Raw genomic sequence first — 66,693 nt, forward strand, 5'->3', positions numbered from 1 at the left:
TATTTATACATTTAGCCACATACCAATTTCTTGTGCAAATAGGAGTTATTTTTTAGTCTGATTTTCAAGGGAAACAAGCTTTGTGTGCTTATTCCACTTGTCTGTCAAGCTCCTCCAATATTTAATTCCAGTGAGGAATTCAAATCTGAAAAAGGTAGAGGTTTTGGTGCTAAAGAAATACCTGCTCAGAGAAGAACGACTCAGGTTAGTGCCATCACTGAAGGAAAAGAGCTTCAGCTATAACAGAACTGTGGGGCTGGCACCAGCCAGCACACTCATAGCTCTCTTTTAATTTCATATTTAGGGGAAAAAAGAAGCCTTGAAATTACGAACACCTGCACCCAACTCAGTGGCACTAATCGCAACATAAAGTTCAGCTTAGTAATGCAGCAACAGTAAATTTTCTGTCGGAAAAAAAAAAATAATGAAAAACCCCAAGGACTACTAAAAGCCTGTGAGAGTGTTTTGAAGGTCTGTGGTGAATTATCTCTGTATTAATCATAACTACAGTGTGTCTTGAAACAGCTCAAACCTGGATCCTCTTCAACACTTTTTATCTTAGGTGTCAACAGAATGGTTGCCAGTTTCTCTATATTCTTTATTTTTATGTCACATTTAAGACAGTTTAGTAGGTATTAAACATATAAGTTTAATGATTTATCCATCATTTGGGTGAGATATAAATGTGCTGTCACTTTCCTTTATACTACCATAATACTCTCAAGAAGAAAAGAAAATGTATTATTCTTTTATCACCATAACTGCACTAAGGAAAAAAAATTCTAAATTCCAAGGCTTTTGTTAAACTGTTTTCAGCACGCAGTTTAATACCCAGTCAATTTAGCAACGCAAAAAATGTTGATATCTTACCTAGATATTGCTTCTTAATGACTTTTACAAAACTACTGTCATTGGGGGACTGGGGTGGGGTGCTTAACCTTTCCAACTCCTTTCCCATTGCCCTTGTACCTAGTATTTAAAATTCTGCCTTTTTCCCCTTTTTATAATACTGTAGTTTGTGCTATTTTTGCCTTCTTATGACCCTCCCCTCTCTAAAACTATGCACGTCAAATTTTATTCTGATACTATAATGCATTTTCAGTGGAAAACAACAGTGTGTTCTGAATAGTAATCCATTGCACCCCTCATTTTAAGGGGAAGGAGGCAAGACACATGACAAAAATCATAGAGTGAAATAGCTGGAAGTCCACCCACTGGGAAAGGCTGGATGGCAGAACCACTGGGTAATGCTGCTGTAAAGAAATGCAAAGTAAGTATTATTTTACTTTTTATGATTCTTATGGGAAAGTTTCTTTTTTATTTGAAAGCACTGATGTAGGATAATTTATAGTTAGAGATTTACATTGTTCAGAAATCATACTGAGCAGCCTTAGACTTGAATAAAACTTAGTTCAGACATTAGAAGACTCTGTAAGCACGTGTGGAAATGCAGGAAAAGACAATGAACAGTGGCAACAGTTCATCTTAAAATTCAATATTTTTGATATTTGCTTTCAAAACCCTCTTACTCTCCCCCCCCCCCCAAAAAAAACACACACCATCCTTTCCCTCCATTACTTCAGAGAAATCTCTGATTAAAGAGCTCATTATGTGCTCCTCAGTCATCTACTTCTCAGACCTCACCTAAAAAGACACATCACTTATAAAAGCCAAGTCCTTCCTATCCTTTACTATTGTTCATTTTGGGTGCCATGCCCCATGCAAGAACAAATTAGATGTATTCCACTAACCTCTTCCAAATGTATTTTACTAGCGGATAATCACATCCATGTCGTGTTACCTTCCTTTTCTAAACTATTCCTCCACATTTCCGCTCTGAAAATGCCAGCTCCATTTCCATAAACATACGCGATTGCTTTTTGCAACCCCCTTTATGCTTTTCTTCATTACCTTTGCCAATTGCCTAGTTTCCCTAGTCTCCTTTTTCTACATCCTTATTTAAATTTCTGTATTTTTATAGAAAACCCAATATAAAAATCACCTCACCACTGCCACGCTGTCTTCATTAACTACAAACTAACATTACCTACATGGAAAATTCCTTTTGCTTTTTCCTTATTTGCCTCTCTTAGAAGATTTCACACTGTAGACATATATGGAATAGAGAGAATTCTTTCTTCCTTATTATTTTATTTATTGAGGATATAATACCACTTGGGAAACCAATTCAGGTTTCCAACCAGAATACGTCTAGTATTTTTGCTGTATGATTTAACTGAGCTTCTGAAGAATGTTTGGTATACTGTGGACATTACTGTGCAAAAAACAAGTACAAAGAATGGTTTAATGAAAACTGACCTTTAAAAAAAAGAAGTTACAAGCTAAATTCCAGCATGTTGGTTCCTTGCTGTCAGATTTTCATAGAAAACATTGTAAACAATTTCCAGGTGACTTTGTAGGAATTTTATATTAAATATATATATATATATATATATAATCAAATTAAGACATTTGAGAGATGCTCGTCTAAAAATCATACCAAATCAAAACCAGAATTTTGGAGAAATTTTAGCAGCAGTGCTAAATGCTAAAAAAGATTATTAAAGATATAAAAGATTTAAAAAGATTATTAAAAAATGCTAAAAGCTTTAGCCAGTTAGAAATGTCCAAAACCTACTTCCTTTCCTTTGCAATATCTGTACACTGGTCTTAACTAGCATGTCAATTCCTATAACCCTATATGTAGAGAAAACAGCAAAACAGCCTTGGTTTCGCTGTAGCTCAAGGAGTGGAAGTTCCCAGTCCCCACCCGGCAGCTCAGCACATGACACCTACGTAGTGGAAGGCTGAGACTCAGAATTTCCTCTTGTGCACTACCTTCCGCAGTACTTTCAGTTTTTCTGGGGTATAATTGTAGCGGAAAACACAGGGCTCACCACAGTCCACAGCACGCTTCGCCTGAACGTAGACGTGTAAGAGGAGGTGTGAAGCAGCTCTTCGCTTCCACAGCAGCACAAAGCAGGGACGCACTCCAGCGTGCAGGGTGCCCCAGCTGTGAGAAGACATGATCCTTGAGACCTCGGTAAGTTCTGCACAGTGCTGTGCCCTGTTCCCATGCGCTACTTGTGGTTTAGGAGGCATATATGCCTCTGGGCAAACTACAGCGAGAGCATCTCTCTGCTAGGTATTGCTACTGCAGTGATGGCACAGTTCAGCCATCAAGAGACATCTAGCCATGCATGGTTCAGTCAAAGTAATTTAATACTACATTACAGAGAAAGCACATCTAAAAGTATGATGCAGTTTATAAATTCACTGTTTATTCCATGTTTTATGTCATACTTGGATCGTATATAATGAATTGGTACCATTCACAAAGAAGATTACGTGGTGGTGGCTTTATATAATGCTGTTGTGGAGAAATGGAAACAGGCTGATATTTCATGTTATTTTGGTACACATTTTTTTTTTTCCTCTTGGATGGAATACTAGAAGAGACACACATCGATTTGAATGAATATTCACCACGTAAGTTGGTTTCAGTATTGTGCAGTCAGGTTTAAAGTGATTGCAGTACACCAAGAAGCCCTAAACACAGTTAACTCTCCAGGGATGTTTGAATTTGGGGTCAGCCCATCCCAGACTCAGGTGGTGCTCCCCTCGACATCAATAATCATGTTGCAGATATTTGAGTCAAAGGTCAGTATTTTGTCTCAAAGATTTTGTTCTCGGTCCCCTTTCCTCCAAGTTAATTAAACAAGCAAAGAGTAAGAACACTGAAATGTCCAGAGCAACAGGGCATTTGAATTGCAACATACACCTTCTGTTAGCTTACTCAACAGAATAAAAAAATGTTTTCTGTAAGCTTGATAAAACAGCAGGATCTGGTATATTACAAATAAAAACAATTACAATGTGAGAATTCTTGTTTTCAGAAACATGGGATTTGCCATCTCCAGGAAATGTGGTTCAGGTGTGTTTTCAGTACAGCTTCTGCTAGATCAAAAAAGCTGTCCTGGTACTTTACAGAGAAATTAATGTTTTTGCTGCAGCAAATAAGATCCAATCCCACACTGAATTTCTCAGTCTGGTGAATTTAAGCTTTAAGTAGATTGTTAGGGACCTGATGCACATAAGCCATGCAATCCCTTGAGAAACAATTTTCAAATTAACTAATAAGATATTGCACTGCTTACAGCTTATTAGAAAGAAACAGTGAGCAGCAACAGCACATAGCCACTATGCCTGGGATTTAAAAGTTGGATTTAGCTGTCAGGTTCATAATTCTTACTGCATTGGTTATGTAAAGGAGTAGGTGAGAGGAGGGTTTAGTTTCATATTAAGGAAAGTAAAAAGGCCCTACAGAATGTAATTGCAGGATTAACAAAAAGTATAAGGCATCTTTGCCCCGCTATTTACATATCAAGGCAATTTATGGAAATCCTCATAAATAAAACTTTAAGAATTGAAAATGAAATTCAGAAAAAAATTGCTCTTAAATTACAAGCAATATAATTTTTTATATTAAAATATTATGAGTAGAGAAGAAACTGGTAATTTTTCACAAGATAATGTAAAGGTTATCTCCCCAAGGAGAAGGAGTAAGATACAAGAGCTTCTTGACCAACGTTGATAGTTAGGATAGTAACATCTCTGCAAGTTTCCAGTATTGAAATGATAGTGAGGATTTCTATGCACGAAAACATTTTGATAGTAATTGCCACTCATCCTGATGTGGAAAGTAAAGGCTAAAGCGGCAGAGCAAGCAAATGCCTTGAGAGTAACCTGGTAGAGGTAGCATCTCGGTATGTGGAGAACACTTCAGAAGAGAGAAACTATAAAGACAACAGATAAGTCAAAACATGAATGGTCTCAATGATCTCAGCTGGGGAGAGAAACTAGAGTGATTAGAACTAAGCACAGAGACTGTTGAGTTTGGTAATGATATCTGCAATCCTGAGCGCAGAAGATGAAGTTATCATAAAAATAATCTTTAGCAAAGCTGCCATCTCAAAACTAGTATAGCACAAAAATTTGAGATTGCACACCAGAATGGAACAGTGAAGACTACCAAGATAGCAGCTAAATTTAGGACCAAGTACTAAAGGAGCAAAGTACAGGACAGAAGAAGTAAAAGTCATTTATTTTAGTCTCATAGGAATGTCATGTACTGGTGAAACAGGTGATCTAGTTATATGTGATTGCAAAAAGTGGCAATTCAAAATAAAATACAGAACCATTACAGAGGACTGAAGTGAAAGTGCTTTGCTTGGAATAACATCTAAAGCCAGTGACTACTGCTTTCCAGCTTCTGAAACCGGTTTCAGAATCTTCCCACTCTAACAGAAAAAGGTACCATCTCTTTTAATATAGATGACATTAGAGGAGCCGAAAAATGTAACAAAGTGCATAAACGGTTCACTTGAAAATGAAGGTTATTAAAGTAACTCTGTTTGATGTATAAGTAAGGACCTCTAGTTTCAACCTTTAACTGCAATTGCCATGGAGTTAGATTACTCTTCGTCACACAGCTAACCTTGCACAAGCCCTTGCACAACTTCTCTTCTATCCTAAGTAGACAGCTCAAACTCACTGTCACATCCCATTAGGAGCACAGCTGATAAAATGTTCTGGGATTCCAAGGTGACATATCCTCTTAGGTTACGTTTGTCACAATATTGATTAGATTAGGTCTGAAGCCCTTCTTTGGCCTGCTACCGACCCATCACATCTCCTGGGAAATTCTGCAGAGTAGGAAACAAAATTGAAAATGACTGGCACAATAGAGGTGTTCAAGATGGTTATAGCTCATGGGACTCACATAGATGTGACAAGTGCTGATTTTTGCTAACTATGCATCCTAATCCATTAATCCCAAACTTGACAACTAAATATTATATTATCTTCTTCACAGTAGTTAGCCTTTAGGAGCTTCGTAACACGAAAATAACACATCAAATACTTTTATTTGTTTCACTGGAGTAAGTAACAGCATGGTCAAAGTACCACCTAGCCCATCTTACCCACCAAAAATTTAGAGTAAATAAAAAAGCGGGTAGGTTTGCTCCTTGTGGAGCCTCTATCAATTGTCTTCTGCGGTATGTTTGGGTTTAGATATTACACTCATGCAGAATAGCTGATGATGTTACAATTCAGAGAACTGTGTAACTGAGCTGTATGGCATTCAGCTAATTGTAGCATTCAATAGCTAAAGACCCCTATACCTGTTCTTACACTTTCAACAGGCTTTACTTATTGGCATTAAACACTTCTGCCGTAATACATGCCCTTCACTGGTGCAGCTTTTCTGTGTCACAGAACTGACAGTTCTGAAGGCACAAAGGATTACTCTGAGTTTCTAAGTATGCGTTTTTTTAGACAGAATGGAGGCTAGAAATTCCCCACCCACCCATTTTAAGTATAAGGTCATTTTTTTTTTTTTCTTTCACACATGGGCTACTCTACAAATACCATCAGCAGGCACATTTGATCTACAAGGAGCCTGAGCAATAAGTTCAGTAATGTCACTCATTTTCCGTACGCCTTTACCTCCCACATACAACTCCCACTCCTCTGACAGTACCAAAACTATAGTTTGATTCTTCCTTTCTGCCAAGCATTCCCTCCTCCTCCTTATCTTCACACAGCTTTGGAAAATACAACAGCTACGCAATTAGCATCCTATAAGTAAAATAAACATTCCTATTTGCCATAGGGAAATTGTACTACATCTGTCACACTCAGTAACACCACCTGAGACAAGATGACACACTCTGTGATAGCCTAGGAACCACAAGCTCTCATAAAACATGAGCTTCCACATTAGTTTTTTTGCATGTTTTCAAGGATACAGCAACATGAAGCAGAACAAGAATTGTGTATTTCATTCCAGTTTGGCATAATAGAGCACTAGATCCTGTATTTACTTTATTTCACTGGGAGTAGAAAAAAATGTATCAAGAAAAAAAAAAGAAAGAAAAAAGAAACCTAGGATTTTCTTCTATATAAATGTTATTACTGTTATAAACGATAACAATTAAAACAATTGTATTTGGGGTTCAATCAATTTAGGTTGAGAAACAATAAGCACAAACAGCGCTGGGTGGGCGGAGAACTCAATTAGTTCCACCACACGCACACCTGAGTCCTAAAAGCAGCATCTTTTATCCCTGGATCTTGACCAATCTCTTCTAGCCGGACGTTCGTCCTGCTCTTTCCCCACTGGGTCGTTAGGGTACGCCTTCTCCTCCTATTGGCTCTCCTTTGGCGTGCTTTTTCAAATCTCAAGGTCTTTGTCTCCTTTGGCGGGCCTTCTCCGGCATGGTTTCGGGCCTTCCCTGGTGTGGTTTCGCTTTCCTTATCTCCTTTGGAGGGCTTTTCCAAGCCTCGATTGCCTCAGGGGAAGGGGAAGCCATCACATTGTCTTAAAGGAGAACCACACATGCCCACTCACCACAACTGTGATACAGGTCCCAGATTTACACAGGGTACAACAATTACACCTATCACAGTACATTCTATTTTTGACATGAATCATGACTGCGTTTATCACATTACCTATATGTAACTATGAAAATACATATTCCAAGTTGCTACACTTTGATCCTTTTCACAACTGCTGAACTTTTCTTCAAAATTAAGTCCAAGAGCTCCTTTCACCTTGTTCTTAAATAAGTCACGCTTCTTTTCACACAGAAAAAAAGGAGTAGAATTTCTTTTAATATAATCCTAGAGTTTTGGTTTTGGTTTTTAAGAAACTTATTGTATATTACTGCAAGATTCAACAGGGTAATTAACATTCCATTGAAAAAGACTTTAAAAATGAAAGGGGAGCAAGGGAAGAACAATAACTGATTATGGAGTCAGTTTTATTAAACTTGCCTTAAATACACTCTAGGATACTTACGTTGAAAGAGATTCACCTATCTATAGCGATAAAGATTACTCCAAGCTTCAAGAAGCTCAAACAATGTACCTTCATGCTTTACAGAATCTCTTCTGTAGGTTATTACCCTGCAGACTTCAATTAAGATTGAATAACAGCCTTTACACCCAAAACCTATGGTTTGCACCTTGAGAACGTGAAAGAGCTGATGATCTTAGGATTGCTCAAGAATAGGAGATTGGGGTTTTTTATACTCTAAGGGCTGAAAAATCTGCAGGGGGAGGTTTCAGCCAGAATTAGAAGATCTTTTCCTTGGAATGGTAGACATCGTCTCCCAGAGAAAAATATCTAAAAGGTCCTTTCCTGGATTTCAAACAATATTCTCTAGTGGGTTACATCCATGCCCTTGCTCATAGCAACATTAAAATAAAAGTGGTACAAGAGCTGCACCCCTCAACACATTATAAAATAAGAAAATCCTGAGCACAGGCCAAAAGGGAAAAAAATTATTGTTCCTCAATATAATGTTCAACTGAAAAATTAAATAAGCAATTTAGTTGCACACAAATATTTTGGTTTTAAACACAGCCATTTATTTTCAACCAGAATAGATCGCACAAATCTAGAAGGACATTTGCCTTGGAACTCTGTGTTCATATTAACATGAACCTTTCCTTCTTCCTCTAAGAAAGTAATATGCAGTACCCACTTGTGGAGAAAATAACTTTTGACAAGTTTTAAATAGCTTTAATGCTTTAAGGTCAAAGATTACTGCACACCTTACTCGGTCTTGCCCCACTACTTTGTTTCTATCTCTTCATCCTCTTCTCTGCATTCCCCCTTCCAGGTACTAACTTTCCCAGCTCATCCACATCTCCCACTGTCCCCCCAGCACATACCTGCTCTCTGCCTTGTTCCCTTCTCCGTACTAATCTGGTGATGTGGCCCAGCTGTCCTTTGTAGCATTCTTAATTACATTCCTCTCCTATCAATTGCTGGCCTCTTCATTACCACTGCTGGGTTTCATTACCAGGAGTAGGATTTATTCCCATTCCCTGCTTCCCTTCACCCCCCCATCATCTTCTGGTCTAAACAAAGAGACATGTTAGACCCACACACACAAGCCTTCAAGAATCTCCAGCTCTGTCACCTGGTGGTTTGTAACTCAGAAAGAAGAAACATTGGCTGAAGGTTAAGAGTTCTTGTACTAGATAGATCACAGATTGCAACAGAAACAGACTTGACATAGCTGATTTTGTTTGATGGTTTCTAATGTCTCTTTCCACTACAACAGCAGAAAGCTAAGGCATCCTAACGCTGGCTCTCAGCTGCATGAGTTTGGTACTTTGCAAACTTCAGAAGGAGGTCACAAAAAGAAGGTGGCAATGCAAAAAGCAATCTCATTCTTTTGGATTACGCATTGCTTGCTTGTGCTGGGGTGCTTTCCTCTCCCCAGTGACTCTTTCAGCCAGAGCCTAAGGTATAAATGTGTCCCCTGCCTGCACTCCCTTCTCACCCGCAGAGAAAGAGCTTGCCAGACAAATTTGAAGAGTACTGTAGAGCAGGTAAAAAGAGGTGTACAGGAACCCACTTCTTTGAAATTTCTGACATTTTGGAGGATGAAAGAAGTTTGAAATCTCCAGGGCTCCAGCCTCACAGGCACTAAAAAAACCAACCAACCAAACAAACAAACAAAAAAAAACCACAAAAACAAACAAACAAACAAAAAACCCATGAAAAAAACACCACTACAAAAAAAAAAATCCTGGAAAGAAACAGAAGAAAAACTGCCTATCTCTGTATTTAGGAGTTAAATATATTTAAGTCCCTTGAGGAAGGAAATAGGTTAGGAAACTGACAGTGAAAAATAACAGATTGAAAATAAGTCTGATTTTCTGGTAGAAGTTGTAATTCTTTTTTTTTAAAATGAGAAACAGTTCTTACAAAGAAATAACCTGCAGAAGCAACACCGATACAATTTAGCCACCAAAGGGCAAAAAGTTAGGAAAATACAGGCTAGGAATAGTCTGGCCAAAATTTCATTTGCTTTCAGGGACTGTACATGTTTATCATCAGCAATAGGCATCCCATTACAGCTTTTGCCACCAAGCAATAACAGAAAGGAATGTTACTTCTTTTTTTTTTTTTTAATCCAAGTCATAGACTGTCTTACAACACAGAGTAACTGAATCCTAAAGCTGGTACTGTAAGCTGCTCAGTAATACACACAACCGTTTTAGCCAAACTGGATTTTTGAGAATAAACTAGAACAGCCGTTAACACCTTGAGGTGTAGCATTATTTACCTCATGTGCAGATGATGTCTGCAGAGGTAACACTGAATAACATCTGCTGCTAGCTTTGATATCATTTGAAATGAGAAGAGTAAGTCTGCACTACCTGTAGAGAAGGACCTGTAGAGAAGGGAGATGGGCAAGTTAGGACAGCAAAGCAGCAGCCAAAGCTGAGGTGGGGTACAACCAGACCCCATTTATCTCTGATTGTGCCCAGGTCCCTGGGAGCCACAGAGACTATGGACAAATTAGAGCAATTGTCCAGTTTCTCTGACTTGTGCTACGGGGCATCTGTATGTGTTTCAGGACTACAAAACAGATGGCATAGTGAAAGCTTCTACATTCTAACCAGAATCTAGTTTGGACACATTATTTTATATTACCTTCTGCCACATCTTTTGACCTTGCTTTTGCCACAGAAAAAAAAAAAAAAAAAAAAAAAAAAAGCTTTGAAAACAGTGTTTGCATACTTAAATGAGAGAAGGAACTGGTATCCCCTTACATTTTTCATTTCTGAAGGTCTTAAGGGAGGACTGAGGGTGCAGAGAAAATAAATAGCTTAAGTTTAAAGAATGGACTGTAAGCAACTAAAAGCTTTGCCTCTTGCAGAACTACAGTCAGTGTGATTAATGGTTCAGGAATTATATTAAAGTGCAATAGCTTTCCCTGTAGACTGGTGATACTCAGGAGAAAAGAGTCTCTGCTTTGAATGAGAACATGAAATTTGATTTGCGTATTCTAGAATAATAAATAATAATCTCTTAATTTAGATAGATCTCTTTACAAAAGCATCATCATCTTCCTGTTTTGATCACATATTAAACAAGAAAAAAGGAAATAAAGAAGTCAGGCTGAGTGCATGAAAGGGGAGAACCTGCATGAAGCAGTCCTCGCTTGCAATTAATAACAACAAATTGACGGGCATTACAACTGCTCAGCACCTTCCAGTATCGTCACTCAGACCTGTGCTGTAGGAGTTGTACACACTGCTAACAGCTCCTTTCTTAAAGGCTATTTGTGCTAAAGCAAACTTGTCAGCAGACTGAGTAAAGCAGGATTTAGAGCTTCAGTCACTGCTGGGCAAAGACAACACCTCAGATGCTGTTGGGGTTGCGAGTTCACCCTAACTCCTTGGTACTTTCTCACCATTCAGACCAAGCAACAATAATCAAGCATTTGACGGCTGACCTTGATTTTAAGGGAACAGACTCTAGCAAGCTACTGCCTTGTTAAAGGATCCAGAAAATTCCATAAAAATGAAGGCTAAATACAGACTACACACGCGCGTGGATGCGAATCAGCACTAGATCAGTGCTCCAGGCGGAGATGCCCTCTCCAGGCTCTCCCCCTCACCCAGGCTTGGTACGACTGGCTCTTCCCAAAGGCTGCCTTTCCCATTCTGTTCCCATGACAGCAAGCTCCTATTTCACCACAAGTTTAGCAACTCTTTTCTGCACCATAGTCACCGATTAATGCCCTGACCCTTGACTCATTAACCTCAGCAATAACAAAACAGAAGGCAAAGGCTCACACAGCCCCAAATTTTAAATTGGTTTAAGGACAGACCTTCCTGTGTGGCAACGCTGGATTTGCAGAGTTGTTTGTGTGAATAAACACAGGCCTTCTTTACCCTCTTTAGCCTTTTCTGAAATCTAGTAGCAATATAAAAGTAAATAGGTAACTGTTCCAACACAACCTTAAATAATTCAGAGGACCACATTCTTTGCCTACCTGAAAATCCAGAGCAACCCACGTAACAGTAAACAAGCTTTTAATCGATTCTAAAACAGTAAGGATATAGAAGATAGATGACAGTATGATTTAATTTAGTTTCTATTGGGCAGAATTTAAAAGAGCTTGAACACTCCTCTCAGAAAACTGAAATAGGAGCACAAGTTTTAAATAAACTTCTTCTGGGCACAGCTGCAGAGAACAGTTCATGATCAGCAGTCCTTGAAATATTCTCATGCCATTTGCCGTGGGTGCAGCACAGTTTTAATCACTGCAAGGAGCTTCAGCTATGCCTAGGAGTTTTGTTTTTCACAGTGAGCCTAACTGGAAAAACCCTGAAAAAAAAGAAGGTCATTGCACCACAGGGGCTTGAACGATTGCTGTGCTTTACAGAGGGGGAAGATCAAACAAGGCTGCAAACTGGAAGTCAAATGCTCAGATGAAACCTGGGGCTTGGGAAGAAGGTGGCAACTGGTGAAAGGTCCAGGCCACCCCAGCTCTCCTTCCAGCCCCACGATTCATCTAGTGCGTGACCCAGGCCAGCTACTTCCACGTCTGCCTTGCTCAGCTTCTCCACATGCAACACCGCAACACCGGGAGGCCAGGGACTGCCGCCCTGATGCCTCTCTGCTGCCTTGCTTTGGCACAGCTGCACGATGGGGCCTCAAGGTACTCCTGCAAGTGCACGTGCACGCACACAAATCAGTTGGTGATAGGCGTGTTGTGAGAATTAACCCAGAGTTTCAGTGCTTGTTTGAAGTACAAGGGAACACTAGCTACATTTCAAAGCAATGCTAGAGCCAAGCAACGAGAAAGGAGGAGGTTTGTGCTTTAAAAGCTTTGATTTCTTAATTTTTCAAAGGGCAGGGAGTAGCAAGCAGGACTGCGATGCTGCACAGCTGGCTGGGAAGCGCTGTGGCGCAAGGCTGGGCAGGGAGGCTGAGCTCCCCAGGCAGGCAAGAGGAGCACACCAGCCACCCCAGGAGCCTGGTTACAGGAGCAGTCGGGGGGCACACCCTGAGCACAGTCCTGGCAAGCAGCAGCTCCGCTCCCTTCCCTGGTTAGAAATGATGGCGAGGCAAGAAATGTTCGCTAGCACAAAAACAAGCCCCGAGAGCAAAAGCAAATACTTCCCCTCTGCTGCATAGGCAGCTACGGAACGTGCCAGCAGGCACTGCCGCTGAACAGCTGGAAGAGTAGGCACAGGCAGGAGCACAAATATGTAGCCTTAAGGATATTCACCACTGACACCAGGCACAATTGATCGGCTGTTCGTGTGCCAGTGACTGAGTCACAACAAACTGGCACGCTGGTAGATTTTATAGTCGCTTGCTGCAGTGACGTGCTTTGCAATGCACCAGCATCTGAATTTACTGCTACATTACTACTGACCTCCACTTCATCTCTATATTCTGATCCAATTATTTTCAACTCTCAATTAAGTTACTTTAGGCATGGGGGAAAAAAACCCAACACTGGAAAGGGAGAAGATGGAAACATAGTTGGTCATGCCTACAATCTTACAGCTGTATCTGTGATTCTAATCACAAAGCATTCTTTTACATGATTGCCAGGGAGAGAAAGCTACTGCCAGCACTTCATACCCTGGTTTTGAGCACTCACAATATCTATTTAAATTAGCAAGCAATCAGCACCCACAGCAATTAACATCACATACACGGCACTCCAGTTGTGCATTCTCTAGTCATTCTTTTCTCCCATAGAAATCTTTATTGCACAGGGCTTGTTTTGACAAGTTATGTCTTTTTTATTCAAGAATTCTAGGTACTTTTCACTCAGATTTTCAGTTTCATTTAGTCACTATATCCTCAAGGTGTACGTACTATAAACATAAAATAATAAACAGCTCAAACACCAAAAAATTATTTCCTCTTTCTTATGTATTATGACTTTTTCTCCCAATTCCACCAGGGAAATTAACAGAAATTTTTTCACTGTCAGTTATGCCTTAGTAGAAAAAGGTAACTCCTGAAGCGGAATGGATCTAAAGACCAACAGAAGTCTAAATTTGACCAATTTAGTCTGAATTTTGACAATAACCGTTGCATATTTTAATGAGAACTGAAACTGCCTGGTGTCAAAGATACTATCAAAACCAAAACCAGTGCTCAGCTACATTGAATCTATAAAGCATGAATTTCTTATCAATTCCTATTCCTTTTCAATTCACATTCCCACACACAAAACATTTTCCCCCTATACTTGTAACAAGCAAAGTCATTTATATTTACATATGTGATCGTAGCAGGAGTGCTACCAAACATCGGTCCCTAGACCAAAGTATTACATGTGACACCATCCATAGAATAACAACTGGATACTTATTCTGTGCCAGCTTGGGAGCCATCCAGTAGAAGTCATATATGATGTCTTTCTTCACTGGTTTATACTCTCCATTGACAGTAACAATTCCTTTACCATTATAGACATAGCACAGATACAGACAATAAAAATGTTCATTTTTGAAATAATGACAAAGAATGCCTTTCTATTTCTGACAACATGTGGTATGAAAATATACAATACTTGATGTGGTGGGGTGTTGAGGTGATATTAATATTTATGATATAGAATTTAGGTTTTGGGTGGTTGTTTTTTTTTTTTTAAAAAAAAAAGCTAATAAAATCTCCCAAACCAAGCAGGTATCATGCTAGGTTAATGAGGTTTTCACCAAACCCAAGCTAAGTTTCAGGAGGTAAGGATGATTATTTTAGCATTTTAGGTGATAACATAGTTCGGACAAAGAGAGAGAACAGCAGCTGTTCAGCGGAGCTTTGCATTTGAGTTTCCAGGGCTCGTTCTAACCCCTACAAACTCAAAACAAAACTCAGCTGGTGTGAACCGAAACAAGAGGTTTGAGTGAAAAAACCGAGTGGAAACCTCTGAGCCTAAGAATCAAAACCAATGTTTGGACCTGCACTTAACACACGCCTGCAAGCCTGACACAAATGCTAGTTTTCCTCACATATAATTCTAAGCCCAACTAATTTTTTTCACTGAAACCAAGGTTTTGGGGTCCAGGGAAAGAAGGGAATTAATTTGAAATGGCATCTCCTAATGAGCAAATAAAGCTCAGGAACCTCAGGATCTACTCGTGCAAGAGCAGGAAAATTACCTTTGCATGTTTGGTTTTCAAGAGATGACGGAAAGAAAGAGAGAAATGGAAGTGTGGGTGCAGCCGAGAAATTTGAGAAATGCAAGTTGTGTGGTTCAGGCAGCGCTGAAAGATTTCAGAAGGTGAACAGATTCCTTTCTCATTAATGAAGGGGCCCTGACTCTAGATCCGCTGAACTCACTTCGAGTGGAAGGCTATTCAGCTCTCTCCTTTGATTGAAAGCATGAGCCTGTTACTTACGAGCTCTTGGTAGCTTTCCTTTTAATAGGAAGTTGGGGGAAGGGGGAAGAAGATGGCTGGAGGAGGGGAAGGAAAAGATGGGGTAGCAAAAAACACTGAATGTCAGACTTCAAGGGATTTGCAGGACATGCCTTTGGGAAAAGATTAAAAGCTTACAAGGTAAGCCATGCCTTTCATGGGCTGACTTTTCTTTCCTTGTTGTTCACCAATATGTTAAGAATAAAACTCTGCATCTTCAGTCCACCATTACCCTCCTACTTTCTCATAGACTTACCAAATCATTTATTCTACTAGCCTGGAACTAAAAAAATTGCTGATTTCCAATTTTTTTTTCTGGTGGTTATTGGTAGTATTTGAATAATGCTAAAAATATTTAAAAATAAAATCCCAATCATCTTCACTGCTGCAACAGGGAACACGCAGCTTGTTGTTGCAAATTGTACACAGCCATGAGCTCTCGTCGGCCTCTGTGTGGGCTTGAAATGTTCTTTTAGCCCTTTGTGGCTGAAAGCTGAACACAGATGATCACTAAAAGCATATGAAAGATGATGTTGGGACATTTGCCATAACTATATAGGAACACTCCTCAAAGTGATCAGAAGTGTGAACAGATTACTTAGCTCGGGTTTGAGGACTGTATTGCCAGCTAGCTGTTTCTGTTAAAGCTTAACTTTTTCTATTAAAAAAAAAAAATCACCAAAAAACAACAACAACAACAACAACCCAACCACAACCCAGATGAAAAATACACTTGAAAGAAATCCACAAATTGCAAATGCCCATGATAAGTACCTGCTTGTAGGTAAAGGGCAACACAGCAACAGTGTGTCTAAGACTTGGCACGTACTTTAAAGGGACAGAATCTAAACTTCTGTTCAAACAATCTGGATATTAGAGCCTTTACTGAATTTGAAGATATTTAAGCATAAAAAAAACTTTTAAAATGTGAAATATCATTATAATTATTATAGCAGCAGAGTAAGTGCACTTCCTTTGTAAAGTCAATTGTAAAATACCAAATTTGAAAGACTTGATTGATGGTTTTAAAAGACAGACTATTATTAGTAGTTGAATTAGTATCTAAATCTTTCAAAAACAATGTAGTTACAGCAAATACTTTAAACTCGTTCCTTGTAGCCAAATTTGCTGAAGCAAGAAGGCTTTATCTGTTTCACTGTTTGGAACAATCCACAGCTGTAACTTCTGGGAACGGCTATTTTGTTCCTCAAAGGCAAACTCAGATTCTTTTATTCTACTGTGACATTCCATACAGATTCTCAGACCAGAGTTCACACACCCAACTGAGGGTACAATTTCATTTGTATTCTGAAAAATCAGGCATGAATTTACCTGTAACCTCCCCAGTTAGCACACAGCAGCACACTGACTTGCAGCATCCTCTCAGACAAGACTTTCACATAAAATCCAAACTATTAATTACCAGAACTCTCTGGCCATACAGATGCATGCGTGTTCAGGATACAGCCCAAAGTCTGATAAAACCCAAGATGACACCTAATTTATGCAAATGCAAACAACATCACAGAAAAATTAGAGCTATCGCCCTCAAAACTATGCTTGGGAGCATTTGAGCGTAATGTACTTGTTAAACATCTTTCCTTTTCGGTTTTAAATACTTCATTGTTTCGGAAATCAATTGCAAAAGAACTCATTTTGGTCAAAATATAAAATCAAAGTACTAAAAAGGAATAAACAAACCCACCTAATAATTACTTTCTAAAACTACCTGGCTGCCCAACAGGCACGGTATAAATCATTCTTTGGGAGGGAGAATTTATTTATTGTTTTTTAATCAACATCACTACCATTTATTTATCAACAATATGAAAAGGAAAATTGAAAGGCACAGAAAACAACTGCTATCTATTTATAAAGCAAGAGACTAGCTTTTCCATTATAGGTACTACTCTTGCTTTTGTCTATGGATGCCTGAATCCAGTCCGAACTGTATTTTGCTAGTTTTTACCTGTTGCCAGGATAGATAGATCAACCATTTGCAGTCTGTAAGAACTTTGGTTATCTTCTAAACTGAGTAGAAATTTTGGTAGGAAACTGAAAGAGCATCTTCAAGATAAATCTAAGTACTACCTACGCGTATTGACTTGGTGCGTAACTTCACTGCTGTAACATTTGGAGTGCTACAATCTCAATCTGGTGGAGCTCCTAGGTGTGTAGAATATTAATAGTCACTTTGATGGAGATAGTATAACCAGACTTAAGAAAAAACATTAACAAAATCTTTTGGGTTTTGCTCTTGCTAGGCATGTTAATGAGACAACTTCTATCTGTGTTTAAAACACAATACACATGCACAATCTGACTTTGAAAGTCAAGTGTATCATCACAATAAGGAGGAAAGGATTATAAGGAAAAACAGTAATAAAAACAGATGAGGCGATTTAGATCAGTAATGAAAACAGTGACTTGTGATTGTAGAAAAAGGCAATATGGCTTATTGCAAATTATACAGTAAAGAACTTCAGTGCTTAACATGTTAATCCAAAAAAAATAGTTTTCATCATTTTATACACTGCAAATCTCTATAAACATAAGCTAGTGAAAGGCTGTTTGTAATTGCATCTAGCTTGCAGGGAGAAAAAGGCACTGTAACATTTGTGAGGTTGCATGAAGGTTTAAACAACTGTAGGTATCATGAGATAGTTGCAAAATTTCATGCAGGAATTAGGCACATGATGTACTTGAACCTGTGCAAGTTTCCTTCATTTGATGTGATCAGATTCAAACCAGCTGAAATGCAAAGCAGCTCCTGCAGCATGCTTTAACCGATCTAACCCCTGCTCTCCTCATCTTCATCAAAGTCTCAGATACTCAGCAACTCTCCTATTCCTGCAGAACAACCCACGTGTCTTACTACATTCTGTTTCTCAAGAAACAGGCGTCATTTCAAGCCATAAGCTTGTTGTGCACCAAAGGCCAATTCCGCAAAGCAGGACCTTGCACACTGCATCCTCCCAAGCAGTACTCAAACCTACCCAGCAAACCCCACTACCTGAAGAACAAGCATCTTCTGACTTTTCCTGCACTCCTCACCAGTGCCACCTGAATTTGGGTTGAGTTTGGAGGGGGAAAAGAGGAAAAAGGTACGAGTAGAAGAAAAGAAAATCAAGGGTACCTAGGCTACCTGGAAGTGATGATTTCTGCATAACGGTCTTTCAGCACTTTACCTAAAACTTGCTGAAGTCACTCAGACAAGTACTGTTGCCTCCAATAAGTTTTGTTCTAAGACCCAGATCTGTGGCATTGGACATGATAACTTATGAAAGACCTTCTGCAAGACCATTATGAATTTATCATCATTTACTTTTGAAAGAAAAATGGGGAATATCACATTATCAATAGCAAAACAGTATCTCCCCACTCTTTAAAACACCTGCATACATATACCACAAGAACAATGCTGAGTGCTGATTTGATGCTCTTTGATGTGTGAACATATAAGACAATTGGAGACATTCCAAATATCTCCAGTTCAAAGTTAGGCCAAAATTAGAAACAGTTATGAATAAGGTATTAGATTTTAATAGAAACAGCAATGCTGAGCAGAATAAAGATGAGAGTTTAGCTTAGCTGTGGATACCTGAAACAGGTAAGCAACACTGCTTCCTTAAACAGACAAGCTGGAATTGCACATCCTCCAAAGTTCAATTAACAAAACATATGTCAAAACAGTTTTGTGACAGACTATAAATTGGCCTTTAGATGCAGTTATGATGTTTTCAGGATAATATAGGAAGCCCAAGTTTTTGGTGAAATTTCCTCTAACTTCAACGTGAAGCTTTTTAGGAGAAATAACCGTGTCAAAACCATTGTCATTTGCCATAGTAGCCTAGGACTTGGTTCCTGGTCAAAAGATGTATCTTGGAAGGTTCATTAGCCAACACACTAGCTCAGATCCTCAAAGGGTGCTAAGCAATCAAGCAATCTGTGTCCATTCATTTCAAAAAGCTTTCCAATTTCCTGAAAATATAGCATTTGAATTAAGGAATAAACGACTTGCAGGTAGTCATGCTTCTAGTTGGGTAAGCTGTTCTTGCTTGGATGTCTATGTTACATTCCAGAGAAAGATGTCCAGTGGGTTATATTGCCTTATATTCCTGCAATTCTACTTTACTTTGTGGATTTTGTGGGGAAAAAAAAAAAAAAACAAACCACCAAACTGATCTCAGAAGATGATCATGATAGTGCAGATCATAAGAACAAGAAGATACATAAGGCTGCTTCTACTTCTTAAGATTTTTTTTGCACTCTTTTCGGAGACCTGTTTTCCGTTACATACCCAATATCTTCCCAGCCCTTTGCCACTGTGTGCAACCTGAAGTAAACCTTTCTGGTTAAGCAATGGCTGGCGCTCAGGGCTCAGTGCCTTGTTATTGACAGTTTTGACAAGGGTAACTGACAGCAGGCCAGAAATTATTTTTCATGGTTTGTGCGTGAAGTTATTTGTATTGTTATTTACAGATGCCGTTGCCAAAATCCTGTTCTGCCTTCCTTCACTGACTTCCGTTGAAGTTTGCTAGTATTTTGCAAACCATAAAAATGAAGTGACTACATTAAACAATACTCTCTAGACTTCTAGTAGCAGTAAACAAGCTTCAGCAGCAACAAAAAATTGTCTCACTCAATAGACTCACTAGGAACTACAAAACAATAGAGCACATATTTCAACAAATACACAGAACATATGTTATAGAAGTTAATTAATGTACTAGCTATTATGAATTATTATCTTTTATGTCATGCAATGCTAAGGCAATTCCAGGCTTTCATTTACTTTAGAAAATAACTACCAATAAAAAGCATTAGCATATATTATGCTTTTCATTTCTTGCTTTAAAATTAAATTCCATTTCCTAGAACCAACTGCTTCATTTGAACAAACCCCTATTTACTTGAAAAAACATGGGTGTAGGGGGGATAGGCATTTGACTTCATCTACCAGGGGCATACAGCAGGATTTTGCTCAATTTGCAACAGAGACATCTGAAATCCCAACACTTGAGTACCTCTGTAATCTCAAATTTCTCCTGCATCACCCAATTTTTATGCCAGTGAAACAGCAGATCCCATAAGAAACAGGGCAGTAGGTACCTTGTGATTTTTCTCCTTTTCTAGACTAGTCTTGCACAAAGTAGAACATAGTAAGACATTTCTCAGCCTACTTAGCGATGCAATGCAGACTGGTGTGTAATCACAGGATAATTTTGTCTGTAATGTTTAATATTATGCTCATTATTGGAACAACATAAAATGATAGAATATAGTGTCTCCAGTTAGGTAGAGAACTCTCCTGGTTAATGTACGTCTATAAAACATTTACGTTGAAAACACACAATAAAGCATTTTTAGATCTCACAGATTTAAATTATGCTAGACTTCATTAATGAATTTGAAAGATAGTTATTTAAATAGCTTAATGCATTTGCAACACTTCATGTCAACCAAGCTGTATTTTTTTTTACTTCAGGATTAGCCAGCCTGATTTCCTTTCAGTTAAATCTATAGCACAACTAACTCCCCGTGGGATGCCTTGTAAATTTAGGATTTCTAGCTCCTCTTTGCTGTGCACATGTTCCGTGGGAGCTGCTAATGACAAAAAAGGAACTTATGTAATGCTCATAAAGAATTGGTCTCCTACACAAGAAAAAAAAGTGAACCTTCTCAAAATTATCCATCAATACTACAATATTATTAAGCCATTACTATTAAATGGCTGCATTTGAGGCAAGGCGCTTTGAAGTTATTTTCCTGCATGTAGATGTTATAAAAATATAAGAGTAGTACCTGATCAAAACTCCTATATAATTAGGAAAGTTAAGGGCATTATGAATAGGCTGCCCGGGAAATCTGCCATGACATAGGAGAAAGCTTTTACTTTTAAACCACCAGTTCAAATCTCAGACAGTAGGTAACTGTGTTCAGGATATATACCAGCACTGGGCAGGGGGAAGACATTCACTTTCACTCTTGCTATCCAAAGTAATTGAATTATTTTTGTTATGTGTTTTAATTTATATGTAATATGTGTGTGTATATATAAATAAGCATGAGCATGCATAATCATGCCAGTTTGTTTCGAAAGTTTACAGAGAGAAAACTAAATAACAGAGTTGGCTATATTTTCCTGGACAAGCGAAGGCCACTCTTCTGAACAGCACTTAATAATTCTTCGTTAATTTTTATCGCAGCCTTTTTTACAGATGACTATCCATTTTACAAACCCATCCTATATGTCTCTATAGCTTCTCTCCTCAAATATACCTACATCTGGACCCATTTCTGTGCTGTCTAGCTCCGGAGGAAAAAGGTAGTTAGGAAAGCAGGAAATAGGAAAGGGAAAATAGATTCAACTACAGGAGCACTCTGAATTCTGCAGAGATTACAGACTCCTGAGCTCTAGTTTCAAAAATCCTTTACCAACATAACTTTTTATTTTAGGAAGCTTTGGCATTCCCACACAAACGAAAATAATTTTTATAAAAAAGGTAAACAGAGATAAGCTTTAAAAAAAGTCTCCAAACCTGAGCTACGAGTAAAACTGGCTCTGCTCATTGTAGGCACAGCTTTTCTGCACCCAAGAAGGTAGTCTAAGGGGAAACACAAGTGAGCACCAGAAGGAACAAGCTTCCCCTGGGGAAACAGTATCAGCTTCACATTTCCCACACGTTGGTGCCTGGGGAATCCCCTTCAAATTTCCTAGCTCAGGTGACATCTGTTTCATGCCACTAGAGCAAAGCAAACAGCAGTGGTAAAGTTGAAAACCCAGACACATCAGAACATACCCAGCTCTTGAATTCACTATATTTGTTTTATACTGTTTGATTCTTCTTCAGGTGGGAAAGGGAAGAATATGAATTGTAATGGTTAAGTAAAATAAAAATAACCTCCTAAATGATCATTAATATTAGTGCAATTAACTTGAAAAAGGCAGAGAAAAGGACAACAAATTCAATATTTATTATCCTACCGACATCAAAATAACCAAGTTCCAAAAAAAAAAAAAAAAATTCAAATAGAAATTATTGAAACGTGGTATCCTGTGATATAGCTAGGTTTCAGATGAGTGCCAGTCCTAAATGGCAAAGCCAAAGATGTTCAAGGTACACTGTTTTCTCCATCATCAGTTATTTGAATTGTGACTTGATCAATACAGAGCACAGGGAACATGAAAGCTCCAGAGGACACTAAATTCTTTTTTATTTGTAGTTCACTTACATTTATTTCCTTATACAGATATTGTCATAAAGGGCTGGGCTAAAGTAGCTCAATCATGTTAATCCTTTGACTGATTTATGTTTTGCTTTAGCAAAGCAGAAAACTAATTAATTTTTCAGTTAGTTTCAGAAACATACAGGTAACTCACTGACTTGTTGTTGTTACTGTCACCATTTATGCGTATATAGCAGGGAGTTTGTTCACCTGCAGATTAGTCCTCAGCTTAATCCAGTGCAAAGTTGGCTATATACATATAGAGTCATAATATTTAGTGTTTCACGTTCAACAGTTTATGCTTGGTAATCTGAGGCTGTGTCCTAGGATATAAGATAAAACAAATACACATCAGACATCATCCTATATTCTGTCCTACTCAGCATCAACTCAATATACGTTTACATTTGTGTATATATATTCATATATTGTATTATTTATACAATTATAGACATACGTGTATATATACAGTACGTGTATGTTGTATAATGTATATACACTTATATACTGTAGATGTAGGCATACAAATGTATATATAACTGTATATATTTTCAATATAAATGTATATACAATATACATTTGTTTATTCACTCTGTGATACAATGGTGCAAGTCCTTCCCAAGTAGCTCAAACTATGCTGAAACATTGTAGCTGATGGTCTCATCTACACGCACATTTCGAAGTAGGCTTGGAGGCTTATCATCCCTCTGCTCACTACCTCTTGTTATTCATCAAAATGCTTTAAAAAATACATCAATTTTTGAATACTTAATTTGGTGACTCCTTGCTAAAATTAAACCATATTTAACTTCATTTTCTCAACATTCCTCCATATTTTTCGCTCAAGATATTAAGGCTATCATATCTTGATTTCTATTCCAAATACAGTCAGTAGAATTAAACCAACCAGCTGTTAACTGCCCTGTAAACCGAGCAGATTTTAGCCTGCTATAAAACTTTCTTAATAATTGCTGCTGAACTTGGCTGTGTCAGCAAAAAGAATCCAAGCAATAGATGTGTACAGGAACTGAATTACTTGCAGTAATTCAGGTAAGACAGACACATCACAGGTTTAACAAATTTGTTTGTATACTAGTGCAGCTGCAAGTGAGTTACTGCAAATGAGCTCAGCATTTCTCACCATCAGCTGTAAAATAACATTTGTAAAACCAAAGAGATTGAAAACAAGGAGGAAAAAAAAAAAAGGAAAAAAAAGAAAGAAAGAAAGAAATGGATTCCATCACTGACCTTAATGTATCTTCAAAAATACCTGTGGGAATGCTTAACAATGTTGTTGTCATAGTTTCTGCTAAAGCAAAAAGGTTGACCAGTCAGACTGGCAATTTTGATCTGCTAATTGTGATGCCCTGAGGCTTATAACACTGAAAATAAACCTATTTTTTGTTGAGCTGGTTAAAAGAAATAGCAACCCACGTGCATTTACAAAAATACCATATCAAGAAGATTGACATCAGCAGACACGCAGATTTTTCTTCCCCTGGGCACCAAATTGCTGATGTATGTACATGCTCCCTTCTTGGCATAATTGATTTTCACTTTCTGCAAGGTGGCATATTCTTGGAATAGCTGGTGTCAAAGCAAGCACGAATATGCAAGTGAAGGACACACTAGCGGGGATAAGACCAGAACCCCTTCATCTTGAACCCAGGCTTGAACCCAATTTAAAAGAGTATCGGTTCCTTTTAAATATTCAGCTTAAAAAGACCCTAAATAAAATTAACAAAATGACTGCATATTACATTAACATACCTCTGTTCTTCCACATTATATTCAAAATCAGACTGAATCACAAACATTGAAACTAGCTTTTCAATGATTTTTTTTCTGCCCTTTTTTTGGAAAACAGGACATGAGAAACAGTGAGCAGACTCCATCTCCAGAAACATATAACACGTATAAGAATGGAATGAATCTAAAACTATAGTAGAAGCAGCTGTTTAACTACAGCCTGATTGCCTGAATTGTCATTTATGCATGACAAGTTGTAGCAGTTCCTTTAAGCAGAACAGGCTAAGCCAGTGATCTCTTCCCAAGATCTTTTCATTTCATTCACTCTGACTAGCTCTCCTACACATTTAAATGATCTGAGGTCCTCAGACCCCTGTAAGATGTTACATCATTGATTCAAATGAGGAGTACCCTTTTTATTTCGTTTTTTTTTAAATAATAATAAAAAAAAAAACCAAAAAAAACCAACCCAGACACACAACACCCAAAGCTAATTTGTCCACAACAATAGAGAATATAATAAGGACATCCACAGTCTACTGCAGTGCTGTTTCCCAACTGGATTACCTTAAATCTTAATTACTAGGCAACATCACTCCTAAAAATTACAGAATTCTGTGACCAAATTATCCATGAAAATCAGGAACAAATCTGACTACAAGTGAACTTCAGGCAGCTGTGCCAAAAAAAAACCATTAAAATCTCAGTCGCTAACTAACAGCCACACACCAGTATCATAGGCAACTTGTGTCAGATTATGCTAAATCTCTTATTTTGGCAAAGACACAAAAACCTGAGGATTAGCACCACATCCTCTCTAAATCCTGGGGAAGGGCTTTCCCTTCAATCCAAGGGGGAGCTACAGTACTGAACATCAGTGAAAAATCAGTTTCACACTGCTCAGCAGTTATCATCAGTGGTGTCAGAGGGCTGACCACATGCCAGTGAAAACATAGCTTGCTCCAGAGATACGTAACGGAATTTTCACAAGTAATTCTCCCTTTCAGGTAGAACTGAAAACAGACATAGTGGTGAACCACATCTTAAGTCGTTCTTGTATTTTCAGCTTGGTTTGCTCTGAAAATTGCTGGATATCTCAGTGGTAGACCTGGTCAAGACCTCATCAGCAAAACATTTTAAAAATGGAAAATGCCATTTTCAAACTACAACATTCATTGGCTCTGACATAACTATTAAGTGGAAAGATCTATCGTGTCCCAGGTCAGAGACAGCAGCAAAGGCATGGTCAATAATAAACACAGACTGATGATTAGTGCATTTAACCTTACTTCAAGTCTCAAGCTTAAAAAGCTTTACTCAGTTCAGAACCACGATTTGAAACTCTTTTCTCCCACTCCCATCTGCTGACAAGTTATTAATGTGCCACCATGTTATTCTGTGGCATGAATCTCTGAAATTTAGAAATCTTCATAGTAATCTGAAAGTGGTTTGAGAACAGCTTTCAAATCTTAAAATTTGTATGCAACAAGGAAGCCTTGAACATCTGTGCAGCCCTACAAATAAAACCAAAAACCTAACATCCCCTAAAGATATTTCTCTGAGGCTTTAAAGCTCTACATTCTACTCCTTAAATTAGAAATTCTTACAAATGGTCCATACTAGCTTGTGTCCATGCAAAAGCTTCATCTGAGGCCACTGTTGTTACTATTTGTGGAGTTAAATGGCATTTCCTGGACAAATTATTTATTTCAGGTCCAGATAATAATAGCCCGGTCTGTAACCAAGGCCATCAATCAATAAAATCCATGAATATAATTTGCAATTTTAATTCCCATTTTGTTATATAATCAACACTATGAGGAATGCCAAACACAATCAAGTTCACTTTCCAAGCTGACTCCTCTGCTTTTCTCCCTCTTTGCTGCGGATACTGGGACTTTAAATCATGTTGACATACTCTGTTAAATGAAACCAAATGTTAATAATAACCAGGTCTATGTGGAAGGTGATCAACAAGTGATTTGAGTAGCTTGACAACGAAAGCTCCTAAGACAGCATTTTTAGGAGAGTTCCTTTATACTTGCAGTTTTTAGCATCAGGTCAGCATTGATGACATCTGTAATTACTTGCTTTTCTTAAGTACAGTTACAATTCAAAACATACACACAAGCACATTTGAGTAAGTTGTATCCAAAACGTTGTTTTCTAAGACCAGTGGAAAAATCTCATTTCTTCCTCCCTGACTCTTACATCTCTCTCAAATTGATTTCTCCTCCACTTTCATCCATTTTTCTTTGCTAATATTCCTTAGTTTTACCAAGTTTTTGGCCAGCAACTTTCCACTTAAGAGGAGATGTAAATGTATGAGGAAATTAAATTCAAACACAGTAAAGCAAAAACTTACTGTCCAAATATAAAAACATACACAGTAAGTGCAAAAGCATGAAAACATCCTTATCAACATCTCACAGATGAATACTGAGGCACAGTGGGATTAAACAATTTGTCCAGCAAGTCTGTAGCGCAGGCAGGAATAGAACCCAGACACTGCAAAAGCCAATCCAATTCATTAATCGTAAGATAACAGAACATGTTATACTGATGTATAGCCAGTATAAGAGAGGCTGAAGCAACCTTCAAGACTGAGACAGTCATGACGTGACTGCTGCTGACTCACTCTGCAGCAAGATCCTCCTCTGACCAGCTTGATTGAACCACAGCAGTGTTGCCTCAAAAGAAAGCTACAGAACAAGTACAAGCTCTGCCGATTAAACTTGCTCTAGGGTCCACCCACCAGTAAATGTGGCAATGGCTAATGAAAACCTCTCCAAAGTGCAAGCAATTTGTTGAGGAAGAGAACTTACATAACTGCAAAAACAATTGGACCTTAAAGAGTTTCTGTATCAACAGATTTCAACACTCGAAATATAGATAGCTAAATGTCATCATCCACACTCTACAGAAAGAGAAATGGAAATAAAAGGGTAACATGATTCATCTGTTATAGCAACTGAATTCAGGTTTTTAGCTTCTTTGACTTTTAAAGTCAAAAAAGGCAAAAAGTTGCCTTTCCAACAAAATTGCAACACTATTAAATACAGCAAACCCAAAACTAAGCATCATGTATGCTAGAAAAGAAAAGAAATCCATTTCCCTGAATTTGCATTCTTTAATGCACACCCCATCATTTATATATACATACGTAGGTATGTATATAAACGATATATATGCATACCCCTCTGCTTATACATGCATACAAAAAAAAAATCTAAATAGAACATGCTGGACTGCAGAATGAAGAACTATGGAAAACACTTTGATATGGTGCCAATAAGCACAACATAAGGAACTGTAGAGAACAGGGTAAGTCTCAGCCATTTGCCTCTGCGTAGATTACTTTGGGTTTTTTAATCCAACTATGGCAAGAATCAGTTCCTATGCCATCTGTATTCTGAGGAAGAAGTACAGTCCATCAGCTATTTCAAACCTTGGTCGAAACCCTAGATCTCCTCACGGTGCTTATTGTGCAGTGGTATAACAGGCCTTTACATACAGAGCAGAGTGCAGGTATATGGCTCTGGGTGGAAAGCATCCCTAACTATTATAGTTTTCCTTAATTCTATTAGAATGTTTCTGAAGTCCTAGGTTTCTTAGTTCCAGTAACAGGATAGATCTAATTACTGACATCAAAAAAAACAAAAACCCAAACAAACAAAAAGATCAGGGATTGTTTTTACAACAGATTGGATCTGTGGCTAGAGCTCAATTACCTATGTATGTTTTGCTAAGATTAATGGACATACACTTCTACAAGTCTCAGCAAATGTTTGAGTAAGGTGGGAAAACAGATTAGTACAGAAACAGAATGAGATCTGATACTTGTTTTTCATGCACACTTAATCTGTAGGCTTGCTGGTGGTGTTCTTAGCAGCAAACGTTAGATGAGTTATTAAGAGGTGTTTGTAGCCTTGAGAAAGGAATATTATTATATTTATTATACAGTGTTAGGCCGTGAATTCCTACCTCCTGCTTTCGATAACCCTACAAAGATCTTAAAGATGTCTGAACAAGACTCAACAAAACTTGTCCCTCACGCTCCCCTAGCGTTACACACTAACGTCCCAATAGGGTACTGCAGCAGGTCGGACCACGGCTGGATTCAGAGCTCATGCCTCCTGGGACTTCCTTGGTACCCAAGGCAGGCAGCGTGCTCTAACTGTGGAGAGCCTCAGAGTAAACAGGTATCAGATCTGCTACAACACCTGCACGCTCGAAAGGTTGTAGTGCACAGCTGAGATATGGGAGTGAGATTAAGAGCAAAGCAGATTTAGCAGGGATGAAAAGGACCGACTTTTTGAGCTGTCATTTAAGAGAAAAAGCTCACTTAAGATCAGGAAAATAAACTCTCTAGCTGATCTGTCAAGATGATCAAGAAATGATGAAGGAATTTAGTAGGCAAACAGTAAAGATTATGAGTAGCTACAAATCTTTTTAAAATTACTGCGTGTTTAGGATGGATGACAGTGCTTGTCTTCACACGGTGAGCAAATACAAATGTATTTCTTCTTATGCTCTAGAGTATGTGCACGTTCCCAAATTGGTTTGCCCTGCCCACCTACCTAGACTGGCATATTTACTTCCAAAAAGGCTTTTCCCACATTAATCACCATGGAAACCAGCAAAGCCTTCTGCTGCATATTCAGAGCCATTTAATCAATAAGTTTAATAAAAAAATAAAATTAATGAATGCCTGGAGACAGCAGGGCAAATACTAAAACATAACAATTGAAGTAAAATGAGAAAAATATGCAGGAAGGCTGCAAATGCGAGGGGGTTTGTGGGACACGCAGATGTACCCACCGGGCGTTTCCATGGGAGACCAGGCTCTAGATACACACCTGAGCCTGCATGTGGGACAACAGGGCTGGTCCAGCGCCAGCCCCAGGGTCCAGGACCAGCCCAGATGACTGTGCTCGGGCTATTTGAAAAGAGAAACAACTCCAGCAGAAAGAAGAATATAAACAATTATTAGCAGGGAGGGCTGGGCGGCATCCCTCAGTAATTACAGCGGGTGCTGCCACGGGTGCCGGCACAAACAGTTTAACAGGGTGAATCGTGTCCCGAACCTCTTGGGCCACGTCTCCCACCCAGCCTCACACGAGGCCATGCCGCATGAGGAGCGTGGCCCTCAGGACCCGCTGGCTGCCTGCCCCACGGCGGCCTGCCCCACGGCTGCCTGCCCCACGGCACGCTGCCCGGGTCCCTCCGGCATGGCAGGGGGGGCCCCACGGCAGGTGGAACAGCGCACACAGGCGAGGAGCTTTTGGAAATTCACGGAGCGCTTGGGGCATAAAAAGCGAGCAGGCTGGCCACTTCAGAAAAAAAAAAAAAAAAAAACCAAAAACAAACCAAAGGAAAAAAAAAAAAAAACAAAAAACAAACCAACCAAACAAAAAAAACCCAAACCAAAACCCAAGCAAACAGAAACAATACAAATAAAAAATAAACAAACAAACCAACCAAAACCAACCAACCCCCCCTGAAATATCAAGTGTTTTAAAAATAACAAGCCGCCCTTGCTACAAGCAGCAGCCCCCGGAGCAGCGCTGGCCCCGCTCCCCTCGCCCCGGCGGGGACGCCCCCCGCAGGCACGCGCCCCCCGCGCCGTTGCCCCGGCTCCGTTTGAACCGGCCACGCTCGCGCGCAGCCAACGGGGCGCCGCGCTGGGCCGTGACGTCACGGGCGGCGGGCGCGGGGCGGGCCGGCGGGCGGCAGCGCGGGCACGGGCGGGCAGAGCTGTCACAGCCGCGGGGCCGCCGGCGCTGCCGCCCTGCCCACGCGCATGTACACGTCGCCCAGGAAAATGAGGGTAAGCGCGGGGGGTCGGTCGGTCGCTGCCGCCGCGACACACGCGCACCCCACCCGGCGTGCGCAGGCACCGCGGGGGGGGGGGGGGGAACACGGACACGGGGAGCGCGCGGCGGGGCAGAGCCCCGGGGTGGCGGCGGTGCGGGGCGGTGCGGGGGAGCCCCCGTCGCGGTCCGAAGGACGGGCGGGCTCGCCTCACAACTTCCCTGCGGCGGGGCCGGGGAGCGGCCGGCGGGGGATGCCCGGCGCCGCGGGCACGGCTGGGCACCGCCGCCGGGGGGGGGGGCAGGTGCTGCCTGAGGGCGCCGCCGCCGAGTAGCCGGGGTCTCTGCCGGTGCGGAGGGTCCCCAAGACACGCGGGGGTTCGCAGGGGCCGGAGCGCTGCGGCTGCCGCCGGCGGTGCTGAGCGCCCACCCCCGGGGGGCTGCGCATCCCCGGCGCGGGGGGGACCCGGGGGCAACGGGGGGGGTCGGCACCGGCGGGGAGCGCTGCGGCTGCTCCCAGCAGGGTCTTGAAAGGAGACCCGGTGCGCCCGTGAGCCGCTCACAGGAGTTCAAACACTCGGCGGCCCCGGCGGGGTGAAGCACCGTTTCAGCGGGGGCTCCGCCGGCCGCTGTCCTCCCCGAGAGCCCGGCGCAGCTCCCCGTTAGGAGCCGGGAGCGCCCGTCACAGCCCGTCCAGCCCGGGAAGCGGCTTTATCGCTATGGCCCTTAAAAGGGAAAAAAACCCCAAATTACTGGCGAGTTACATAGTGTGCATAGCAAAGCTGGCGGCTTCGTGTGCGCCAGCGGCTCGTCACGGCGCCGCGCAGCTCAGGCCTGACAGATAGGTCTGTGAGGTACGGAGTAGCCTCCACGCCAGTTCGTGCGGCATTGCCATTTTTCATTGCTTTTGATACACTATTAGATCCTGCGTTTTCTGTTTTACGTGACTCTATGTCATGAACTTCTGAAACTGAACTCTGCTCCTCAGAACAGCCTCCTTGGTCACCGTGAAACAGCTGATACAATTTAACTTAACAGGGAATTACGCTTCCCTTGTATCTGTATAACATACTAACACAAAGTTCTGCTGGTTAAAGCCACAAGCAGTTCTGTTTACCAGCCTGACGTGTAACTAAGCCTGTCACCTTGATGAGCAAGTACTGTTAATGCTGGCATTTTTTCCGTACCAGCACACCTAGGATTCATCTGAGCTTAAAACCAGAAAAAAAATGTGTATCCCAGGTTGTAAACATGAACAATGACTTTTGCAACTTTGAGAGGAAGACGTGCCTTGTGTTAAAAGAAGACGAAGTACCGGTTTGTTCTGCAATTGTTTCAAGTGCTGCCTAAAAATATTTAAAAAAAAAAAAAACCACCAAAAAACCCCAAACCTACAAAACCCCTTACAGCATTTAAGATTTTCAGTTCTTAAACTAGTTTTTGGAAAATTACTGAACAGAAAGAAAGGACTTTTGTGTAAGACATGCGTGCTGATAGGACCAGCTGTCAAGTTTAAAGGTAGTGGTACCGGCCTAATCTGTTTTCATCTACACAAGTGCGTTCCAGAGCACGACAATGTTTGTTGCATAGAGGGTGAGACAGCAGCTAAAGCATCACGGCTGCCTTCTCTTCCCTGCACCTTCTGAGCAGTCTTAACTGTTTCAGCAGCAAGGGGGGACTGTTTTGATACTGATGCAGAATAGTATTTTCAACCTTTGCAAGCAGTAGTAAATTGTTTTGTTTAGCCTTCTGCATATATTTAAACTGTAGCCAGTTTAAAACAACCAACCCACCCCCACAGTTTACTCACAGTTGGTAACTAGGGTATTACTGAGAGCTTGTGGCCAAGGGAAGGGAGGTGGAAACCCCAAACCTTTGCGTGGTTTTTGTGTTGCTAGACCAGGTTTGTTTCTTAAGCAAAAATCTCCAAAGAGACTGTTATTGGCGTTGTATATTATATGTCACAGCATTCGGTTCCACCCAGTTCATGGTTTTGTGTACCAAAAAAAAGGCGGTTTTGTTCAGATGGTATGTCCCCCACTGTTAGCAGTGGCATCTGTGTGCAGGAGATGCACTTCTATCGAGACCTGGATTACGTCTAGCTACAGAAGCAGTAAAGGATTTATCATCACAAGTGAAGTATTTTAGCCAAAGATCTGACTTCAAAAAGAGTAAAAAGAGGGACATTACAGCACAGTATTTGTTTGCTTGTTCAGTAAAGCACTGCTTCACTATCTCAGAGAGCATTTTGCATTTTCATCCTGGTATGATTTTATGCATTAAAAGCCAGGGGAAAACGGACGAGAAAGGAGAAATCAAGTACAGCGAAGAAAATTCTTTCAGCTTCTGCATCTACAGCCTTGGTGACATAGCTTAAAGTGCACTTCAAACCCCAAGCCAGCTTACAGATGTGTGACTGCTCGGGTTCAGAACTCAGTTCAAATACCCAAGCTGCGTTCAGTCAAATATGTAATTGTGTTTAATGTATGCCTCTGTAAAACCCACACATAAGACATCCTGAAAGAAAGCTTAACCCTCTCTTTTTTTTTTTTTTTTTCTTTACTTTTATTTTCTCTCCACTTCTACAGGAAACTATGCCCCAGACGCCAATATTTTCCAGCATGCTTGGTTCCAGTTGTAGTGGGCAAGTGCAGCCAGATATGGGAGAAAGGTGTGTGGACCCTGTTTATCAGGATGGGAACCTTGTTTCTGGATCACTGGAGGCCTTGATAGAGCGCCTGGTGCCCACTATGGACTATTATCCAGATGTAAGTAGCCACTGAAGGGTTGGTTTTTTCTTCCCATGGTGGTTTTCCTGCATTAGTATCTGGATTGGTGCTTCCTCAAGAAATTCTACTTCCATCTGATTCAGGAATGAAACATGCATTCATTTTGCTTGCAATATTCATTCACTGAAGATGTTGCTCGATGGGGGTGCTCTCCTTTCTGTTTTCAAACGAGAACACTTGTTAGAAAGGTGAAGCCCTGTTGAACCCAAACGGGTGCCTTAAGAACCAATTAAAAGCAGCATTCGCCACAGAATTTTCAATCCCTCTTAAGCTGCTTTAGCTCTAATGCAGCCAAGATTAACTACTAACCAGCTTCTACCTAGGGAAGCAGACCCAAAATCAGCTCTAGTATTATTATTTTTTCCCCTTAATTTTCTATGCATCTCCTAGTTAGGCCATCAGAAAAAAAAAAAGGAAAAAAAAAGCCCCAAAAATAGATTTTAATTAAAATGCTTTCTTTCTCAAGACATTTTAATGGGCCAGTACTGTAATAATATATGTTCTCAAGCCTGAAAATGATTTTGCAACTGATTAAACATCCTCAGTGTAGTCCTCTGAAGTAAATACTACTTGTAACTCCAGGGCATGCAATAAGATTCTGAACCTAGGATATTATTAAGAGATCACTTTATCACTTGAAATTACCCCTTGTACCCATTAATGAAAGATGTTATTTAAACAAGTTGCCAAAGATCAGAGAGGCTGTATACTATATTCTGTCTGAGCTCTGAAAAAGTGGCAGCTATGGCAGAAACATCCCAGGTCTTTGTGAAGACTAGCAACGGGGTGGGAAATTGCAATTGCTATTAACTTGTATCTTGAACTTAATGTTTGCAGTAGTGGGCTGTGCTGTATCTTGCTGTATGTTTCCCACTAATTCATGTGGAACTTCTTACTGTGGTTTCACATCAGTCATGATAAAGTTGCTCCGAGCTCCCACGCATACACCACCCATCTTCATGATCGCCATGCACAAAAAAGGGACTCCCCATATGACAGTTCAGTGGGTAGAAGCAGCAGAATTGCCAACGATCATCAGTGGAAGATCAAGAAAAGCAAACCCAGGATGTTTTAATATTCTAGTTCAAAAGTAATCCTAAACCTTGCATTGAAGTACAGCTAACATACAACTGCACTACCTTTGACAGATGTTTAGTACCAAGTCCTTTATAAGGCACAGGGATAACCATCATTAGACATTAAAGCTCTGCTCCCTGCCCCCAAATACACCTTGTAGTACAGACGCGCAGAGGAAAGCAGCAGGTAGGGCTGTTGCGGCGTACCAGTGGAATAGCTTTAGGCTACTGTAGTTAAGGCTTCCACGGAGTCATTTCCTTGGCTTTTGTGTGACACTAGAATATAGTTACTTGCTGCCTGGATTGCTGAACTATAGCTAATTTTTTGCAGTAGCTGCTAACACACATCACACATCCCTTATTGTAACTTGTAACCTGCTATTTTGTTTATAACACAGCTACTCTGAAAATGGTTCCATAAAGTGAGCATAAATTAAGGGGTCTACAGCTTGCTTCGGAACTAGCTGCTAGTTTCCACGGCGCCATCCTATACCCCGTGCGAGGGAGCACTACAAACCGAGCGGTCATGGACCCTGCCCTGGGAAGCTGCAGTTTAAGTAGACAGTGAGCTGACAGCTGAGAGCTATGCAACAGAAACAATCAAGGGAACTCCAGGGAAAAAGAGATGGAAAACAGCATTAAATCAAATTCATCTCCTCTACAGCAGGACACGTTCTTTCAGTTAAATCAGATCACCCAATTTAGCTGAAAGGATTAATTATAAAATAAGTAGATAAGTAAGCTTTGAACAACAAAGAATGAACTGGATTTGAGTCATCTTCAGATCAGAGTTTTCTATTGCGGTTCAGTTGTGTGTTTATACTTTATTTCATGCTCATTTCTATTTTTAGGAAGATTGACACAGAGGGTTAGAGTGATAACCATTTACACTGATATCCTGTCAGAAGAGTCACCAACACTATGTCCAAGAGAAAGGTATAAACACCTCTCAGTCTTGGGACTCTGCCTGTACATGCAAAGAAGGGGAGTAAGGCATCACCACTTAATTGGCACCAAGAGAAGCGATCGGTAACATTAGCAGAGATAACCTTAGTTTCAGTGATCTATCTATAAGTCGCAGTACTAATCCAAACATTTGGATGTGACAACAACACTTAGAAGGCCTTTCTGTCTGTGTGGACATTAAGCTAAAGATCACAGCAACCTTCTGGACAGGGAAGAAGAAAAAAAAAAAGAAAGAAAAAGAGGGTGGGGGAGAAAGCAAACACAGAGTATCTTTCTGTGCTGGTTGCAAAGGCAAATTTGCCATGTTGGCAGAACATGAGACAGGCAAGGGAGGACAGGGAAGATAAGGGCCTACGTTTGTGCACTGCTCTTTTGAGGCTTGTTTGTGTACAGGGACTTGTTCAGCACATAGGAAAATGTATACTCATGAGACGGAGGAGTTCGGAAGGTTAGGAATGGAATGTACCAGTCTGCAACCCTTGTGCCCAAGCAAGAAAATGTTTCAAGAAAATATTTCATAAACAAGAAGTTACAGAATGAGCAGTAAGCACACAAAGAAAATATTTTTTTTTCCCCCCTCCTTGAGAAGACATCAGTGCATTCTTGGGTCAGAGAGTAACAATTCCTTCTTTAGTCTTGTGCACTTGCAACTTTTTTTTTTTTCTTAAATATAATTCAGCTCATCTCTTAGCAACAACTTTAGGCATTAAAGGAATCTGGCTTCTTATTCTCTTGTAAGCACAAGCCCCTTTTGTGTCAGCTTACGTTGTTCCAAGTGCAGAAAGGATTTTTTTTTTCCTCCTCCCCTCCCAAATACCTGTCACTTTTGTAGGATAAATGGAGCTTAACTTTCAATCTCATAGCTTATGAAAGCATATTTTAATCGTTCCTTGTCAAACCAGCTAGCTTCATAGCTAAATTTCCTTCTCCAAACCATCGTCTGCATGATTAGGGGACGGCCTATGCGACAGTGTAGATTTTTTACAGTTATAACATTTAGCATGTATGTGTATCGCAGTACAGGTGCAATAAGTCACAGAAATCCTTGATTTAGATAAGGCATGTGACATTAGTATGCAATATTTCTTATCCAAAACAACTGTGTTGCTAACCCCTGAGACTTACTGCTAAGCTGAAATGTATGGCTTCATTCAGCCACAATTTTCTTTATTGGATAGGGAGCGGCTGTTAGCAGAGAGGCAAGGAGATGGGGGGGGTCAACACTACTGTCAGACCTATCATTTTTAATTTGGTTCTTAATTGCATTATTCCTTGTTTATAAGCAATAAAAGCATCAAAACACACCACACCGCCCCCCAATTAGATACCAGTATCTCGTAAACCAGCGTATCTTGATTGACCATAATGGAACAATTTCGTTTTCCAAAGTACTGAACCTAGTTCCAGTTAAGTGACTTTGAAAACAAACAAATAAACAGAATAACAATGCAGCAGATGGGTTCCAGAAGTAACAGTCATTTGTTTCTAAAACCTAGTAGTCCAGTGTTGCCTGGAAAAGCATTGCATTGGTCCAGTACAGATACTACTGATTACAGAGGCACATCAGCAAGCCTGAAACTGCGAGTATGTACTTTTATGGTCATGTATCTTCCTGCATTTTGCCAGTCTGGCACTTTTCTGAACATCACATAAAACACTATCAAAGAAACCAAATAAAAGCACAGGTCATCCAGGTCACACTTTTCTTACAGTATAACAATAGGGAAACAATACTCTGAGTGGGCCTTTCTCAGAGTCACTCTGGATAAAACACTGTCCCACACCACACAAACTTCCACCAAGGAGACCAACGCTGGAATTAGTACGAGAAGCAAAATTACACCTTTCCTTAAAAAAATGTGTTCCAGCTTATCAGAGGAAAGGTCACTGGCAGGGCAGTGTGGCTCAAGTTGTGGTTCCCTGCTAGTCAATTACTTAACTCCCCCCAAAAAACGTGGCGAAGGGATGTGAGAGGTGCTTCATGTTTCCAGAACAGAAATTTTCACACAATCCAGTGACAGCTGACATACGCAGCAGCTAAATTCCTTTCCCTCATAATCCAGACTCATAGTTTTAAGTTCAGGGACAACACTGATAGACATGAACACAGAAGCTGTCTCCAAAAAGTAACAGGGCATAACCAGCCATAGTTTAAAACACAAACAAAATAATCTCACAACCCAACACTATTCTTTTGCTTTCATTCTGAATGAGGAGTGTGCCAGTTTAGGGATCGTGCTCACATACGTAAGAATAAAAGATCTGATGTGTTTTCCCATAACACAACCAAGTCCCCTTTTGTGAATCAGGTTAGCTCTTCAGCCTCGTTCTAGTGCCCATAACACACCGCACACACTACTATAGATTTTTATAAGGCTTCTCCAAAGCTGACACTATGTCATCAACCGTTTCCAGATGCAGGTGTAAGAGCTGCATTGAATATCTTTTTTAAATTAATGAACTTCAAGTTTTTTGTCATTGTAAATGTAAATATAAATGCTGAAATTCTGGAGACATACATAAACAAAATACCAAACAGAAGCCCATTTTCTTAAGTTTTCCCAGTGTTCACTTGTGTGGGATGTTTGCAACCATGCCATCAAGAAGAGAAGCCACACTGTCGGTATCCCGCCGCTGCCCTGGCCACCTGCTCAAAGTCACCAAGAGCCCAATTGTTAGGTGGCCCCAGCTGTCCATCTTCTGTAGGCATCAGTGGAAGCACCACTCAAGAACCTGACCCAAACTGTCCATCCAGTTAACCCTTCTCCTCTCTTCTTCTATTCATAAACAACAGGCAAGGCAAAGACTATGGATTATCCCCAGGTTTGATTGTACAGAATTAGTGCTATTGCTAATTTAATACATGAACCACCGTGCTAATAAGAGCTTCAAATCAGAATGAGCATTTCAAATATCTGTGCTGTGTCACACTTCACTCTGTTCTTTCATTAGCTCAGGACAGAGTTGGATGCTAAGTAGATATATATATATATCCTTAATCTATTACACTCACTTCCAGAACCCTGTGACTTCTAGTTAATTTGGTTTTTTTAAAAAAAAAGAACCACCAAAAACCACATTCCTTTTTACCCTTCTGATATTTAGTGGAGTTTAGTGCTAAATTTATATTGTAGAGCACACTGAGTACTTTAGAAGTAGAAACATTTTTCATTAATAGCACGTTTTGTTGTGATTAGAGAGATAAACCCCATAACCTTTTTTGGAGTCCTAAAGATACCATTATTATTTTACGATGGGCGTTTGTTAGAGACTGCAAGCAGCAGAATTCGGTAGATTAGCCAGATATAGCTGATACTAGAGATGCCACATTTTAGACAACTGGTCTCAGGTTTTTAGATGTCTCAATTTACTTGCCCTGTCCAAAGCGGTAGATGCGCACATTGACTGTTTATATGCACACTTGGCTATGGCCTACCACATCGCATTTCTAAAACCACAGTGTGAAGTAACAGTGCACACTGCAAACGTAACAAAGGTTAATTGAAATCCATTGTCAGGAAGATCCCCTGCTATTTCCTAACTCCATATTTTGTCACAAAGCCTAGAGGAAAAACAGAAGTGCTTATGAGATGCTACTGTCATTACTGCAGCAATCACATTCAAACGCAGAAGGCAAGTTTCAAACACTGAACCAAGACTAAGACATGAAGGCATTCTCACCTCGACTAAACTGTCCAGAGTACGATTCAGAATGGGATGCATTACAGCTTTTAAAATACAAACGGAGAGGCTATTTCTTGTGAGAAATAATAATTGTTGGCATTTATTAGCAGTGTTTTTACTCACAAGACTGTGAAACAGGCCCCAAATAAGTAAAGTCGAGCTTAAAACTAAATTATTGTCATATGGCCCCAATCTAAGCTAAAGCTTGTGTCAGTGATTGTGGGAAAAAGGAACAAAAAAACCCTGTACATAAAGAAATTACAGCTGTGGTTTGGAATACACATGAAGTGGTTTTCTGCAGCTCAGTGAAAAACAATCACTCTTAAAGAAACAAAGCAGCAGAAATAGTAGTGCTGGAGAGGCGTGACGCCCTGCATTGGGCATATTTCATTTGTCTTTTTGGTGAGTGATGACTAGTTTAGCATATTAAGTTTGGCATTTTAAAGGGAAGTGATTTGGCAATGTGAAAACACCACATTAACAGCCTTGAAACCTACAGCATTTCCTTTTAACACAGCTAGAAAAGACCACCACGTCTCTGGAGACAGGAAAAATTATAAAATGTCTTAAGTGAATAGAAGTTACATTTGTGGTTTATGGAATAGTTTTTTCAAAAGGAAGACTTTTTTTTTTTTTTCCCTAAAGTTATTCACTTTTTTTTTTTTCTTCTCTCTCTATTTCCACAGAGGACTTACATCTTCACTTTCCTGTTGAGCTCTCGAGTCTTCATTCACCCACACGAGCTCCTGGCTAAAGTGGGGCAGATCTGCATTAAACAGAAGCAGCAGCTAGAAGCGGGGACTGAGGCAGAAAAGGTAAATGAACCATTATGTCCTTCAACTAGCTGCGCTACTGCCATTTATTTCCCACTTCCTCCTTCCCATTGTAAGTCTAAATAGATTGATAAAGAATAAATTGAAGTTGTAATTGGCATGTGTTACTGGATGCTCTCTTATTTGGGTCTTTTCCCTTGAAGTACCATTGCTGCTGTGCTAGCCACAGACACAGGGTATGTACTACCTTACCAGTCAGATACAGCGGCTGGAAATAAAACTTTGCTTATGAGCTGCAGCTCAGTGCGGTGCACCGGAGCAATGCGGATCTGCCATGAAACCTGCCCAGCAAGTCGCTTTGCGCTTTCAGGCTTTCATCAAGTTAGGTCATCCTTGAATCCGATTCCCCTTTCTCCAGTCACCCTTACCATCCCCATCCTATTAGGGTTGAGTGCTTTGCTGTAGGTTACCGGTGGGGTGTAACAGCAAATCAGGACGTTCTCTCTCACAAAAATTAAGGGGTGCACTACTGAAAATGGTAGCCTGTGCTGACTGACACATGTGACCACGTGGTTTTACAACAAACAATTAAGCCAAACTGAGTCAGTTTGTGATCTGCACTTGAATCCATCTAAGTCTTACCATTGTGGAAAGTGGTATTGAAGGACTTTTGACTGAAATTCAAGTACCAGAATAGTCCAAGCTGGGATGCAAATAAGAACATCAGAAACAAGGATGAAATCAGCAAGTATTTAAAGACCTAAATTGTTCAGATCCTGGGCACGTTTTGGATCCGTTCTTCTATGGTGAGGAGTTACTTACATTCCTAATCTCAGCATGTTGATAGTCCCATCTCGCTTTCTCTTTGTTGCATCAGGACTCAAGTGGGGAGCACAAAAGGTAACCCTGTGGTTTGGTAATACAGGGGTTTTGACAGCAATGCTGACCCCTAAGGGCTTCTTTCTCCTGTACTGTTCCTGGGGTGCAGTCTCTTATTATAGCACAAAATGACTCCCCAGGAAAAACTAACCACTTGGTGCAAAATTACTTTCATCCAGGTCAGTCCCCCAGTCTACTCACCAAATAGCTATACAACTCATCCTGTAGGTGCTGGGGAGTTCAAGGGGTCAGGGAAAGCAGGTGCAAGAACTGCTGCATCCAGCTTTACACACAGAGGTGATAACCATTCCCACGGCCACTGCTGAACTAGCTTGTGACTGAGCAACCTCAAACCGGTGCTCTGTAAATCGCAGTGGTTCCTCAGCAACACCTAACTGAACAACAGAGGTAGGGGCTTGTAAGAGATGCTGGGACCACCCACAACATGGATTGAGTAAAGCTGATCTATAGACGTATGAAGACAACGACTGCTGTCAGTAGCTAGTGTCAAAATACATGCATGAAATACTTGGATTTAAAAATAAGATGTAAAAATATACGATGTAACTTTTGTGGATAACAATACACTTAGGAGATTTTTAAATGAAAACAGTACCTGGGGACTAAATCATCTGGCTGTTAAAACACGAGATATTCGCTCTAAAGTAGCATTATTCTGGCTTTTCAGCATATGTGTTAAAAAAGATGATATCGTGGCTTCCACACTGAAATGAAATAGCATTACATCCTAACAACAGGATATAAAATATAGAAGCTCATATTCTAAACACCCACGCTCTCACACCTTGTGCTGACAGTTTGGAAACGGGCCTACAGGTAAACCAACAAGCAGCAGGGTGACAATAAAACATGAGTGTTTGGGAGGCTGCTTTAACGTACATGCTTTGCTGGTTGCTTTTCCTACTATGCCCCTTGATCCCTGCCTACCCCCTTAATATAAACTGTAATTTTTTCCCCACCCACTAAACACAAAATTGTTGGAAAACACCACAAACTTTTGACATCCCTCTCAACAAATGACTCTACTCTACAGGCCTCTACTGCAAGCACCTGAACGTTTTACAGAACAGTTTGGCCACTAGCATTTGTTTTTCTATCTGGCCACAAATAAAAACTCAATTCACACGCAGCATAGGAATTCTCAACTCAAGACACTGTGTATTCACAGTCATAACCCATTAACGTATCATCAGGTACCAACACCTTCTAATTAAGCGGCTCCGTAGCGAGAAATAGCTGGCAAAAGCAGTTAAAGCAGCTCTGATCATTTCTGATAGTTTGCTTATGCAAATCTTTTAAGACGAGAAGCTGGCTGACTTGTTGCCTGAATAGCGTGCGAGCCGAAAAAGTGGCAAGGAGCCAGGTTTTGAGGTTACACACCACAATACTTATCATTTCTTTGTTTTTGACATTACTGGCTAGCTGGCTAGCCAAAAACTCCTATAGCAAACAACGCAGAGAAAAGTGGATTAAAAAGCGAAACAGTCAGGGACGCCTTGAAGCCTGCTCAGAGTCCTTTTGGACACTCACAAAAGGGCGGGCTGCAGAGTTTAATACATCAATTATAATATACAGGGCAGTATTTAAGCTTGACCATAAAGGATAAGATTTAACTCTCTGTAAGTGCATTAGTGATTTGAAAGACCCAAACAAGATTGTCACAGAAAAAAAACCACTTGTATAGTATTATTCAGTGGAAAAAACTGTTGTTAAAATTGTGGTGCGTTATTTCTGCAGCTTGGGGGTGTTTTTTAAATCAAGAGTTTAAAAATTAATAAAGATAAGTTCATTTCTGTTAAGCTTGTCTTGTCTGTCTTGGAATGCGTAAGTCGCTTCAAAAATAATGAGTTCTCTTTGGTTTTTGTCACCAGTAAGTTCTCCTTTTTAAAACCAAAAATCACAATACCCTTAACCAGGTCGCTGTCATTTTTCCTACAAGCACTTACTGCTTTTCCCTTTCCTGCAAGCACATACTGCTATTGCCTCCGTCCTGCTTGGTAGCTGTTTCTCAGTCCTGCCTGTCTTGTCTCATGCAGAACAGGACTGATCCACAGTACTTAAATTAATAGAGATATTTTTCTTCTCAAAGAAATATTTATGGGAGAAGCATTGCCATAAACTCCAGAGAACTCCGTGTCAGGCCTCACAAGGGCAGGTTTACATCTGGAGTAGGACTACGGTAGGTCGGTAGGTTTATTGCAGCCATGACAAAAAGGAAAATGTGTGCTGCTACCCACCTACATGTGTGATTTCTATCTAGGTTGTCACAAATTATGTGCATCAAGCCTGTCACACCGCTTTGGGTTTCATCAAGGTGCTCATGAAACAGGAATCTCATGTTCACTGTATCGCTGGTTTTTAGCGTTGTTCTTAGGAGGCATACCTTATTTCCATGAGCATTAGAAGCCTCTGACAAAACACTAAGCTCTTTTACACCTGAAGAGTAATTACATGAAGAGTGATGTGGTTTGCAGTTTGTCTTGCAACAGATGCCTAGCTTTCAGTCATGAAGGAAGCAAACCCTAACAACTTGAGTAGATACATGAGATGAGAAGTCAGTGTCCATATGGAGATGCTGCCATGGCCTAAGGAAAGATTTTTGGAACGTTTCCTGCCCCCATCCCTCCTTTTCCAGCTTCAAAAGTTAAGAAAGGATAGTCAGGATAATTAATACAAATAATAATTTAAAAAACCAACCAGTTTTGTTTACCACAAGGTGCTACAGGAGTAGGCACGTACCTGTTAAGTTTAATTGAACGGAAGGGCACCAGCTGGCTAATTAATTTTCTATCACCACCTACAGATTATTCTTTTAATAATGTCAGGCTCCATGCATTTCCTAGCAAAGCAGCATAAATTGTCTTTTCCCCAAGGCAGATGACAAAAGGAGTTTGGAGGACAGACAACTGCAAATCTGGAGCTCTGTCCTACACTGTCTAGAAATACATTGAAGTTGGGCTCCGCAGTGGCACTAGCAGAGATCGCTTTGCAGGAACGCCTACTACTGGCAAAGAGAACGGGGATGTTTTCTTTTTGCCCTCACCATCCAATTATTCTGTGCTTGTCTCAGTAGCAGGATCAGTTAAATGCTGTCAATAAAAAACAGCTAGGAGAAGCAAGCTAGCAGAGTGAGGTTTGCAGCTCTGAAAGAAAAGCAAAATGTTCCCTTCAGACTTACAAGGAGCACCGGCTCATTTTCAGACTGAGGATTCAAGGGTGCATGGTTTAACTTCAAAGTTTTTATTAATAATCCTTATTAATACTTCCACTGGCTACATACCAGTGAGATGTTAAAAAAAAGGGGGGGGGAAGGGTTGCGGGGGAAGCTTAGTTTATTTAATCAAAACCAAAAAAAGTCAACCAAACGGGGACACACTATGATCAGAGGATGTTTTGTCAGGAGTTCCTACCAATTCTTGGAAGACCTTCTCTTTTTGTCTTAAAAGAAAATACACTGATTTCCTGTGGCGAAGCCACATGCTAAGTCACCTTCTGTAACCCCTAAGATGCTGACGGGGAGTGCGGTGCAGAAAGCATGCTGTCTGTGGGGAGCAGGAACTGCTGTAGCTTACACAGGCGGGGAGGTAAACACAAATGAAAACTTCCTCTTCTTCCTCCACTCGTCACAAGTTGGGTGGGAAGGTAGATATAACCTGAGTTAAGTTTTGAGTCTCCTTGTTCATTAAAAGTGTTCTTAGCACTCACACTCCCAATTTTACAAGTGTGCTCCCTTGGACTTACTGATGCCGCTGCCTGTTGCTATCAGTGGAGTAATGGGAATCCAGTTCAGGTCTAACTGATGATAAGCCTTAGAAGATTCACAGGTGACAGGAGAACTTTGACAATAGCTCTCCCTCCCCTTTCTGTGGTTGATAGCTTTTTGAGAAAGAGCCAATACTTTTTATTTTTGAAATCTGTTTTGATTTAGATGCCATAGAGAGAACACACACATCTTCCCTGTTATTCTTTTATTTTAATAACACAGCTCAATCTGGAGGGCCCGATAAATTCTATAGAAAAAAAATATCTTTGTGAACACTTCTCATGAAAGATGCTTGGTAGAGTGCTGCAGTTTGTATGCATTTGAATTCAAACGATAAGGTACTGCTGCCTCAGGTGGCATAAGTCAGCTTAAGTCCCATTGACTTCAATCAAATAAGTCACTTAAACTATTCTGTCGTCTTCCTGGCTTTATACCACTAACCTTGAAAATATCTTCAAAGTGTTTGGTAAGAGACATTACCAAGCTATCACAAAAGGAAGCTAAATCATACTATTTGGGAAGCTGGCTCACAGCTAAATACGTTCTTTTTTATCCCCTTCACCTACTACTAATGCAAAGTGTTTTCAAGGGTGTCTCTAGTTTTATGTGAGCCCTCATCAGCTAATTTACTCTGCAGTCAGGAAGATCTGTGGTCCGTAATCAACTCGTTGTTTCTTTCTAGGCAAAGCTAAAATCCTTCGCTGCCAAAATCATTCAGCTCCTGAAGGAATGGACTGAAACTTTCCCCTATGATTTCCAAGATGAGAAATCCATGAAAGAGTTGAAGGAGATTGCTCACAGGATCACCCAATGTGATGAGGTAGGGGTCGGGGAAGGGGGGGAGAAAAAACATTTAGTAGTAAAGCAGTATTTGTCAGCCTTTATATATAGTTTATCATATTGTATACCGACCCTTGCTCCCGCACGCAGTATTTTCTAAATGGACTACAGCAGCTGTTGCTAAGCTGTCAGTGTAACTGCAGGACATGGGCTGAGTGATGAACTTAATGGTGCATTAACAGAAACTGCCTACGTGCAATCATCAAGTGCAAGAGGAAGAGACAAAGCAGTCATGACGATATGAAAAATGGATGGGGTGCAGAAGGGGCTAGCTCTGCTAGCTAGTCAATCACCAGTCTTACAGCTCTGAGTTTCTAGCATATGAAGAAAACTAGACCTCAAAAAGACTTTTCTAAAGCAAACGGATAAAGCAAATTCAAATAAAACAAGGGCTGTTAGTTTTCTGTTTGGTTTTTGTTTTGTGCGTTACTGGTTTGTTTGGGTTTTTTTCCTCTGAACTGAAACCCTACCCTTTTTTCCTCATGGAGAAAGTGACTGCAACTATAGGCTTCCTTCTGTCCGCTGGTAATCAAGAACTGCAAGGGAATTAATTGTAAAGCATTTGTATGAATGTGAAGGCTTACTTCTACAGAAGTAGAAGCTTCTCCTCGTTTTTAAACCCACAACTTCAAGATGTTTTCTGAGAACAATTAGCAGGAAGTGGGAAGACAACTTTATTATGTGTTTTTGTTGATTCAGGTCTAAGAAAAATGAAGAACAACAGGTTTGACGGCACTGCATGAATCGGTGATAGGACACAATACAATTAGGTGTTACTGAGTTGTCAAAAGGAAGTATGTCACTTGTTGCATCAGCGAAGCTGTTTACCTGGATGCTACTATGAAAATGTCAGTGCCTTAGTAGGAGGGGAAAAGGAAACGGGATCATAACATGCCTTCTATTCCCTTTGTTAGACAAGGGCAAAGACGTGTATGTTGGCAGAGATACTACTGCGAAGGCAGACTCAGCAGAGGTTGTATTTGGCATCTGTATCTTAGTATTTAATTTGTCTGTTACTTTGAACTAGAACAAAGTCGTGGCCTTACTTTCTCTTCCCCTTCCCTCCCACTCTGTTATGTATGAATATATTGTCGTTTGAGAAAAACACATCTTCATGAAATGGCTTAGTGCTCTTGTGTCCGAGAAATCTGATGGCATCCGTTAATTACAGCATCACTGTCTTTCTCCCCTTAACAAGGCTAAGAGTCAAGTTTGATCCGTGAAGAGCTATGCCACATCTGACCCCTAGGAAACCTGATTTGACACTGACAGAAAGCAGCTCTTGCTCTCAGTATTTGTTACCACAAGAAATTACCCATACTGTGCTTCAGCTAGGGATTACTGTAATGGTTTGGGGGGTTATTTCGTATTTTAAAAGCTTTTCTAAATCCCCTTTGGACACTACTCTCCATAAATAAGATAGAGAAAGTCAAATGAGAACTCTCACAAAGCAGTTAGGTGCTTGTCCTAGTAGCACCGGACAGCACGCCAAATAGCTATAGCTACAACCAGGACTGTCCCCAAGCGGAGTACAAATGTCTTGTTTAAACTCAAACAAGGACAAATTATTGTACACTCATTAACTTATTTTCTGACAAGAAAATTTAAGGTAAGACTAAGAAAGAAAGGAAGCTGCCAAAATTCTAAGGGCATTTGTATTAAGTCTCTAATAAATTCACAGTAGCTGAAGCAAGCCATAGGTTTTGACATCACTGCAGTTTCTTTGTTCACTGTCACATAATACCTGCAACACTCCCACCTGCCTTCAAGTTTGGTTCTCTCTGACCCGTATCTAGAAACTCGGTTTCCTCCCAGACACACGAGTAAACTGGGCATAGCAGCTGAAGTCAAACAATTTCTAATTGCAAGTTCAGTGTACCAGAGAGCAAAATTAGCATTTTATATTAGTCCACTCACCCTTGCCATTTCTGAATATTTGTAGCACAGTATCAGAAATGGCTCCAGCCAGCTACTGTTCAGCAGTAACCCACTTGCCTCAAGATGAGCTACACTGCCCTCAGCTTTTTATTTGATTTCTCCTGGGAGTCAGATCATTGCCTTGTAAAGCAACATCCTGACACTATTATTGCTTAATTACAGCGGGCAATATACAAGTATTTGGTAGTCATTGTGTCTCACATTGCTATGGAATTTCAGTCACTGCATATTAGTGGTTTGAACAATCATAGATTCATTGCAGTTCTTTCTAGTTCATCCAGTTGGCTGGCAGAAACCAGCACAGCAGGTTGTAAACTTAACTGTTCACCTTGTGTCTAACTTCACGCGAAATAATTTGCATGAAAGCAAGATAATAGTTGTGTAGGAAAGAGGAGATGGACTGACTGTCTTTGGTAGAGTTGTTTTTTTCAGCAGCATGAAGAAGATGCTCAGAGAACCTGGGTCATTTCAAGAAGTAACAGGAGGGATGGAGAAGTAGGAAAGCAATCAAGTTCGCACTTCAGGGTTGATCTCATAGTGCAATGCCTATAGGACACAATCAATCAATGGCAGAAAGAATTCAGCTTGCTGTAGTTGTCAAAACACTGAGCAGATGAATTATATTTCTTAGCTTTACCAGTACGTATCCTTACAGATCCTATGTTTAAAATCTGCATCTGATGAACAGAAATGCATTTTACTTGTCCAAGAACACGAAGTATACTGGGCTTTTACCGAAGTCTTTGGATGCTGTAGTTGTTCAAAGTCAAGCCAAGGTATATTCCTGGACATAATGTGAATTTCCTGGATTCTGCCTGGGCTAGATCATCAGCGAGTCTGATCAGAATGAGAAGAGAGCATTTTGGCACTTGGTACACATGGATCCAAGAAGCCTTGGACAAGCAACTCAACCACCTTTCGGTATATCCGCTTTTAAGCCGCTCACATGGGTGCCTTTGAAAGGGGTACTAGCCAAAAAATGCTGCAAGGAGCAGACCAGCCAGGCAAGTGGAACAGAGCCGGGAAGGCAGGCTGCCCTAATGATGCCATCAGGGAGCTGTGCGGGCAGTCAGGACAAGTTCGTTTGTCACGGGATGGTCAGCTCAGATAAGACAAAAGAAAATGAGTAATAGGCATTTATTTTTCCCAGTCAGAAATTCTTTAGCAATCTGTGTCTGCGAGAGCTAGAGGTCATTGTTTCTGCTTTTTGCTTAGGAAAATGGAACAGTGAAAAAGATCATTAGCCAGATGACACAGAATCTCCTGATGGCCCTCTCCACACGGAGCCAGTACCAGGAAATCAGAGAGAAATTCCGGCAACCTGTTACCGACAAAGGCACCATCCTCAAAACCAAGCCACAGTCAACTCAGAAGGACATCCTGAGCGTGTGCTGTGACCCTCTGATCCTGGCACAGCAGCTGACCTATATCGAACTGGTGAGATGCTAGTTTGTGTTAATTATTTTCCATTTATTAAATATTAATATACTTACCAACATGAATATTGCCACGGCTTCACTGAAAGCCTCCAATGTTTTAACCAAATAACAACCAAAGTAACAAACAAGACCAATTAGACACAGCGATTAAAAACACCTCACGCACCTACACTGTCGGAAGATGAAAGTTACCAAAACATTCTCCTAACTTTGGCTTTATTGATGTGTTTTTCATTGACATCCCTGTTCGTCTGCACAGTGACAATCTCTCATCTCTCCAAACACAGGAAAGAGTGAGCAACATTTACCCAGAGGATCTGATGCAGATTGTCAGCCACATGGACTCCATGGATAATCACAAGGTACAAGAAGGGGTACGGAGGGAAAAAGAAATAAAAAGAATAACCAGGGTAAAGAACCTCCATAATTCGAGTATACCCTGTGCAAAAAAGGCTGACATTTTCTAACCTTGTTTAAGCTCTTGCCTTAAAAAAGGCCCAACAAGATTTTATCAAGACATGAAAATAAACTTAATCCTTTGTTATGCTGACTTTATCACGACACAGGATAGGATTAACATGTGGCCGGTTCCCTTACAGTGCCGAGGCGATGTGACCAAAACCTATAACTTGGAGGCCTATGACAACTGGTTCAATTGTCTCAGCATGCTGGTGGCTACAGAGATTTGTCGGGTAAGTACTCACAGGAAACCAGACAGCAAAGTGATCCTGGCCTTAAGAACAAAAGGCAGGCAGTGGTCCGGTAGAGATTTAAACATTAGCACTGCAATTAAAGATAATGGCATTACTCAAGCATTACATTATTTGCATGCTTGTATGATTAAGAGTTCATGGCTGCGTTTGGCTTTGCATATATTGTCGAATCCTGTGCAGCTTCCCTAGCAGCATTAGTCATACAATAAATGGAACTTGTATGGAGTTTGAGTTATGAGCTCTTTTGGATGTTTCTTTTGTTTTAAAATCCGTAAATTCTCAAAAGAGACTCATCTTTGAGCAAAGATTTACCAATAAGCAGCTGTCCTTCCACTGCATTTAGAGATTGTTAGCACTGTCACCTATTTGGTTTTGTTGTAGAAAAATCAGAAATAAACTTTCTTCAGAAGTGTGGAAAGAAAGTAGACTACTGGAGAGGTTTTTTTTTTAAAAAAAAAAAAAAGAGGGAGAACAGCCTGATTAGAAATTAAAATAACTTCTATAATATAATAAATAAAGAAATTGAAGTTATACTGCCCCAGAAACTTTTTTTCTTTTTTTTTTTTTTTCTTTTTTCATGCATATGTCAATCCTTCTAGTTTCCTATTCACATGCACCAATTCTAGCAAGTAGGAAATTTTCTCTCTATTTCTTTTTGGTCAGTAGTCCTTCTGTGGAAATCCAGATGCCTCCTGCACTTTCATGAAGTCAGATATATCAGTCCTAATCTCTTTAAGATTTCCTGCTCTCACAGAAACTTATTACAAAAACACACCAAGACATCTTCCAGAGCTGTCTGGTATGGCTAATACATTTAGTAAACTAGCCAAACAAAAGAGCTAAGCCAGGCCATTGACTACTGGACCATTTTCTTTTGATATGACACAAACTGAAGTATTTAGGTAAGAGATGTTTGTTTGGTTTGTTGTTTTTTTTTTTAAAAGAAAAAGAAAAAGGGCACTCCCTTGTGAAGTAGTCTGCAGTCACCCCTCAGAAGCCATTTTTGGATAAGCCAGACCAAAGATCTAAATATGGGGAAGATTTTGGTGAATGAATGTAATCTAGGGGGAAAAAAAAAAAATATATATATATAGAGAGAGAGGGGGAGAAAGATTGATGGTTTTTAGAAACAAAGTCTGGAGACAGTGCTGGATATTAATTTTGCATTTCCATTTTTAAAGGAATCTGCAAAGCGGATGTTCAGCATCACTTGCTAGATCCTTCACGTTTGCATGGGTGGGAATCTGTATAGTTGATCAGCACTACCTGCTCTCAAGAGGTCATTTCAGAATATACACAGTAAAAAGAACAATTGCCAGTCTTGATCTTCTCATTCTCGCATTCAGGGTACATGCCCCTGGTCTTAAGTCTTTCCTCCCTTCTTCAGAGGTTGACATTTTTTGCATATATTCTTCCTTCATGTTATCTCCCTCTTCCAGTAAGAGGAAATTGCTGAAAGCATCCCGCTTGTTTATACAAGATTCCCTAAGACATTGAACGTCACGTATAAACAAAAATGTATGTTTCCCCACAACTAGACAAATAATTGATAGTAGTAGCCCCAAATACTTCTGTTATTTTATTAAAAATTAATCTTAACAGAATATCCCAAGGCCTGTATCATCATGAGATTTAGCTGGATAAGAGTCTTAAAACATCTAGTCAATCAATCTGTTACAATGCCTTTCACAGAACATCCCATACAAAAATTCAGGCCATCCCCTCCGTCTTAACAGATCACGAGTTTGGGTTTTTTTCAGGTTGTAAAGAAAAAGCAGCGTACAAGAATGGTGGAGTTCTTCATTGATGTGGCAAGAGAATGCTTCAATATTGGAAACTTCAACTCAATGATGGCTATTATCTGTGAGTATCCTTAACACAGATGACAGAAGACACTCCATTTCACAACCTGACAGGCAAGACTCATACTTGCCCGAAATTGGCCGACCACACCAGCACACACGCTTCTACCGGGGCAGAACATACCAGCAACAGATTAACGTGCGCGCGGGTGAATGTTATCTACAACTTTTGTCTGTCGGGCTGAACTGCCTTCCGAGATGCATAGTGCTCAGGAACACACACAGAGTTACGTAGCCCTACATTTTTTTTCAACTCAGTTATTTCTTTCTTTGTCTCTTCACCCTCCGTTCAGCTGGCATGAATCTGAGTCCTGTGGCACGGCTAAAGAAAACTTGGTCCAAGGTCAAAACAGCCAAATTTGATGTTTTAGAGGTATGTATAAATTTTAGACCTTATATAGGAGTCCCCCAAACAGTTTTATCCAAACCTTTGCTGTGACAATATCAGAGACCAGAGAGGCGACTCTGTTAGCAGTCACCAACATATAAACATTAGGGAGAGTATTTCCTGAATCTCAATCTCCCTACTTGCCTGCAAAGAAAAGTGGATGCAAGTTTTCTTTAGGTTGTTTCTTTCTAATGTATTTTTTCCATTCAACATCAAGGTAGTTTTCACCCAAGCAAATGCTGTTTTGCTACCCTAAAACTAATTGGAGTACTCCATCTAGCGGAGACCTGAATGAAAACAAAACTTCATCGGAATAGTCATCAGAAAGATTGGTGACAGCAAGTTAGAATGTTGGGGGGGTTGCAACAGTCATTTATTATTTCCTTTCAGTCTTCAATTAACCATTGAAGCAAAGCACAGATGTAAAGCCAGTACAGAACCCTCCTCTCAAACAAGACCTGATCAGTGTAAGGTGCTCCGTCTTGGAAGTTCTAAAAGAGGCCCAATGGATTCATAAAGAATGAACTCTCTGATAGTTAGATCAAAGCTTTCTGTTTTTAGGAAAACATATTACTTGACTGCCTTTTTTCCCCCCCCCGGTCATAAAAACAGCATCACATGGATCCATCCAGCAACTTTTGTAATTACCGCACAGCCCTGCAAGGAGCTGCACAGCGATCTCAGACTGCCAACAGCAATCGAGAGAAAATAGTCATCCCAGTCTTCAACCTGTTTATTAAAGACATCTACTTTCTGCACAAAATACACACGAACCGCTTGCCCAACGGGCAGATAAACTTCAAGGTAGGACTTTGCTATTACAGAAATTGTGATGCTAGTTAAACATTGAACATTACAAACATTTGCCGGTTCTGATTTAGACAGAAAGAGGTATCATTATCCAGGGGAAATGATGTCACCCATTTCTGTGAAAGCTAGTGTTTGCCATCGCCATCTTTATATTACATATCCAGCAAATCCACAACTGCATATACAGAAAAGAATCACATAAAACTTCTGGAATGTAATTGCCTTCAGTTAGACGGTTATTTATAAAGTCTACTGAAACAGAGGTTATTTTTTATATTTTTTCATGGGACAGATGCTCTAAAAAAACATAAAACTCAGATAAGCAGAACTCATTGGAGTAACGTTAATTTGTTACCAAAACCGATGCATGAAAAGATTGAGAAGATAATAAAAAATTTCAGAAGCCAAACCCCCAGCATTAAAAATTAGTTAAGTAATACAGAGATAGTCCACTGTTAGCTAATTGGAATGGGAATTTTTTTAAGGAACATTGTACTCATCCAACATTTAAAGTAAAGAACTTGAAATTAAGCAGCATAAGAATTTTAGTGTACCAGGTATGATGGCAGACAAAAAATTTGCTACTCCTTAGCCCTGCACCCTGCCTTATGTTCAGAAGAAATCAGGGAAAGAGACTAACAGATGAGGAACTAGGAGCAAAAACGGGAGATGAAGGAGCAGTAAGAAGAAAGGCTAACAAGGACGAAGGCTACGTAAGGGATATTAAGAGAAGCAGCACGAATACGAACAAGAACGAGAGGCTTAGAAATTGAAAAAAACATCATATTTGAAAGAAGGCAAATATGACTTTAATAATATTCCTTTAATTACCTCATGCAGAAATTCTGGGAAATTTCAAGACAGATTCATGATTTCCTGACATGGAAGCAGGTTGAGTGCCCTTTTGAAAAAGACAAAAAGATCCAGAGCTATCTACTCACAGCACCCATTTATAGTGAAGAAGGTAAAATCCTTTATTGAACGTTCTAGCGAGTCTTCTTGTTGAAATGCAGACAGAATATGCAGATGGAAAAAAAAGCAAAAAAAAAATATTTATAAGTATTGCTTCTGTATCGGCTTCTGATAAGAATAAACTTCATTATAAGTCTGCTAAGTTACAGCTGCTATATTGCACTTTATTTTTTTCCAGTTAAAGAACCCATGTATCTAATTGTTCTAATTTTATTTACTAGCTCTGTTCATTGCATCCTTTGAGAGTGAAGGTCCAGAAAACCACATGGAAAAAGACAGCTGGAAAACACTCAGGTACGAAGCTTCCTCAGAACATGACTCTTTTTGCAGACCTACGCAGGCACGTGATCAGTAGCTTCCTCCCTCCTCTTTGCATACTTGCTTAGGTCCATTTTGGCCCAAATAGAATCAATTTTTCTTCTTCAAAATCCAAATTTGAAAAACATTCAGTAGGGCTTGGATTTTGATACAGCTTTTCCAGCCAGATCAGTTCAGGCTGTGAGACTACTGCTGGGACTACGAAAGGGAATATGCTTTGCTACAGACGTAGATTCTTTTACTGTTATTTGATAGCCTAGACAGTTTTCAGACACACTTTTCTCAGGAAAACAAATATATAGATATACTAAGAAGGCGCTATCATTTATTATACCTATGCACTTCCAAATCTTATAAAAGGATGAAAGTTTATACCAATATTCTTAATTTTCAGCCTGCTCTTAAGGGAGAAAGTCTCAGTGACTCCTCCTCCCTCCGAGAGGGGGGAGCACCTCTTCCATGTACATGATGAGATCGATTAATTCAACTGGGATTTCTTCTAATACTGAGGCCGCTGCAGAAAGAGAGATTTAGACCTTTGTAAATCACGTTAAACACTTAGATTTGCCATATCTTTACCAGATAAAAGAGTGAATGAAGCCTATGTGTCCTGAGCTGCAGCTGAGCTACATTATGACTGTATTGTCCCTGATGGGACGCCGTTTCCCAGTGAACCCAATGACTTTTAGGAAGCCCACGTAAGCTTTTGGCTTGTAACAACCATCAATGTACCTTGTGTTAAATCCTAGGCTATTCAGCAAGCAATAGTTTAGGGTGACAGAGAAACACACATTAATTTGCTTCAGCACACCTTAAGTACCTGAAGTAGTGTTACAAAAATTGAATTTTCATTTTAAGTCAGCATCTTTATTGGAATTTGTAGATGCATCCCAGTTTATAGCGGCTGAAAAACCTATCCCTGAAGCAAGGCTTCCAGCTAACAATGCGAGAGAGATCTACTGCCAACCTCCACCAAAACTGTAAAACTTTTTTTATTACAATAGAAGAGATAATTATTTTATTAATTCTTATTCTAGGACAACTCTGCTTAATAGAGCCTGAGGATTTTGGATCTGATCCGCAGACTTTGAAGCACATTGAATGAACACGTTTTTACAACCTGAAAGACTTGGACTGAGCTAAGAAAGACCTCACTGGCTGAGGTCTGTTTTGTATATACAGTAACTTTTATGAAATAAAATGTGGTAAATATTTCACATGTCAACCTTAAGGCACTTAAGTGAAGGGTTTTGGTTTTTTATTTTAAATATAAGGGCAGGGCCCTGTTCTCAGAGATGAAATGTGTTGCGGGAGATGGTATCCCTGGGGAAATCTTATTCTATCAGCATCCACATTTTTAATTTTTTATTACTTCCACCAAAATAAAAATTAAAACACACATCCCAACTAAAGCCAGTGTTCAGGTTAAATACTCCATTGGACCAGTATCCTACAGAACACTCAACTTGTCTCTCTAGCTTTGAAGCGAAGGGTCTCCTTCAAATCGGCGATGCCACCCACACGTGTTAGCGAGTGTTTGTAGAGTCAAGGCCTTAGACAGCTGCAGTAAGCGCGTTCCTCTCCTACATCAGAAAATAGTGCCTTACAAGGTACTGATACCGTTTAGTGTACCTTCTATTACGCTGGACTGGAAGTAAAGAAAATAAAAATATGGATGTCTCAAAACCAGCTACAATGTACTTTTTAAATAAAACGGAGAATATGGCACATGAAGTAGAGTATACCTGCCTGTAACATTGATGGTGCAGCAAACATATTTTTGTTACACGATTTGAAGAGGTAAGATGGGGTAACTGCTGGGGGATGTGCGTTTGTGTGTGAGTATGTGTGCGTGCACGTGTGAAGATGCACACATGTCTAAGTTTTAATACTTCTGGGAACTATCCTTTAAATTCTGGCTGTCAGAGTAGTTTGTGTTTTCCTTTCTTAAAATCAGGGATTTTTTTTGTTGTTTTGTTTAAGAGAAGGATGTCTAACCTAGATTATCTCTGCAAAACAGGCTCAATATGTTTTTTTGGAAAATAAAAATCATATTTGAGCTAGGGAGAGGGAAGTAAACTCAGATGTCCGATTTGAAGTTAAGGCTAAGACTTCTGAGGAAGCTTAAGAAGAGTTCATTACAACTGAACTGGTCATTTAATTCTCTTGGTTCCTTTGAAAACGCTAGTCTGCACTTACAGACAATTAAAGCAAAGACCAACTGGTGATGCAAGCTTCTTCTAGTATTTTGCAAGCCACGGTTAACTGTCTGGGCCAGAACCCATTGAAATCTAAGGGGAAAACACCAGAAGAAATTGGTCAAACCTTTGAACCCAGGTCAGTACCAAAATTAGAGGTGATCTGTAAACCTGCTGGTGCTTACCATTTCTAATTTCTCCTTTTAGTCTTAGAGTTCATACCTAATTTGGCTATCCAAACGAGCACCTGAGGAGCTTCTGTTAAGACTCAAGGTATTCATTTCCAGGAAAAAAAAAACCACCCCAAACCATACTTCAAGACTTATTGCAGAGATCAGGTGAGAAAGTAAGAATGAAAAAAAAAAAAAATAGACTTGGATTAAAACCTCTTTCATCTAATGAACAAATTATTACCCGTGAATATCTGCTGTCCTTTCCAGTTGCTGTTCTCTTCAGGGTTGAGGACTGGATATTTGTAAAGATATGACTTGAGCCAGACAGTTAGATAATTATTTTTTTTAGTATTTTACTTTTTATACAAGGCCCTTGAGTTTACAGAGGTTACAGCCTCCCTTCTAGAGCCTTGCAGAGGACCTCTGCACAAGCTTCTTTAAAAATTATCAACTTTAAGTTAGATGGTGGGTTTTTTTCTTATTCTGCCTTCTGTTGAAGAAGGGGCAAGACTTGCTGGACCGAGGGTCTGCTTTATTCCAGTCCAGTAGACTCTTCTCGCTGAGTGCCTACAACCAAGAGCAGTGCCACCGTTTCATGTAGCATCTGCGATCACTTAGTAGATATTATTTATTGTATTTGCCCTGCAGTATGGTGAAAAATTAAAGAGCCTTCCCTCTCTCCCTGTTCCATTCCCCCCCTTGCCAAATACTTAAAATTAGAAGAGTAAGTTGGGGTAAGGGAGGGAGAAAAATCAACATTTTGCTATTCCCATAGCATTGACGTCAAAGAGAAAAAGCAAGTTACGCCACAAAGGAGGAAGCAGAAGAATACTAACTGTTAACAAAAACAGCCCAGAAAGGGGGAAGGAATAATTCTTATGATCTGCTGCTATTTTTCCTGTGCTGAAGTACTGACCTTCAGCCATGGATTAGAGTAAGAATATTTATACTGTATTATTACAGTGTTTTGCACTTTCAGAGATGTTCTAGCTAGTAACATTGTCGGACACTATAAGAAGGATTGTATATCAGCTTTGTTTATGTAATTGAAATTTAAAAGGGATGCTTAAAATTTAAGAAAAAATATATATTTGAAATGCAATTTTAGAACACTTTCTGTAAATGTATAGAAAAGCTTTCACATGAATGTGCACTTCACCAGTCAATCAGTCCTCGTATATACTTGAAATCAATGCAGTATCCACATTGGTTCCTTTTCTTTTTCCTCCCTCAGTTTGATACATTCCTTAAATACTGTGTTTTGCTATTCTGAGCTGAAATGCTAAATATAAAGCTGTACCATAAAGCAGGATATTCCGTGTTTGACTGGATGTGCTTGCATTAATAAAAAAAAAAAAAAAAAGAAAATAACTGGCTTAACTTTTTCCATGGTTATTTTGCACTTGCATACTGATCAAGCCACAAACCAGCAGCAACTAAGCTATAGTCCCAGTGAGCCAACTTGTTACTGACTTAGAAAGATGCCTTTGTTGGAAGACCGTTAAATATTTCATAAAGTAAGAGCAACACTAAGCCAACAACATGCTGCCACTTCTAACGTGCTCTCTGTAACAGTATTTTTTGTATTTGATACCGGGTCTCTGCTACAGCGTATTTTTATTTTCGCAGTGAAAGCGATTAACAGTTTCACTGTGTAGAAATATTTTGTGTGTCCCAAGAGGTTTTTTTGTTTCTTTTTTTTTTTTTTTTGCACATATTTATCCTTGCACATACTTATCCCTGTTAAGAAGCAAGCACAGAGACATTTGCTGGCAGCAGCACACCACAGGCTTTCCTGTAGCAAGACTCCGTTGACATTTCAACGCTCCCAGACTTTTGGTTGCGACCACTACCCTTTCTCATGCCTGACTTTACAGAAGCAGGGCCACTTCTCCAAGGTCACACAGGGACTAGACAAGCACAGGGCTGTGAGGAAAATCCAGCTTTCCTAACGCGCTGCCCCGGTGCTACCCACGCTACCTCCCCTCTCAGGGATATAAGCCTTAAAAAAGCCATTAGTGCTGGAGCTCTGCAGGTCCCAAAAGCATCTCTAATCTGTCAAAAACTCTCCAGGCAAATTGTTTTGGTAGCCAGACATCCACAACAGACTCCCAGAGCAGAACCCTGCTACTTTCAGTCATCATGGCTCATTAGAAAAGATAATGATGTTTACCAGCATTAAGAGGATCAAGCAGACAAGAATCTTCCTGATGGCCAGTTCACACTCATAATTAATATGCATATTACACCCTTGAAAACTCACTTCCAATTATGTCCCATCCAGTCATTAAGATAAATTAGCTATTTACAGAGGAATCGGAGTAAACAATAAAATTGCTTTCCAGGCACTTTACTGCCATTAGAGCAGTAACTCAGTGCCAGTAAGATATCTTTAGTTATAGTAGCAGCAACTTGATTTATCAAGTTAATAGTTCCCAAGAAACAGCTGGCTTCCACTAAATAATTCATGTAGCAAAATTCAGCTGACTAGCCAGCTGACAATTGATATTAGCACATCTTTTGGAGATAAATCAGTAATTCTGAGGACATGCAGACAGATCTTCTCTCTTTAGTCTGCAACGTTTATAGTTTTATCAGGGCAACCCCAGCTTCCTGACTAACCAGAGAAGCCTGCAAAAAGCATACAGAAGCACAGTTTTGTCCTACAGTTCTCTGCAGCCATTTAAATAGGGCTGTGCAGACACCAAATATTTATTATTTTTTTAAAAAAATAATTAAAATTTAATTGAATTAAACAAAAAAATCACATTGCAGAAAGACTTAATCAAAAACCCTTAGTGCCTGCTATCGAGGAATTTTCCAGGCCAGTGAGCATGCAAGTATTAGCAATAGTTGCTTTCAAATTCTCCCTCCCTTGCTGGTCCCTGGAGAGGCAGAGGGATCCAGGTGTGCTTTGGGGACTCAGCACATACCCACAAGCCTCCGACAGAGGCTCGCCTTCCTCCACTGGCCCCCAGAGCGGGCCTTGGAGCACAGAAATGACATTTGAGGGTGTATTTCTGCAGTAGTTTGCAGGTAGAATCTAAAGTGTAACCAGTTCTGTAATGCTACTCACAATGGCAAAGAATTTAAATGTTTCCAATATTTCCAACGTTACAAGCAATTTCTAACACCCGCGTTTTTGTGGCTTCTTGATACCACATTCAGCTTTGGCACAGAAAATGGATGCAGTTAAGACTGGTACAAAATAACGGTGGGATATTAGTTTATTTCCATAATGAAATACTAAAAAGCAGTCAAGACCTATGTCACACAGGGAGCACTGACAGTCTCAGACAGGTACTCTGTCTTCTGCTCAAGAGGTGTGATGAGGAAGAAATTCAAACCATCAGAAAATGTAACATTAATTAAAAATACTAAGCCAATAAATACACTGTTTCTAATCTACTAGGATGCTTAGTTTATATTAAGAATACTTAGGCTTCTAACAACTAATAATAAATAGCACTTCTATATAAAAAGTTCTGCAAGTTTGCATTTGGCAAAACCAGTATACAGTTACTTGAAACCGATCGTAACACCTACCAGAAGGGAACAAAACCAAACCAAAAAAATCCACAAACTACCAACCCCCCCTCAAAACGCAAACAAAACCCCCGCAAGACCCAGGGCTGTTGCCATGCAGGGGATTTCTGTCAAACCCCAACCTCGACACAAGGCACGGGAAGCGCTTCACAGGTTTGAAAGCGAGCCGAGCGCGAGCACCAGCATCACACATCCCCACCTGAGCCGCGTCAAGGAAGAGGTAGCTTTAAATTTCGCAGAAATTTGCTTCCGATACTTCTAATCTTATCTAGCTTCTTCAGATTAAGCAGGTATTAACGTTAATTAATTCTGCTTGGAGGCAGAGGTCCAATGAGATGCAACAGAATCTCATTACACAGACAGAAAAGTCCTTAATATCTTTTAAATCACTGTCTCAATTAAAGGCCTCTCCTAATTCTGAGGGCATTTGAATTCCAAGAATCCTGCTATCCATCAGCGTCGACACTGGAAGTTTCCTTTTAAATATTTGAACAATATCCAGTTGTCTACGTTCAATTTAAATAAGATATTACTGACGACACCCCACCTCCCCAAATATCCGTTAGAACAGAGGAGTGCAATGTATCACCAGCTGCAGCAGGAGCGTGCCCCGGCGCTGGGCCAGCACACCTCTACGGGATTGGTTTGACCGACGTCCCCATCGCTTACGGCACTAGCGGGATTTAATGGAACGTCGAACTATTTGAGCCTGCGGACATTACAGTTCACTGCTGAAGAACTCATCTCAATTTAAACCAAACACACACACTCCTAAAACGCTTCAAAAACATAAAATCCAAGTAACGAGTAAATCCATAAATCCAAGGAAATCTGATTTTTTTTCCTAGACACTTCATCTCATGTTACTTCTCAGAAATTTCACACCATCCCAGTACCCCAAGAAGAATTTCACAAGAACCCAGCAACCAAAAAGTCACTTTGACAAGATTTTAAAAGCAAACAAACACAGAAAAAACCCTCGACAGCTGCTCTACACAGGCTGCACCAGGTAGACTGAACGCCATCCCAGCCGACCCCGATGACCGCACGGCCCGGACCCACACGCTGGGGCAGCCTGAGCTGCCACCCACCTCCAAGCTCCTCTCCAGAGCATACCTGAGCACCCAGAAACTGCAAAGGGTTGTGTTTTTTGGTTGGTTTTTTTTTCTTCAAGCTATCCCTTAAATATGATCATTTTCCCCACGGCTCATAACGAAGTAGTCTGAGAAAGCCACAGGAAAGCCAGGCAAGACCTCAGGCTCTCCAGGGGGCAAAGCCACCACTGCACTCAGCAGCTCCTGGTCCCACCACTCCCACCGCCTAGTAGCTCCCAGTCCCACCATTCCCACCACTCGGCAGCTCCCAGTCCCACAGCCCTCGCTGTCGACCCCAGCAGCTCCCGCTCCCACCACCCATCTCCCCCACCTTCACCACGCTGCGCAAACCCGCACCGCTGCCGCTGGCAGGAGAAACTCGGCTGCCCGAGCACACTCGCCTTCAGCGGGAGCCAGCCGGGCTGTACACCACATCTGCGAAGGCTGTTTTATAGCCTCGACGTTAAATTTTATTTTACTCCGGAGATAGATATATTTCTTTTTAAAAGAGCACTTCCAGCAGGAGTCTGAGAACGCTCAGGTGCCGGCAAAGAGCACGTGCGCCCCCCACGGACACGTAAATGCCAAAGCAATTGCAAAAAATAATAAAAAAAAAGAATTAGTTGCTGGAATTTTTAAGATCAGACACCACCACAATCATAAACACAAGATCATCTCGAAAGGAGCTCGGTAAGCCACCAGCATGGCACACAGCAGCAATGAGTTAAGACCTGCTTTTATGCACAATTCAAGTTGACTGCAAAGCATCCTGCCTACGGTAGGAGATTACAAACAGGCTTTAACTAAGTTAACTTGCATCAGCAAGATTTTGCAGCAGTTGGAGCAAAAGATGAGAGGATACAGACCAAGAGGCTCAAGTCACACAAGACGCACAAGTCCTGCGGCTACAAGGCAGCCTCGAAACTGTCAGGGTTAAAAACACTCCTGAAAAATTCACCACACCAGGTACAAACTTACAGCAGCTCCAACAAACCAGCTACACCACCCCAGGCGCCTGTCTAGGCACCGCATTTCAAGTTCAGAGGGGCTTATTTCACCTACCCCAGGACCACGCTAAGCAAAACAGGGCTGCACTTTAATGCAGCCTTATACAAACTTTGAGGCTTCAGCGTAAGAGGGATTTAACATCCCCCCTTCAGTCCAGAAGTGCTGCTGCTGCACGGTACTGCCGTACGGCTCCCAGCCACGACGGCTGCTCTTCACACCCTGCACAGCAAGAAGCGCACAAGGCATCCCAATAAAAAAAGAAGGAAGCCATTCCCTTCTTGGTGCAAGCCCGGAGAAGCATAGCCCAGAAAAAATCAATAAAACATTTACCTTATTCTAAGCCAGGAGAGATACCATGTCACTTGGGGAAGAAGTAGAACCTTTCTCTGCCAGCTTTGGGGGCCAAATGAGAGAGGCCAATTACTCCACAAGGCCTAATTAAGCACACAGCTGCCATCACTACCACAAACAGCACCAGCTGTGGCCAAGGTAGCCCCGCTCGGCGGTGGCAGGGGGTGAGCCAAGGAGCTCCCTTCCAGCCTGGGGGACAGCCCTGCCCCCCAGGATCCTACAGGAGCTGTGGGACCCGCCGCCCAGCTGAAGCGAATTTGCAAGGGGCCGAGGCAATCATGATGCTGGAACGGAAACCAGCTGGGGGTGCTCGCACCGGCCCGCTGGGGGGTGCTGGCAGAGGGGTGCTTGCACCAGCCCACTCCCAGGTGCGCCCTGATGGCTGCAACGGCCACCCAGCTCCCCTGCACCTCTTGCCAGGGCACATTAAGAAAAACTGATGCTCTAACAATAAAAGCAGAGGTCTGCAGAGCCGGTGCAACCACAAAAGTGTAAAAAGCAGCATTTTATCCTAGTACCCTTTGCCGTAAAGCTTTTCCAGTGAAGACAGCGGTGGAGCCCTTCTGTTTGCCAGCAGCCAGACCGGACAAGGAGACAAGCATCATGGGGCCATGAAGCAAACGCTGCTTGACTTTAGCCATAGCCCCATGCTCCTTGTCCTAACTTCACAGCCGAGTAAAACCAGAATGACTCACGTCTCCCAGATGTAGCTGGGGATCTCTCACACAGCAAGGGCAGCTCAGGGAAACGGAAGCGAAACCCACCTGGGCTGCACAGAAAGCTTTTATCCTTCCACCGATGCAGCACTCCACAAGTTACCGCATTTATGCTGAATCACCATTTTAAGGCTGTTGGAAGTTCTTTTCCTTTTATGGACCAATGTGACAAAGCAAAAAGTTGTTTTATTTTATTGAGAAGTTTATATTTTGGCATACACTAAAAACTGCAATTTAAATATACATCCGCGCTCAGACACAAGTAGTTAGGGGCTTACCCACCACTTCTCTTCCCCTCCTTACGCAACTCTCCAGTCTTAAATCCATTTTACAAAGAAGTTTTGAGTTTCATAGGTGTGTGTATTTCACAAGCCTTTACGAAACTGGAAAAAAAAGCCACTATTTTCTTCTTGATGCAGTGGACCCAGAGCTAAGTATTGCCTTGTACTTCTTCCACCTTTTGATCTGTGTTTTCTGATTGTCCCCACCCATATCAGCTAGCTCCATCGAATGACATATTTTTAAACCAAATCAGGTTTGTGATTTCAAAAGTACAACCTGAATCCATTCCTGTAAAGGGTCTAACGTGAAAGGGGGTCCTGAACTAATCTCATTTTAACTTCCCTTAATCAAGAATGCTTCCCCTTCCCTAGGCAGACTGCAAGTTCCTTAGGAAAAGCTACAATTAATGCAGCTAGCACGCAACAGCTGAAAAAAACATAATAATTACTTCTCTAATTCAGTAGAACATGCTCCTATTTAAACAGATGTTACTATATTTACTACTCTAATGCTAAAACTCCGTGACTCCTCCAGGAAAACACAGCTGGCTTCTTACACTTGGCCCACAGCTTATAAAAGGGGAACAGTGCATTATAGAAACAGCATCTGTCAAAACACAAAGCCGTGGCCCAACACTTGGCCACGTAACCCCAGCGCCGACCCTGGGCAGATGGTTGGTTCCAACTCCAAAGCGTAATATCTTCATTTATCTTTGCAGAGCCCCAGCGGCAGCAGCCCCAGCTGAGCAGTGCGGGCTGCATCGTCCCTCTGCAGGCAGAGGACGCCCTGGGAAAGCAGAGAGCAGGTCTCCACCGGCGAGCCAGCGATGGTCTGTGCGTGGCAAACACCCGTTTCTGGCACCCTGGACATGGGGTGACGTGTGGCTGTAGCTCTGCACCACCCGCAGCCGCCAGCCTGGGACCAGACCCTTCACCAACATTTTCCAGCCATTTAGCCAGATCTATGCCTAAAGCAACATGCAGAGTAGATTTTATTAATCAAGAGAGAGGATTTTTGTATTTGAAACGTGACTAATCTCCTCCCTTTCTTGGATGAGGTTAGGAAACACCCCCAAGGAAGAGTTACAAGTTTTACCGGGGAGGAGCAAACCTTCCCAGTGTTACAGCACATGGCAGCAGGCAGAAACCAGCCATGCGGCTATACGACCACGCACGCTCTGTGCCAAAACACACCGAGGGGGTCAGTATACTCCAGGAACGCAAGTCACTTGTAAACTCACTTTATAATAAAGGCATATCCATTATTTCTGTTCCAGTTCCATGAGAGAGCAGAAGCAGTGGTGTGCAATCAAACACTGGGTATGGGGAACCGTTCTGAATTGCTGCTTTTTGCCAAGAACTTCGTTGACACATTACGACAAATACAGAAATAAAAAGAATAAGCCTGATCCGTAGCACGGAGTTCATAAACTTTGTGGTTTGAAGCCACTTCTCAGAAGTGGTAAAGAGCAGAGAGCAGCTCCTGCCGAGGCCGGCAGCTCCCATCCCGCTGCGGGGTCCGGCCGCTGGGTTTTCCTTTGGGGCATCCCCTTGCCGGGCATCCCCACCCAGCCCCACCAGCTCCTGCCTCCCGGAGCTCTGCGGCTGGAGCTGATAAGGGGCTGAAGGCTTTAAGGCACAGAGTTGGAAGAAATAAGAGAGAGGCCGTATCAAAAGAAAACCAGGCTGGGTTAGTAAGGAGGGCAGCACACGCAGGGAGAAGAAACACAGTACAAGTAACACGATGTGAGATTTAAAGCGGTGAAGAAAAGAGCCATAGCAGTCTTCAGGGTATAATCTATTTATACAGCTCATGTAACTTCTTTCAGGTATGCTAAGGACTTGGGCAAAGCAAACGTGATAAAAAAAAAAAATTGATAATTTTTTTCTGTCTGATGCAGGGCCAGAGACTCGGCTTTGTGTTCCCTGCTCAGGAGCACAATTAAGTGTCAGTGCCACCCACAGCCCCACAGAAAACACTCAATCAGTTCACTTGGGGTAATGCAGCAGTAACTGCTAACAACTGCAAAACTGGAGTCCTGAAATGGGCTCTACCCCTGCCTTTCCCTGAGACCGTGGTGGAGAAGCAAGAAAAAGTGAAGCGCTTCCAGAGGACTTTTTGCCTGAAAAACTCCCAAAGAATGATGAAAAGTAGAACAGACCAGGAAAGCAGTCACCCCGCAGTGATCTCATGATGTATTTGCATAAATCCGAGTAACTTTCGGAGCAGTACACTGAACAGAATCATACTCTGTGATGCGCAGGCGTCAGCCTTTTCTGTGTCTGTTTTGGGATTACTAGGAATATACAAGGCATCCTGTACTCTTCTGGGGAATCCCTGTTGAAATAGACAAAATAATCCACCCATGTAATATTCATCAGTTAGCTCAGTGAAGGCCTTGCTTACAGGAAAACACTGCACCTTATTTTGAGAAAAAATACTTATTAATCCATTAAGGGACAATCATCATCTAAAGTAATGATTTTAGATATCTTTTTTTAACTAAACAGTCAAAGCTCATAGCCTAGCCCAAAAGCAAAAGTAAAAATGCGTGAGAGTTATAATAAAAGCTATTTTAAGACTGAATTAAAAGCTGTAAATTTAAGATAGTTGTTTGTAATTTCTCAACCAATTAAATCATAATTTAGAAACAAATGAGTAGGTAAAATGATAAATCATCAGGGAACACGAACTGTACATCATGAGTAATAATTCCCTGGAAGTGCAAAATTTTACACCGTGAATAACAGCTTTTAATTAAAGGAACGCTTCATTTCCGATGTCAAAGTTTCTAACAAGCTGCCCCACCACCTGTAAAGTACTATTAGAGCTGAGCATTTTCCTGCTGTAAACTTTCTACAGGCTGTTGGTGGTAAAACCATCTCCGCTGCAGACGCACGCAGCGAGGCGCGTGTACCGAATCCAGTACCACACGGCAGCAAAATATATCCCAGGAGATTGCATGCTTAAAATTATTCTTCTTGTTCTTCCAGCCACTGGGCTGCGAGTACCTTGCACTGACTTACCACAGCGCACAGCCTGTACCAGGTTCTGGCTTCGGTGACAGCTGCAACAGGCGATGGCTGCCCACACACCCCCAGGCGGCCCAGCCGACGTGTGCCACAGCAACGTGCTCTTACGCAGGCAGTTATCGCAGGGAGCTGAGCTGCAGCAAGAGAAAGACCAGGTCTCCAAGGGCCCCTGAAAACTCAGTCATCAAAGAATCAGTCATTCAGACCGCTCGTGTCAATACCCAACCCTGCCAGTAACTATTTCCAAGAGCCCTGACTTCCTTTTAACCCCAATGCATTCACTTCCACATTTGGGGATGACGAATGGAAAATAAGTTTTCAAAAGTGGTTCCTGTTGACTGAGTTCAGCTCCAGATTTCCATCCAGGCGGATGCCTTCCACCATCGACAACGCAAACCGCTTTTGATCACGCAGTTGCAGACAGTTGACATGGTTCTCCTTCCTTGCTGCTGACCATAAGCCCAACCACCCAAACAGCCAGATCTCTCACCTTCTGCTACCAGTACCAGTAGTCTGTTGCATTTCCAAAACACAGAAACTGGGACAACTGGATCCTTCTGGGGTAGCGGCTGAGTGGCAAGAGCTGAGCTGCAGCAATACTCAGCACCTCCGCACTACCCCAGCATCCTCTGCAGCCTGTGCCAAGCAGCAGCGGTGGCAGTCAGAGGCATTTTTGATGCTTATTCTTGTGCAGCAGAGCAGTAGAGGCTGAAGTTTTAAGGGCTGGAGTCTCAGTAGAAGGTCCCACTTACATCTTTACCCCAAATCACCACACCTACGTAGCTACTCTTTTCCTCACTGGTACATTTTTGTTAGGAACCACCAAGATACCTTACCCTAAGGTAACATCTGGTGTAAGTTTAAGTTGTCCAGGGTACTAACTCTGCACTTTCATACCTGGTCTGGCTAGATACCCACTTGAGAGGCAAAAATGAGCTGGTTGTACTTCTTGCTGCAAATACTCTTCCTTGAATCTGGCACATCGTCTGCCTTGAAAAATATTATC

At 40.9% G+C, this 66,693-nt stretch overlaps 1 protein-coding gene across 3 annotated transcripts; it reads left to right on the forward strand.

Annotated features, from left to right (window-relative positions):
• Positions 1 to 2,857: 2,857 nt before the first annotated feature.
• On the forward strand, positions 2,858 to 57,029 carry RASGEF1A (RasGEF domain family member 1A). 3 transcript variants are annotated; one of them, XM_055719826.1, is made up of 13 exons: positions 2,858 to 3,043; positions 32,645 to 32,824; positions 39,258 to 39,386; positions 44,690 to 44,827; positions 48,001 to 48,222; positions 48,512 to 48,586; positions 48,791 to 48,916; positions 50,698 to 50,800; positions 51,093 to 51,172; positions 51,800 to 51,991; positions 52,838 to 52,961; positions 53,191 to 53,263; positions 54,325 to 57,029. In XM_055719826.1, exons 1-13 carry the CDS (start codon positions 3,026 to 3,028, stop codon positions 54,347 to 54,349), a joined length of 1,485 nt encoding a protein of 494 aa, XP_055575801.1. In that variant the 5' UTR covers positions 2,858 to 3,025; the 3' UTR covers positions 54,350 to 57,029. The 3 variants fall into 3 exon arrangements, with proteins under 3 accessions (XP_055575801.1, XP_055575800.1, XP_055575802.1); XM_055719825.1 differs by lacking the exon at positions 2,858 to 3,043 and adding an exon at positions 29,641 to 30,073; XM_055719827.1 differs by lacking the exon at positions 2,858 to 3,043 and adding an exon at positions 29,645 to 30,073 and having other exon boundaries at positions 48,824 to 48,916.
• Positions 57,030 to 66,693: the final 9,664 nt, after the last annotated feature.

This window comes from Falco cherrug, chromosome 9, assembly GCF_023634085.1.
Source record: "Falco cherrug isolate bFalChe1 chromosome 9, bFalChe1.pri, whole genome shotgun sequence".
In the NCBI taxonomy this organism is placed as follows: domain Eukaryota; kingdom Metazoa; phylum Chordata; class Aves; order Falconiformes; family Falconidae; genus Falco; species Falco cherrug.

Bases quoted from the DNA above. Each gene is read 5' to 3' on its own strand.
- RASGEF1A (XM_055719825.1), top strand. From the start codon at position 30,047: ATGTACACGTCGCCCAGGAAAATGAGG. The intron at 39,387-44,689 runs GTAAATGAACCA...GTTTCTTTCTAG, and splicing joins CGGGGACTGAGGCAGAAAAG to GCAAAGCTAAAATCCTTCGC. The intron at 44,828-48,000 runs GTAGGGGTCGGG...CTTTTTGCTTAG, and splicing joins GGATCACCCAATGTGATGAG to GAAAATGGAACAGTGAAAAA.